This window comes from Gopherus evgoodei, unplaced genomic scaffold (genome assembly GCF_007399415.2).
Source record: "Gopherus evgoodei ecotype Sinaloan lineage unplaced genomic scaffold, rGopEvg1_v1.p scaffold_67_arrow_ctg1, whole genome shotgun sequence".
In the NCBI taxonomy this organism is placed as follows: Eukaryota; Metazoa; Chordata; order Testudines; family Testudinidae; genus Gopherus; species Gopherus evgoodei.
In genome coordinates this window covers 239,479-311,567 of record NW_022060088.1, presented here as the reverse complement: position 1 = coordinate 311,567, position 72,089 = coordinate 239,479, and the positions used below count along the sequence as shown (strand labels likewise).

The 72,089-nt window shown below is 44.5% G+C and overlaps 1 non-coding gene and 3 pseudogenes across 1 annotated transcript; 3 read left to right on the top strand and 1 right to left on the bottom strand.

The window, feature by feature from the left end:
- The first annotated feature begins 1,458 nt into the window (after positions 1 to 1,458).
- LOC115643696 lies at positions 1,459 to 1,638 on the top strand (annotated as a pseudogene).
- A 2,190-nt stretch (positions 1,639 to 3,828) lies between these two features.
- LOC115643695 lies at positions 3,829 to 4,023 on the top strand. Its single transcript, XR_003998359.1, has one exon. It is a non-coding gene; the product is annotated as a U2 spliceosomal RNA (small nuclear RNA).
- A 19,808-nt stretch (positions 4,024 to 23,831) lies between these two features.
- LOC115643683 lies at positions 23,832 to 61,886 on the bottom strand (annotated as a pseudogene).
- A 1,017-nt stretch (positions 61,887 to 62,903) lies between these two features.
- Positions 62,904 to 71,731, top strand: LOC115643691 (annotated as a pseudogene).
- Positions 71,732 to 72,089: the final 358 nt, after the last annotated feature.

The window sequence follows — 72,089 nt, the reverse complement described above, 5'->3', positions numbered from 1 at the left end:
AATGCTGATATTTGTTGGAGATCCCGGCTCTTGTTTCTTTGCAAGGTGTGCGCATTTGCTCTGGGTTTTAGCCTGCTAACACAGAAGGGAGCTGAGTGCCCTCTAGCTTCCTGGTCAAGCTCTGTCCTCCATGTGCCTGGGCGGCAGCTGGACTGTCTCAGGAGAGCAGCTTCCCGCCTCCATCCCAATCTCTGTCCAGCTGGGGAACGAGCAGGGGCAGCCCTGAGAAAAGACTCCTTTGAGCAGCGGGGGCCACTGGGGACTCTTATTTCCATACCCACAGTGCATTGCATGCAGCGAAGCGAGTCGCTGGTCAAGGGGCTGGTTTTGCTCCCAATGTCCCTCGTTCCGATGATCAAACTCGGGATTTAAACCAGTTCAATTAAATTTCCTCTAAAAGCGAGAGGTTTAGTGGGCTGTCAGTGTCGTCACCCTGAATGAGCAGAAGGCGCATGTGCCCTGGCAGTGCCTCTGCAGTTTGCTCTGGTTGTTCTTCAGATTGTATAATTTTTTTTACTCCTTTCTTCTTCCCTCCTTTTTTAAGCCAACAATTTCCTTGGAAAACATCATTTATGAGCTTCTACCCAATTTTGTGAGGCTGTTACCTCTTGTTGTGGAAAGAAAGAATGGTGGTTGGACTTTTCTTACTTGAACAGAGCAGTGGTGTGTCTTCTTGGCTAGCTGCTGCCTGTTTGGGGAGTCAGTGGCTATGAGGCAACCCTTACAGATGATGGCAGGGGGAGAGCTCTCTTCTGTAGCGATGCTGCAATTTTTTGTTGTGCCTCTCCTTCATCCTCCCCCATCCCACATATGAGGCATGCAGGCTTGGTGGCCTGCTGAGGTGGGTCAAGCCCAGGTTTCTTTTGGCAGATGCCTGGTTGAGAATCAGTGCTGTATCGTATCCCTCCTCAGTCATCTCTTGTCTAAACTGACCAATGTCTGTAGTCTCATCTCATACTTTAAAAGCCTGCTATTTCCCCCTTTCTGTTGTAAAAACTGACTATTTATTTCTACCCTTTGTTTCCTATTTGCTAACCAGTTCCTGATCCATGAGAGGGCTTGAGCTGTCTGGCTTAGCTCGTGACTGCGAGTGCTGACCTCAGGGCAGACAATTAAGAAGTAGGGCACAATCCTCAAATTGGTTGTGTGTTCTAGACTTAGATTTCACCAAGTATCAGACTACATGCTTTTTATGACTTTTTAAACCAAACTTGCTATTTTGGGGTAATTTATGCATTATGTAGAGGATGCATATTTCCACCTTTTCGTGTTCTCTGTACGTATAAATATCTCCTGTCTCTGAGTTCCATTCTGTGCATCCAGAGAAGTGAGCTGTAGCCCACGAAAGCTCATGCTGAAATAAATTTGTTAGTCTCTAAAGTGCCACAATACTCCTGTTCTTTTTGCGGATACAGACTAACACAGCTGCTGCTCTGAAACCTGACATTATGTAGAGGATTAGCTTGAATCAAAATGTTACATCTGTTCTTAGCACTTTAATAACTGATCCTTCCTCTAACTGAGGACTATTTATTGAACTGATTTTTGGACTAGGGAGATGGAATGGCAGCTTGCTCCATCCACTGCACGCATCGCCCTGTTATTGCAGTAATGACCTCCGGGAACGCTGGACCTCCCTATGGGGAGATATGATGGTTGAAGAGCAACCAAGAAATGTGGTGGTGTCTGTGTTACCATTCGGTCTGTACTAAGAGTAGGGTTTTGAGTCATTTGTATCTCTTTGGTTAGTTATTAGTAACATCTTATTAGGCCTCTAAGTTGAAAGGCTGCTCTTGCAGATTTTACCGTCTCATTGTTTGTAGGTCAAACAGCTGCTTTCTTAGTCTATTCTGTGTAGGTTCTTAAACCGCTCTCCTTAGTATACCTTCCAGAATGGAGTGCACGGTTTGGATCATTTGTTCCCTCGTTTCCCTACAGAAGAGAAATTTGCCATCCCTTTCCCCTTTGGAAAATGCCACTGTTTTAACTTAGGAAACAGTCTCTGTAAATTTTTTGTCCAGATGAGGGATAGTTCATAGGCGCAGAAGAGGAGGAGGGTCGTGGCCCTTTGAGTCACATTCCTAGCATTTAAGGCCAGAAGGAATCAGCTGATCACCTCAGAGGGACTGAGGTGCACCAGTGCCTGAGGCCCTACCATCGCAAGGAATTGATTTGATGCCATTGACTGCATGTTTGAGGTAGTTTTGTGGGAAGGAGCAGACAAGAGCATTGGGGTTGCGGTATAGCACTTGCATAGGCTTGCTTTGCCCTGTTTTGCTGTATGAGTTTGTCATAAACAGATAGCTAAGGGTTAATGTTCTTTTACCTGTAAAGGGTTAACACAGGGAACCAAACACCTGACCAGAGGACCAATCAGGAAACAAGACTTTTTCAAATCTGGGTGGAGGGAAGTTTTGGGTGTGAGTCCTTTGTTCTTGGTCTGTTCCCTCTCTCGGCTCTGAGAGTGATTTTTCTATCTCCAGGCTTTCTAATCTTCTGTTTCCAAGTTGTAAGTACAAGGATAGTAAGACAATAGGTTTATATTGTTTTTTTTGTATTTACATGTGTGTAGTTGCTGGAATGTTTTAAATTGTATTCTTTTTGGATAAGGCTGTTTTATTCATTTTTTTCCTTTAAGCAATTGACCCTGTATATTGTCATCCTGATACAGAGCCTATTTTTAATGTCCTTTTTCTTTCTTTTTATATAAAGCTTTCTTTTTAAGACCTGTTGGAGTTTTTCTTTAGTGGGGACTCCAGGGAATTGAGTCTGCAGCTTACCAGGGAATTGGTGGGAGGAAGAAGTCAGGGGGAAAAATCTCTTTGTGTTAGATTTACTAAGCCTGACTTTGCATACCCTCTGGGTGAGGGGGAGAGAGATTAGATCTCTTGGTACTTGTGTTTCCAGGACTGGAGGCAGGGAATCTCCTAGGGTTAGCCAGGGAGGGGAGCCTGGGAGGAAGTAACAAGGGGAGGGGGTTATTTCCCTTTGTTGTAAGACTCAAGGCATCAGAGTCTGGGGGTCCCCCAGGGAAGGTTTTGGGGAGACCACAGTGAGTTAGGCACTGTATAATTCCTAGCTGGTGGCAGCAATTACCAGGTCCAAGCTGGTAACTAAGCTTGGAGGTTTTTCATGCTAACACCCATATTTTGGACGCTAAGGTCCAGATCTGGGAAAAAATGTTATGACAGAGTTAACAGTGAGAGATTGCTAGTCACAGGTCAGTGGGTGGGTTTGTGCATATTAGGAGTGTAAAGAGAACCGTCTTTGAACAGAATTATGTGTTAAGGGGTCTTGCTTTGAATTCTTCCACTGGAGTCATTTTGGGGAAGTGAGCCTCACTTAGAGTTACCTAGTTAGTGTGTCCGTTGCGTGTCTGGGAGCTCATCATAGTGAGGTCGAAAGCGGTGGGGGCAGGGACCACAGTGGGGGCAGGGGTGCATGTACATCATAGAGTCTTAGCATTGCTTCTTGGCCTTCTGGTTAAGAGGAGTGAAAACATTATGTAAGGAACTGTAAATCCCCCCCCCCGCTGGACTATACCCTCTAAGCCCTGAACCAACAGAACCAAACTCCACCATGTGAGGGTCATTCTGTACCCAGCATGCTTATTTATACTTACAATTAACTATAGCTCCTTGTATGTATGAGTGATGTACCCCCACTACTGCTTGAAAGTATCCTGATCTCACCCACCGAACACCCCACATTGGGGACGTTGCAGTCCGTATATGTTATGTGCTGTACAATACCAAAATACCAACATCCCCATATCCTCTGTATGTTCCCCCCAATGACTGAGAACTGACACTTCAAACTCTTTGTATCATTTATTTTTAAACACTCTCTAATAAACTTTTAAATCTGTATTTGTTCTTATCAGTTGAATATCTGATATGTCCTTAATTTAAGGACTGTATATTCCGTTGGTTTTCCAAACAGGGGGCTGGACTAGGAGCTTGCTGTGTCCACCCCATACATTGACCTCATATTGCAGTGTCTCACAAGATTGATGCATCTCCTTTTGGGGAGACGGTTTTGGTTAGAAAAGCAGAAAGGCTTTTACTCTGGTGATATTTCTTGAAAGCAGTTTTTTTTCCAAGTCATTGAAATGTCCAGAGTTTTGGTTTCTTTATGAGAACATATTGTTATATCTTGAGAGCTTTTTGTGAGTTGATAGAGTTGAGGTTCTTTGTTGCCCCATCTGAAAAAAAAAAGATATATTGGAAGTGGAAAGGTTCAGAAAAAAGAGCAACAAGAATGCTGAGGGGCTATGGAACAGCTTCTGTAGAAGAAGAGATTAATGAGATTGGGACTTCTCAGCTGGGAAAAGAGACAACTAAAAGGGGATACAAAGGAGGTCTATAAAACCATGACTAGTGTGGAGAAAATAAGAAGGAAGTGTTCATTCTTCCTTCTCATACCACAAGAGCTAGGGGTCACCAAATGAAATTACTAAGCAGCAGGTTTAAAACAAAATAAAGGAAGTATTTCTTCACACAACCCACCGTCAACCTGTGGAACTCTTTGCCAGAGAATGTTGTGAAGGCCAAGACTGCAACAAGGCTCAAGCAAAAAACGAAAATTCAAGTATCAGAGGGGTAGCCATGTGAGTCTGGATCTGTCAAAGTAGCAAAGAGTCCTGTGGCACCTTATAGACTAAGAGACGTATTGGAGCATGAGCTTTCATGGGTGAATACCCTAATGCATCTGATGATGTCTGTTATTCTATAAGGTGCCACAGGACTCTTTAAGGCTTAAAAAAAAAAACTAATTGTGTTGAAGCAGCTGCCAGTGGGCACAGCAAACGCAGCAAGGGCTACAAGCAGGGAAAAGGAGAACAAAGGAGTCAGGCAGCTCCTCTCAGACCAGACTAGCCTACAGGAGTGAAATGATGCTAGAATAACCTGAAGAAAAGAGCAGTCCTAAAAAGGAGGGGGCAAAGAAACACAGCCCCAGCAGAAAAACAGAACCTCAGCATGGAGCAAAGGAGAACTCTAGAGCACCCTAAAGACCAAATCTCCTGAGATCATCTCCAGAATCTACCTTGATGGTGCCGTCCATCGCCGCTCCCACACAGAGCTCCGCGCCTAGACCTCCCTGGACGAGGTGAGGTGGTGCATTGGCAAAGGTGGCTCTGTGTGTGTATCTAATTTTGGGAAGTGAAGTCACAAATTGCTGGGTGTGGTTTCCTATTGGTGTGACCGATTTTTGCAAAGCCTCCCCCCCCACACACATCTTCTTCTTTTGGCACTAGGGCTGGGCAGCTTTCTGCGCTGCTGTTGACAAGGGCAGTAGCACAAGGGGCTCAGGGTGGAGAATCGGGGAGCCGGGGGGGAAGAAAGGGCATACGGGTGGAGGTCACAGGGATAAGAATCGCATTTAGCCCTTGCATGGCAATGGTGGTGCACTCATGCGCTGCCACAGCTTCTAGTATTATGATTATTTATCTGTACAACAGCAGCACCTACAAAGACCGGGGCAGAATCAAGGCCCACATTTTGCCGTTAGCTGCACAGACACTGTCACAACTTTCCTACTCAGATCTGAACCTTAGCGTTCAGAACACGAGAAGCTAGCATGAAACCTGCAAACTTAATTACCAGCTTGGATCTGATATTGCTGCCACCAGCCAGAAAAATTCCAGTGTCTGACTCACTCTGGTCTCCCCAAAACCTTCCCTGGGGAACCCCCAAGACTCAGATGCCCTGAGTCTCACCACAAAGGGAAATAACCCACTTCCCTTCTCCCTCTTCCCCTCCAGGTGTTCCCTCCCTGGGTTCCTGGAGAGATATACAGATTCAAGCTCCGTGAAACTAAACAAAGGGATTCCACCCTCTTTACCTCCTCCCAGATTTCCCAGCCCTGGGTACTCTGGGAGATTCCCTGCTTCAGGTCCTTGAAACACAAGTACCGAGAGATCTAATCTTTCTCCCCCCTCACCCAGAGGGTATGCAAAGTCAGGCTTAGTAAATCTAACACCAAGAGATTTTCCCCCTCCCTTCGTTTCTTAGCCTTAACCAGTGAAAAACACTCAAACAGGTCTTAAAAAGAAAGCTTTATATCGAAAGAAAGAAAAAGGACATAAAATGGTCTCTGTATCAAGGTGACAATATACAGGGTCAATTGCTTAAAAGAAAAAAATGAATAACAGCCTTATCCAAACAGAATACAATTTAACACATTCCAGCAACTACACACATGGAAATACAAAAAACAAAACAAAAAACCTATTGTCTTACTATCCTTGTACTTACAACTTGGAAACAGAAGATTAGAAAGCCTGGAAATAGAAAGATCACTCTCAGAGCCGAGAGGGTCACCGAACCAAGACAAAGAACAAAGAACTCACACCCAAAACTTCCCTCCACCCAGATTTGAAAAAGTCTTGTTTCCTGATTGGTCCTCCGGTCAGCTGTTTGGTTCCCCTTGTTAACCCTTTACAGGTAAAAGAACATTAACCCTTAGCTATCTGTTTATGACAGACACAGAGACAGTCTCTGCTCCAGCTGAGATCAGGGCCCCGTTGGGCCAGGCACTGTCCAGACACAGCGAGAGACAGGCCATGCCCCAGAGAGTTTACAGGCTACATACCAAAAAAGTAGGAGGAGAAACTGAGGCCCAGGGTCAAACAGCAGCACTGAGAATAAAACACAGGAGTCCTGGCTCCTCCTGCTCTAACCACTAGACCCCAGTCTACTCCCAGAGTTGGGGATAGAACCCAGGAGTCCTGGCTCCCGAGAAGGGCAGGAGTGCGGTCTAGTGGTTAGAGAAAGAGAGGCTGGGAGCCAGGACTCCTGGGTTCCATTCCCAGCGCTGGGGTTAGAGTGGAGTCTGGTACGTTAGTACAGATGGGGCTGGGAGCCAGGAGTCCTGGGTTCTTCCCATCCCCCCCTTAACCATCTTGCAGAGCAGGAGGGGGGTGATCAGGAAGTGGTGAGCCAGACCTGGCCCAGAGTTCCCATTTCTGGTGCAAGTCCGGAAACAGAAGTTGCCATGAGGCGGTGCCGGGAAGTGTAGGGCTGGTGTCAGGAGAAAGCAGGAGGAGTAGGTGGGTCTGTGCTACCGTGGGAAGGTGCTGCCCTTGCTGTGAAATGGTCCTGCCATTAGGGGACATGTCATCTCCAGGTCCTGCCATGCTCTGCACCAGCCCCTGCCTGTCACAGGAGGAGCAGGCTCCAGCCTGCGTGGCTACAGCAGGGAACTCCACAGCCCAATGCCTGTCAGACAGAGTGTGTGTGTGTGTGTGTGTGTGTGTGTGTGTGTGTGTGTGTGTGTGTGTGTGTGTGTGTGTGTGTGTGTGTGTGTGTGTGTGTGTGTGTGTGTGTGAGAGAGAGAGAGAGAGTGTGTGTGTTTCAGAGAGAGAGAGAGAGAGAGTCATAAACAGATAGTAGGAGTTAATAGAACAGAAGTACTTTATATCTCTTTTGCCTGTAAAGGGTTAATAAAATCAGTGAGCCTGGCTGTCACCTGACCAGAGGACCACTCAGGGGACAGGATACTTTCAAATCTTGAGGGAGGGATGTTTTTGTGTGTGCTGCTAGTTTTTGGTTGTTGTTCACTCTGGGGGCTCAGAGGGACCAGACGTGCAACCAGGTTTCTCTCCAATCTCTCCAATACAGGCTCTTGTAAGTTCAGAATAGTGAGTACTAGGTAGATAAGGCGAGATAGGCTTATGTTTGTTTTCTTTATTTGCAAATGTGTATTTGGCTGGGAGGAGTTCAAATTTGTATTTTGCTGAAAGGATTTTAATTTGTACTTGTATACTTAGGCTGGGAGGGTATTCCCAGTGTCTATAGCTGAAAGACCCTGTAACATATTCCATCTTAAATTTACAAAGATAATTTTTAGTTTTTCTTTCTTTAATTAAAAGCTTTTCTTGTTTAAGAACCTGATTCTTTTTTTAAATTCTGGTGAGACCCCAGGGGACTGGGTCTGGATTCACCAGGGAATTGCTGGGGAGAAAGGAGGGAAAGGGGAGAGAAAGGTTAATTTCTCTCTGTGTTAGGATTACTTTCCCTCTCAGGGAGAATCTGGGAGGGGGAGAGAGAAGGAGGGGGGAAGGTGGATTTTCCCCTCTGATTAGGATTCAAGGAGTTTGAATCACAGTGATCTTCCAGGGTAACCCAGGGAGGGGAAGTCTGGGAGAGGCAACGGTGAGGGAAAGGGTTTACTTTCCTTGTGTTAAGATCCAAAGGGTCTGGGTCGTTGGGGTCCCTGGGCAAGGTTTGGGTGGGGACCGGAGTGTATCAGGCACTGGAATTCCTGGTTGGTGGCAGCGCTACAAGTACTAAGCTGGTAATTGAGCTTAGAGGAATTCATGCTGGTACCCCATCTTTTGGATGCTAAGGTTCAGAGTGGGGATTATACCATAACAGAGGCTGTCAGTTTTCTAATCAAAATCAGTTCCTCTTTGGGATTATTATTAAGGCTCTGATTTAATCACAGGTATTTTTAGTAGAAGTCAGCGACCGGTCACAGGCAATAAACAAAAATTCACAGCCCCTGTCTCGTCCCTGATTTATACTAAAAATACCTGTGATTAAATCTTGGGGGGGATGACGCTGGGGGGCACGAGGGGGTCACTGCAGGGAGGGCTGGGCGGAGACACTATTGAGGGGGAGTGCCTGGGGCTAGCAGCCCCAGCTGCCAGAGGCTGCAGCTATTCTGGCTGGCTGCCCAGGGACTGCTGCTTGGGTCAGTGGACCACGGATGCTCCGGCCACCCTGGGACCCCTGTGGGGGACCGCCAGAGAAGCGGCTGCTGTGGCTGTTTTCAGGGCCACTCCAGCAATGGCCCGTGTGACTGTCTTGGGGACCCCTGTCATAACATTTTTCCCAGATCTGGACCTTAGCATCCATAATATGAGTGTTAGCATGAAAAACTCCAAGCTTAGTTACCAGCTTGGACCTTATAACGCTGCCACCTGCCAGGGATTTATACAGTGCCTAGCTCACTGTGGTCTCCCCAAAACCTTCCCTGGGGGACCCCAAGACTCAGATGCCTTGAGTCTTACAACAAAGGGGAATAAACCATTTCCCTTCCTCCTCATCCCCTCCAGGTGTTCCCTCCCTGGGTTCCTGGAGAGATATACAGAAGCAAGCTCCGTGAATATAAACAGAGGGACTCCACCCTCTCTGTTTCCAGTCCTGGAAAACACAAGTACCGAGAGAGCTAATCTCTGCCCCCCCCCTTCACCCAGAGGGAATGCAAAGTCAGGCTTAGTAAATCTAACACAAAGAGATTTTCCCCCTGACTTCTTCCTCCCACCAATTCCCTGGTGAGCTGCAGACTCAGTTCCCTGGAGTCCCCACTAAAGAAAGACCCCAGCAAGAAAGCTTTATATAAAAAGAAAGAAAAGGACATAAAAATGGTCTCTCTGTATTAAGGTGACAAATACAGGGTCATTTGCTTAAAAGAAAAAAATGAATAAACAGCCTTATCCAAAAAAGAATACAATTTAAACATTTCAGCAACTACAAACATGTAAATACAAAAGAAAACAATATAAACCTATTGTCTTACTATCTTTGTACTTACAACTTGGAAACAGAAGATTAGAAAGCCAGGAGATAGAAAAATCACTCTCATAGCCGAGAGGGTCAGACCCAAGACAAAGACAAAGAACTCACACCCAAAACTTCCCTCCACCCAGATTTGAAAAAATCTTGTTTTCTGATTGGTCCTCTGGTCAGGTGTTTCAGGTTACTCCTTTCCAGGTGAAAGAGACATTAACCCTTAGCTATCTGTTTATGACACGCCCCCCAAATTGCAGATAGTGGGGAACCTCACCAGCAGCGATTTCTTCCTAGAACTTTAAAATAAACAGATTAATACAACACATGCACCTTTACATATACCACTGAGTATATAACAAACAGACTTTTACCATTTAAGAACACTTTTTAACTACTGGATTCTGGGAAACTCTCACAGGAGAGTGCATCAGCTACTTTGTTAGAAGCTCCTGAAATGCACTGAGTTTCAAAATCAAAATCTTGGAGAGCTAAACTCCAACAAAGAAGTTTCTTGTTGTTCCCCTTGGCAGTATGAAGCCACTTTAGTGCAGCATGGTCAGTTTGCAGCTGGAACCGCCATCCCCAAACATATGGGCATAGCTTTTCCAGGGTGTACACAATGGCATAGCATTCCTTTTCACTGACTGACCAGTGACTTTCCCTCTCAGACAGTTTCTTGCTGAGAAACACGACAGGATGGAAGTTGTGATCCGTTGCTTCCTGCATGAGAACTGCTCCAATACCACGCCCAGATGCCTCCGTGGTTACTAGGAATGGCTTGTCAAAGTCCGGGGCCCTGAGCACAGGGTCAGACATTAGCGTAGCCTTAAGTTCGGTAAAGGCCTTTTGACACTCATCAGTCCACTTAACTGCATTTGGCTGGGTCTTTTTGGTCAGGTCGGTCAGTGGGGCAGCGATTTGGCTGTAGTGTGGTACAAATCGCCTGTAGTACCCGGCCAAGCCTAAGAAGATTGAACCTGTTTCTTTGACTTTCGGACAGGCCACTTCTGGATAGCATCCACCTTGACCTGTAGGGGGTTTATGGTTCCTCGACCCAACTGGTGTCCCAGGTAAGTTACTCTGTTTTGGCCTATTTGACACTTTTTGGTCTTAACAGTTAGTCCGGCCTGCCTGATGCACTCAAAGACCTTTTCCAGGTGTAGTAGGTGTTCGGGCCAGGAGTCTGAAAAAATGGCCACTTCATCGAGGTAGGCAACTGCATATTCTCCCAGTCCTGCTAGTAGACCATCTACCAGCCTCTGGAAGGTGGCGGGTGCATTTCGCAGCCTGAAAGGAAGGACATTAAATTCATACACCCCCGCATGGGTGACGAATGCTGACCTTTCCTTGGCAGGTTCATCTAGCGGTACTTGCCGGTAGCCCTTGGTTAAGTCTATTGTAGTGATGAACTGGGCACGTCCCAACTTCTCCAATAGCTCATCGGTGCGTGGCATTGGATAGTTGTCCAGACGAGTTACCGCATTTAGCTTATGGTAGTCCACTCAAAAGCATATTTCCCCATCTGGTTTGGGTACCAGAACCACTGGAGATGCCCATGCACTGGTAGATGAGCGGATTATACCCATCCGTAGCATGTTCTGGATCTCCCGTTCTATAGCAGCTTGGGCGTGAGGAGACATCCGGTAGGGTGGGGTTCTAATTGGGTGAGCATTACCTGTGTCAATGGAGTGGTATGCCCGTTCAGTCCATTCTGGGGTGGCTGAGAACAATGGGGCAAAGCTAGTGCACAGCTCCTTGATTTGTCGCCGCTGCAGACGTTCCAGGGTGGTTGAGAGGTTCACCTCTTCCACGCCACCGTCTTTTTCCCTTCGTAGTAGACACCGTCAGGCCACTCAGCATCATCTCCCTGGACTGTAAACTGACAAACCTGTAAGTCTCTGGAATAGAAAGGCTTGAGAGAATTAACATGGTACACTCTGGGCTTTAGTGAGGAATTGGGAAATGCTATGAGGTAGTTTACAGTTCCCAGGTGCTCTTGGACCGTGAATGGCCCTTCCCATGATGCTTCCATCTTATGGGCCTGTTGCGCCTTCAAGACCATAACCTGGTCTCCTACCTTGAAGGAACGTTCTCTGGTATGTTTGTCATACCAGGCCTTTTGCTCTTCCTGAGCATCCTTTAGGTTTTCTTTAGCAAGGTCTAAAGAGTGTCGGAGGGTGATTTGTAGGTTGCTTACAAAGTCCAGAATGTTAGTCCCTGGAGAAGGCATAAACCCCTCCCATTGCTGCTTCCCCAACTGTAATGGCCCCTTAACCTCATGGCCATACACAAGTTCAAACGGTGAAAACCCTAAACTGGGATGTGGTACAACCCTGTAGGCAAAAAGTAACTGCTGCAACACTAGGTCCCAGTAATTGGAGTGTTCATAGATGAATTTATGTATCATGGCCCCCAAAGTTCCATTAAACCTTTCCACCAGGCCATTGGTTTGATGGTGGTACGGGATGGCAACCAAGTGGTTCATCCCATGAGTTTCCCATAGTTCTTTCATGGTCCCTGCCTGGAAATACGATCCTGAATCTGTAAGGATGTCGGATGGCCAACCTACCCTGGCAAAAATGTCTGTTAGGGCCAGGCACACCGTGTTAGCCCTGGCGTTGCCTAGAGCTACTGCTTCCGGCCATCGGGTAGCAAAGTCCACTAAAGTCAGTACGTACTGCTTTCCTCTGGGGGTCTTTTTTGGGAAAGGACCCAGAATATCTACAGCTACTCGCTGAAATGGGACCTCAATTATGGGGAGTGGCTGGAGAGGGGCCTTGACCTGGTCTTGGGGCTTTCCCACTCTTTGGCATACCTCACAAGACCGGACATACTTGGCAACGTCCTTGCCCATCCCCTCCCAGTGGAAGGACTTCCCCAGCACGTCCTTGGTTCTGTTCACCCCAGCATGGCCACTGGGATGATCATGGGCTAAGCTTAAGAGCTTCCCCCGGTAATTAGTTGGAACCACCAACTGTTTTTGAGGCTGCCATTCTTCCCGGTGTCCACCAGAAAGAATCTCCTTGTATAAAAGTCCTTGTCTATAACAAACCGGGATCGATTAGAAGAGCTGAGAGGCGATGGGGTGCTTCGTGCCGCCGCCCAAGCTTTCTGCAGGCTGTCATCTGCTTCCTGCTCAGTCTGGAACTGTTCCCTTGAGGCTGGGGTCACCAGTTCTTCCTCAGACTGTGGACTTGGGATTAGTCCCTCTGGAAGCGATGTAGGTGATGGGGTTGTTTCCGTTGCTGGTGAACCGCTCTCCGCTGGTGCACCTGAGGGTATTTCAGGCTCTGGTGATTTTACCAGTTCTGGCTCACTGGCACCCTCTGGCGTTGAGTTTGAAGATGTGATTGCAATTGCTGGTGCTGGTTGCTGTTCCAGTTCCGGGCCTGGGACTGGAGGTGCTGTGGCTGTTTCAGTGGTTGGCATGGAATCTGGGTCCACTACCTCTGTCTGGGTCTCTGGTAACACAGACGGGGGGTCTGTGGACAGCTCAGGAACAGGAATGGGTCTGGAAGCTTGCCTGGTTTGGCTACGTGTAACCGTTCCTACTCTCTTGGCCTGCTTCACCTGGTTGGCCAAATCTTCCCCCAGTAGCATGGGGATGGAATAATTGTCATAGACTGCAAAAGTCCACATTCTTGACCAGCCTTTGTACTGGACAGGCAGGTCAGCTGTAGGCAAGTCTACAGCTTGTGACATGAAGGGGTAAATTGTCACTTGGGCCTTTGGGTTGATTAATTTGGGGGTCTACGAAGGATTGGTGGATAGCTGACACTTGTGCCCCCGTGTCTCTCCACGCAGTAACCTTCTTTCCGCCCACTTTCAAATTTTCCCTTCGCTCCAAGGGTTTTGAGAGGCATCTGGGCCTGGGGATCTTTGGTGTGATGGTGGTGTAATGAACTGCACTTGGTTGGCGTTCTTTGGGCAGTTGGCCTTTATATGTCCCAGTTCATTACACTTAAAGCATCTTCCAGCTGACTGGTCACTGGGTCGAGGTGGGTTACTGGAGACTGGTGAGGTGGAATAATAGGGTGTCTGTGGCTTTCCTTGGGTTGTAGGTGGGGTCTTTGGTTGCCCTCGGTTGTAGGGTTTATTGTCGGTGTGCCCTCTGGGGTATTCGTTCCCGTTGACAGTAGCTTTCTTGCTTTCTGCCACTTCCATCCATCTGGCTCCAATCTCCCCCACCTTGGTGAGATTTTTGGGTTTTCCATCTTGTATGTACCATGTTATGTCCTCAGGAACACCATCCAAGAACTGCTCCATTTGTATGAGGAGGTGCAGTTCTTCCAAGGATTTAACATTGTGTCCTGATATCCAGGCCTCATAATTTTTCCCAACGTAGTAGGCGTGTTTGGGAAATGACACATCTGGTTTCCACTTTTGGATTCTGAAACGCCGACGGGCATGATCCAGGGTTATCTCCATTCTTAATCTGGCCTTGTTTTGAAACAATTTATAATCGTTCATTCGGTCCTTTGGCATTTCAGCCGTGATCTCTGCTAAAGCTCCACTGAGCTGTGGCCTCAATTCTACCATGTACTGGTCTTCAGGGATGCTGTACCCAAGACAGGCTCTTTCAAAATTTTCCAAGAAGGCCTCGATGTCATCACCTGCCTTGTAGGTGGGAAATTTCCTGTGCTGTGGAACAAGTACTGGCGAAGGGTTGTTAGGATTGGCTGGAGCATGTTGCTTAGCCTTTTCTAATTCCATGGCCTGTCGGTGGGTCTCCCTCTGGAGTTCTATCTGTCTTCTGTAGGCTGCCTCTTCTTCTTCTTGTTTTCTGTGGTGGGCTGCATTTTTGGCATCTTGTTCTCTTTTATGGGCTGCCTGTTTGATCTGTTCTTCTCTTTCTTTCAGTTCCACCTCTTTTTCTCTTTTTTCCATTTGTCACGTGTGGTCTGCTTCGATTTGTTTCCCCGCTACCATTTTTGCCTTGGAAGTCATGGTTCTTGTTTTCTTTTGTTGGGGTGCCCTCTGGTGTTTATTGTCTGAACTGCAGGCTCTCTGTTGCCCCCTGGGGTCTGCTTAGCAACAATGCCTTTTTCCCTTTCTTCCTCTAGCTAATCTTTTAAATGGAAAGTAAACCAGAAAAACCACTTTATTTGCATGTGTATTGTGCTGGGTACTTGACTGTTAATCGGAGTGCTATTGTCTGACAAAAGACCCTTTTGTCACAGCTTAATGGTTCCTTGCTTAATTTGCAAGCTACTGCCAGGAGAGAACAGAAAAAAAAAATTTCTCTCTGGTTCCTTTTAAAACCAAACCCTCTCTGCTTAAAAGCCCCTAGCAGAGAAAAGAAAAATATAATATTCCTACTGGCTTCTGGATTCTATCTATCCCACCACTGCACACCATGTCATAACATTTTTCCCAGATCTGGACTTTAGCGTCCAAAATATGGGTGTTAGCATGAAAACCTCCAAGCTTAGTTACCAGCTTGGACCTTATAACGCTGCACCAGCCAGGGATTTATACAGTGCCTAGCTCACTGTGGTCTCCCCAAAACCTTCCCTGGGGGACCCCAAGACTCAGATGCCTTGAGTCTTACAACAAAGGGGAATAAACCATTTCCCTTCCCCCTCCTCCCCTCCAAGTGTTCCCTCCCTGGGTTCCTGGAGAGATATACAGAAGCAAGCTCCGTGAATCTAAACAGAGGGACTCCACTCTCCCTGTTTCCAGTCCTGGAAAACACAAGTACCAAAAGAGCTAATCTCTCCCCCCGCCCCTTCACCCAGAGGGTATGCAAAGTCAGGTTTAGTAAATCTAACACAAAGAGATTTTCCCCCTGACTTCTTCCTCCCACCAATTCCCTGGTGAGCTGCAGACTCAATTCCCTGGAGTCCCCACTAAAGAAAGACTCCAACAGGTCTTAAAAAGAAAGCTTTATATAAAAAGAAAGAAAAGGACATAAAATGGTCTCTCTGTATTAAGGTGACAAATACAGGGCCATTTGCTTAAAAGAAAAAAATGAATAAACAGCCTTATCCAAAAAAGAATACAATTTAAACATTCCAGCAACTACACACATGTAAATACAAAAGAAAACAATATAAACCTATTGTCTTACTCTCCTTCTACTTACAACCTGGAAACAGAAGATTAGAAAGCCAGGAGATAGAAAAATCTCTCTCATAGCCGAGAGGGTCAGACCCAAGACAAAGACAAAGAACTCACACCCAAAACTTCCCTCCACCCAGATTTGAAAAAATCTTGTTTTCTGATTGGTCCTCTGGTCAGGTGTTTCAGGTTACTCCTTTCCAGGTGAAAGAGACATTAACCCTTAGCTATCTGTTTATGACAACCCCCTGTGTAGCTGGTCTCAGACCCAGTTGCTTGTCAGCCCTGGGATCAGCTACACTGGCCCCTGAAGTCATGGAGGTCACGGAAAGTCATGGATTCTGTGACTTCTGCAACCTATGTGACAGACGCGAAGCCCTAATTATTATTTAAATAGCACCAACAGTTTACTTGGCACCTCACAAGCAGTGTTTGGTCACATTTTTAATTTAATATCAAATCTCACTGTATTTTTAGCACAATAAATCTTTTAGCAGCTTCAGTGGTGTAGTCAATCGGATAATGTGCCTTTCAAATGTAATACATTGGCTTATTCTCAAAACGATTTGAATTAATTTGATCATTAATTATAATTAAAAGTATTATTTCCTTTGATTATCTTAGCTCCATTTTTATACAACCACAACCCCCTCATTAATTTGCACAGTCTGACATGTGAATGTCAGCCAAGAAGAGCATGAGTTCTCTCATGATTTCTTGTAAAATCAATGAGAAACCTCCATGAAGGCCGTTGATTTATTTCAAAGCACAGACACTGTACTGAACATAAGGACAGCTTTGCTTCTGAGACCGGATATCCGCTGACCATGTAGCGGAACTGAAACAGCAATAACAAGTTCAGAAAGGCCTCTAAGGTACTACTTTCCTCTGCATAACGGATCAATTGCAATACCTTCTTCATGAAGACTTGGCTCTGAAAGGCAACCAATCAAGCAATTTTACACTAAGATCTATCTGAAGGATGAAAGCTCTCTTGGGAAACTTTCCTTAGAACCTCTGCAGTAGACAGGATTTATGTCCGAGCTTCCTTCTCTAATGTAGTCATCCAGGCCAACATATTACATATCTGTATTGTGATGGGGCAAGGCCAGATGGCTACAGTAAAGTACTGAGAAACAGGTATGTTAGCCCCAGGCTAAACAAATCCCTAGGATCCTGGTAACCAAATGGCAGTTGCTCCAGGTTAATCAAGGCACCTGAGGCCAATTAAGATCTTTCTAGAAGGCAGTGGAGATAGCTGCTTTAATTAGAACACCTGCAGCCAATCAAGGCAGGCTAATCAGGGCACCTGGATTTAAAAAGGAGCTCACTCCAGCCAGGGAGGAGCCAGAGGAGCGGAAGTGTGTGTGAGGAGCTGGGAGCAAGAGGCACAAGGAGCTGAGAGTGAGAGGATGCGCTGCTGGAGGACTAAGGAGTACAAACGTTATCAGACATCAGGAGGAAGATCCTGTGGTGAGGATAAAGAAGGTGTTTGGAGGAGGCCATGGGGACGTAGCCCAGGGAGTTGTAGCTGTCATGCAGCTGTTACAGGAGGTACTATAGACAGCTGCAATCCACAGGGCCCTGGGCTGGAACCCAGAGTAGATGGCAGGCCCGGGTTCCCCCCAAACCTCCCAACTCCTGATCAGACACAGGAGGAGTTGACCCAGACAGTGGGGAAGATCACTGAGGTGAGCAAATCTGCCAAGAAGCGCAGGACCCACCAAGATAGAGGAGGAACTTTGTCACAGTATATATTTAACCTGTCTGCCTAAAAGTTAGGCACTTTAAACCACGTTTAGGCACGTAAACAACAATGGTCTGATTTTCACCCACAAATCCCTCTGAGGTCAGTGAGACTCACAGATACTCAGTACTTACAAAAAGTGACCTGATGTTCAAAGGTGCTGAATGCCTGCAGCCCCTATCAGCTTCAGTGGTAGACTTTGTGGATGGAAAGCAGGCCTAATGAAAAAAAACTGCAAGTGCGATATACATACCAAGGACTTGGGTTCAAAGAAATTTGCCACACTCTATAGGTTCTGGGCCTTTTTTTTTAATTCTGTTGTATTTTGTTTTATCTCTGGGTTTGGGACAATATTAGTTTCTCATGGACTGGGAAGTAAAGGGGGCTGAAATATTTTTAGTCGACCCTAGGCAACTTTAGTATTCTGGCATTTGCTAACTTCCAAGTATTTGACTTCATAACATGAATGTTCTTTTAACATAGAGGGGTTTTGTAATTTTATATAGCAAAAATAGTATGAAGAAAATGTAATTAAACACAGAAAATAAAATATTATAACCACATTTTTTAAATTCCATTTTATAAAAACATTGCATAATTCTTTATAAGCCTAAACTTACACACTGATTTGTGGATTTCATTTTATCTTTTAATACAATTAAAAGCAAAACATATTTCTATTAAATAAAAAAAAGGCAAAAAACCAACACAAGACAAGAGGGTGGTTTAAATACACAGCGTGAAGAGGTATTCAAACACAGTTCAGTCTGCAAGGACTCAATTCAATGAAATTATGTCCTGCTTCTCTTTTGTGAAAATATAGGCAAGGCTACAGAGTCCATTTTAAAAATTAATTGTGGTGATCTTCCTTGACTTTGTACTGTGAATGCCTGGACTCTGTTTTTTTGTTGTTGTGTTTTTTAAGTATGAAATCCTGCTTTTTTCCATATTATGTTCTGGTCTGTGTCATAATGCACCTTGAGCAGAGGTAACAGACCTGTGGTCTGACTCCATTATTAAAGAAGAACATTAGTAAGCCCTGAAGCAGTGATAGACAATCATAACTAATATGCAAGGGTGTCGGTCTCTCTACACAGTTACTTGTATTGTCTCATCATAACCGTGTAAAAGGGCCTGGTACGGACGTCATAAATCTCACATCCATTCCCCTAAAGGAAGGGGGTGGGGATGGAGAAGAAATAACTGGAGAAATTGACTGGAAGAATTTCACAGAGCATGTCAAAGAAAGGGGGTGGGGATGGAGAAGAAATAACTGGAGAAATTGACTGGAAGAATTTCACAGAGCATGTCAAAGAAAGGGTAGAAGACGTGAAAAATGAACCCTGGAATATGTAGCTTTTAGCCAAGGCAACACATCACTCATAGGAGCACACCTATGTACTAGTGATCTCTGTTGCCTGTATACAAAAAGCTTTGAAAATTCAAATAGTTTAAGGTGCTTCCTGTTAATAATTAGAAGAACTACCACTGAGCTATACTCGAAAAGAGATTAGATTGTAGACAGAGAGCTCATTGATGTAGACAGCCACACACGTACAACCAGACCTCCCTTCACTCCTTATAGACCAGAATGTTCTTTCAGCTTTCCTGCGGCACAGGCCCTTCACATTCAGAGGAGCGAGCCGGGCACACACCCTATGGATCTGTTTTCTGGGAAGGTGTGTACAGTACACAGCCATTTAGAATTTGGCTCTTGAGGTCTGTATTCTAAACTGACATTAATTCCTAGCCAGACAGACCCTCGCCCTACACTATGCCACACCATCCATCCAACCCCAGCCCTTCCTACCAACCCCACACTACGCCATGATGTCCAGCTTCCCCCCCACACCTGCCCCACTCACCCACCATGGCTCCCCCGCTTACTGACAGGGTCCACTCCCCCCCCTTTCCACCTCAGTCTCGGCTGGTTAAACTGTACTGGGAACTCCCTGCCACGGGCCAGCCTGTCCTCAAACCACCAGGGGTGATGGCAGAGGCCCCAGTCTCAAGACCCCTTTCATCTCTGAAGGCTAGAGGAGGAAAGAGGGGGTGGGTAGGGGGTCTAGAGGACAGAGGAGCTTGGGTAGATGTTTGTCTCTCATCTCCAAGTCTACTGCAGACCCCAACATTTGTCCAAAGCCATGGGGGCTAAAGAGGGCTGCTGCCTGCATAACCAATTATGATGCAACCTTTAAACTAGACTGTGCTGCCTGGCACTTGTGCCTGCCATAGGATCCCCAATGTACTTCACAAACAATAAATTTAGTACCCCGAGAGGTAAAGGAGTATCGCCCACATTTTATTGATGAAGAAATGGAGGCACCACAATTAAGCGACTTACCCATGGCTACACTGGAAATCTCTGGAAGAACTGAGAATATATTCTGATATAAGGCCCATGCCTTAGCCAAAGATCGTCCTTCATTCACAAAAGTGATATTGATTTATCAAGGCACGGTGCAAAACCAATCTATTTGTTAAATTGAAAATATTTTGTCCTTGCAACAAGTTACTATTACCTGCATATTTTTGGGAAAGAGAGTTTGGTGTATTTTTAAAAAAGGTCTCATATTTCCTATACTTTATTCCTTTGGTCTTTCAGAACACAACATACACTTCCTCAATTTTTGTTTTAGAAGCTTTATCATTTACAGAGAACCAGTTTCACTTTCTCCACAATGTGCTCTGTCCTTTTTTATAGGATGCAACAGAACGTTTTTTTAAATGGATAACACACACACACACGAGACCCAACCTTGCCATGAAAAACTCACATTTATTTGGTTAACCAAAAATGAAAAAAAAATGCATAGGAACATTTTAAAGTCCACAGAGACACATTTTTTTTAAGGCTGCCAGTAGCTGATACATCATCTCCTTGCTACATCCTTCAGCCTTCTCTATGGATCACAAAGATACATTCAGAAGCCTCCATTAACACAAGAGTTCTCTAACACTGTTAGTTTGTTCTACGTAACAGTTTGCCCATAACCTGTCATGCTTTCTTCTTTGCAGTACATAACATTTTAAGTTACAAAGCCCAGCAATTTTTGTCAAAATAGACAAGTGAACCCTTTTTTGGATGATGGGGGGTTGTGTTAATGGCAGGGTTTTTTGACATGACCTGTTCCATTAACAGTTATAAATGCTGTTTTGAATGAGCTGCTCAGAGCAATGTCTGTCCCACTGAGCATTTTTTCTTAGTAGGAAAACAGCACGATTAATCACAAAATAGAAAAGTAGAGAGCAGCAGAACAGGAAACTACAAGAGCAATTGGTTCAAGGTGCACAACTGCCAAGAACTGACAGAATCATTCTTGAAGCTCGTGGCTTTACTGTGCTGAACTAGATCAAGATGACAATACTTCTAACTGAGTAATTACATTTTATGAGATGGGCTTGTATCTACAGTAAATCAAGCGAGGACTTAAACTGTCTACAGAATTTGTTACACTGGTCTTAATTGGACAGATCTTCCATTTGCTTTTGATGTTTCCAATTTCTAGGAATCTATGTCTCAACAAAAGGACCAAATTAAATAGTATGCATGGGCCCTCACTCTCCTTACTTAAAATGTATCAACCACCAACCAAGATAAGCATGACAAGTAATGCACAATACAAACAATAGTCACATACAGTAAGAACCCTCCCCTTACCCCGCCAATCAGGGTGACTAAACACACCTTACAAACTAGTTTAAAACTTTTTAGTCCTTTTAGGAGGGAAACAAAGCAAAACTCGGGAACAAGACATCTCTTCTTCATAAGGAAGTTACTACATAGACTGAGAAGTATTCTACAAACCTATAACGGAGTTTACGGGTCTGGTAATTTAAAGAAAAGTATCTACCCTACTTCACTATGCAGACATATAACAGTCAGTAAGTCTCTGTAAAAAGAGTTTTAAAACAAAAACATCTACCTGAGTTTGTAACCTGACATAATCATTAAGAGAAGGAAGAAGATGCCAAATTGGCTTGTTAACCCCTAAGATCACTTAAAAAGACATCAAGGTACATTTTCCATTATAACACTTACCAAACCCAACACAGCATATAACCATTAGTGATTTTCTGTACCCACCTCTTCCAACTTTTGTCACTCAACAATGACTAAGGGAGAAAAACAAGAATTTTTAATACAGTAATCTGATAATGTGCTTCTCTAAACTTTATTCCACAGGTAAAGTCATGGATCTGTTGAACGCCACTATTAAAGTCAAATACACATTCAACACAAGGGCTGCCTCTGGCAAAAACATTCAGTCTGAATTACCTTCCAGGAACAGGAATTTGTAACCTCTCTCATTCCTTCCAAGCATTTGGTATAGCATGGTGTTTAAAGAAATTATACCCTTAGAGTCTTTTCAGACAGGATACATTTGTGAGCATGCAAAAATAGATAAAATATTTTTCTCTTGTAGAGAAGACCTAAAGGTCTTAAGGACATAAGAACTCTGCAAATAAAGACACAAAATGTGTCATGTCAACTGGCAGTGTCATAATACTGAAAAAGAAATCCGTTTCAGTTTGCATAATTCCTAGTGAAAATGAGTCCAATTAACAGGAGGAGGATTAGAATGAATTTGCCCCACTGTAAGAATATTTGGTTTTTATTTATGGTTCTTTAGCCAGGGCAGCCTACTATTTCCACAGGGAGGCAACAACAACAAAAAATAGCCACCTGTAAACATCTAATATTTCCATTTAAACAAAACTGCATATCCTACAGACAGGATGTGCCCTTCCCCTGCATGCAGACTTACACTTTTGTCTGAGACCATCTGATATTAAGCTGAGGTAAATGCTTTACTTCTCCATGGTGAGGTAGAACTTTAAGAAACAAAAACAGCTGGGTCTCTATTTGTGCATTCTGTACCACAGCAAACTGGGTTCCACCAATCTTCAAAGGACTCGAGGACCTGAGGTACAATATCTAACGCAAGTACCAGTGCTGAATTTTTTAGACAGCTCCAAACTGTTTCTCTAAATCTCTCTCTCTCTCATTTGATTATTTTTGGCCCTCATATACATTAAATTTTAGGTTTTTCCCTTCTTTATGGTATGCACTTGTGGGCTTCCCCATATCAGTTATACTTAAAGGGTACAAATTAAAGGAGTGACTGGTACTGCATCATCTAGCACCATGGCTACCTCATAAGCCCTCAGCCAGGACAACACTGAAACGCTCACTAAAACAGTTCTGAAATAACAGGACTGCTTCATATGGCTGAATTAGGAGATGATGAGAGTTAACTGATGATAACATTTCACAAAGGGAAAATGTACTGACAGCCAACATTGGCAAGGCTACATTCCTTTGGGAGCATTCAGTGTATAAGTCTGTAGATGCAAATCTGTTATTCTTCTCCAAAGCTAGAGCCTGGGGTGGGGGTGAAGAGAGAAACAAAGCTTCTCCTTCCCCTAAGCCACTTCTACCAGTTCAGGAGATTATACTGAACAGTTTAAGAAAATGTAGGAGTTTGCAACCCAGTGTCAGACCTTTGCTCACCTTCCTTACACTCCTCTCCTGTATGTCTATTCGCCTGTTTCCTACATGTATCAGGACACCGGAGGCATTATCCAACAATTGTCCATGAACATACACAGAAAAAACATTGCACCCAATTTGAAATCCTACCAATGATATACCAAATGAACAAGCCCCTATGGGGCATATGATGTTGGCATTAAACTTTTCCTATAATAATATTACACTACTTATTCTCATTGGATTATAAGCACTCCATTTTATAAGCTACACTAATATTTTTCAACGATAGCAAGTGTGCTTAAGCACTATTACAGTAACAGTACAGGAAACCACTTGGGTAGCCACACAGCCCATTAAAAAAAAAAGACAAAAAATACCAAAATCCTCCCAACGTGATGTGAAATACTTCTAAATCAAATAGTCTTGTTGTCCTGTAATCAGATCCAGTGAATTAAGTAAACAGAAACTGTAAAGGAAGACATTATGCCTCCCACAAATAAAGACAGGTGTGTGGGCTTCTCGAGTCTTGTGCAGCAACGTAATATGACATGGCGAATGTCAACAGAAATTCCACCAGACTTCACATCTCTATGCTAAAAACACAATGAGTTATAAAAAGGACAACAGGAAAAAGTTATCTCCTGCAGCAAGATTTAAAACAAAAACAACCCCCCCAACAACCTGCCCCCCCACAAAACCACAGTACGGTCAAGAACACAAATCCTTCATCATGTAACCACCTAATGTGCACAGCAACACGTTTGTGCATGATGCCCCATGTGGGGAAGAGGTCAAACTTACTGCTGGGAGGGCGGGAGGGAGGCGGAGAACACAAAGATAACAAGGTAAATAGAATTTACAACTTTACAGGATCACTCCCTGCAGAAAAGATATGTACATTCATCTGTAAAAAAAATTAAAGATGAGGTGGGTTGGAATTAACGTATTTTTTCGTTCTCTAAAAAAGAATTTCCTTGAGACAGTTTCTTCCTAATTCAGGTAACACAGATTAGAAGATGAGAATTCGATTGTTTCCGAAGTCAACCGCAACAATCATGCCATCAGGGGTGACAGCTATACCTGAAGGTCGGTCCATTTGACCAAAGCCACTTCCCTGAGTGCCAAATTTGCATAAAAATCTGCCATTTGACTTAAATAATATCTGCACTCAGTGGTTCCTAGAATTGGCCACAATGATGCACCCCTCTTGATCCACAGCCACGCCCTGTGGGCACAGGAACTGGCCGTTGCTGGTGCCTTTTGACCCAAGGAAGTGTGTCAACTAGTAGTAATCTGGATCAACTGTTACAAGGCGATGATTATTAAAATCTGTTACCACCAGGTAGCAGTCTTGATTGAAGGTAAAACCTCTGGGATGATCAAGATGCTTTGAGAGTGCCCTCTCAAAGCCATATTTATCCAGAAACCTACCATCAGGTCCAAACAGTTGAATCCAATGGTTCTTTGTGTCAGAGACCAGGATTTTGCCCTTGGCGTTGACTGCCACATCCCATGGGTAACTGAAGTGTCCATTCTTGTTTCCCTTTTCCCCAAAGTTCAGAATGAACTGCCTATCAAATGTAAAGATCTGGCTGCGATGATTATCCTTGTCAGCCACGACAATCCTACACGAGATATCACAGGCAACACTAGCAGGGTGATCGAACTGACCAGTTGCAGAACCCAAGGTGCCAAATCTGTAATGAAAGGTGCCACAGGGCTTAAATATCTGAATGCAGTTATTACTGCGATCAGCCACCATGATGTACCCTTCTCTGTCTACGCAAACTCCACAGGGGCAACACAGCTTGCCATCGTTGTTTTCCTCGCTGACAAATGAAAGCCCTGGTAGTCCAATGACAATGTAACCGAACTCAGATTTTACCATGATCTTGAACGGACTGTTCTCAATGTGATGGTTGCACATCATGACAGAGACTAGATGTTCTCCCTCCAGTTGTGGTCTGACCAGGTAGGTTCCATTCTGCTGATCATGGACATCTGTGCTGAACAGATTTCCATCAGGACCCATCACCACTGCAGAGATCATATCTCTCCCTGAAAGGCGTGGGTCACCATCATGGTCATAGCATGTCACTGTGAAGGAGGCCACTCTGCCCTGTAGTGCACGTTTGAGACCTTTCCTGGTCAGAGGAGCAAAAGCCCCACTGCTGACAAACCTCATTGATTTAATGGCTGTATACAGAGCCTGGTCAAAAGGAGTGAACATGATTCTGTCATCGTCCTGCAGTTGTAGAAGGCCTCTCACATTCTTCAGCTCCTGGATGTGAGCCAGCATGCAATCCCGAGCCAAGAGAATATCCATGCTACGACCCTCCTCTAGGACCTCCTGAACCGCACTAATAGTGTTGTCCGGTTTATTTAGATTCTGACGCAACTTTTCAACTTGCAGGTAAAGGGACTTGGCTTGAACTTGATTAATCTTTTCCACCTTAAAAACAAAACAAAACAAATGCATTACATTTATATTAAAAGACAGCTAGCAGTGCAGAAATATTTTTTCTAGTGGTGCTTTTCTAATTCCTACATAAAAGATTGTAGTGTAGTTGCCACAGGGATGTTAAGAGATCATGAATGGAAGGGGAAGTGGTCTGCAGGACAAACTCTTTATGAAGATGTGGTCCATGTGAGGAAAATCATTAGGGGAAATGTGGATGCTTATTACAAAATGAACCTGCTGAGAATCACTGGTCCCTCCTCTGACAAATACAGCCTTAATTAAAAGCAACACACACTTCTGCTATTAAGTTCTGCTGCAACAGTTTGCTATTTAAAAGAAAGGTCATTATTAATTATTATTATTATTATTATTATTAACTAAAAAATAGTCTCCTTGCTTTGCAATTGTCCCATCTTCCAATCACAAGGAGCACTAAGTGACTGGCATAATAGAATTTATAGGCAGAGTGACAATTTTTTTGCCCATTTATTTTAATACATGTTTTTCTTCAGTACTTTAGCAATCCATTCAAGATATTAATGGCAAACATACATGCCTTGGAAAGTTAATGAAATGTGTAATCACTTCATTGTTGCAGAGTGTACTCCACCATCAGTTATGCAGCCAAACATTCAGAAATGTCAGGTAGTGTGTCCAGCTGCTCAATGTGCATAGTGTTTGACGACTGCAGTTATATGTTTGCTTGATTGTTTAACAGATGAAGGAAGAAGGCCTGCAAGGGTGAAATGTGGACATGTGTTGTTAAACTTACAAGGCGTGCAGTTTCTCCCTTCCTTTAGAACAGATCCCTAAGGCTTAATATTCAAAAGTGACTAGAAAGTCACTAATCACTTCTGAAAAGTTAGGCCTAAAATGCTACTTACATTTTTTTTTCCTGGATGGTACTGAGTTAAAAGAAAAACTTTGTCAAAGCTGTCAGCAGTTGGTCATTTCCTCTTTTACAGACACACTTCTAAAAAAGCAAGCTATTTTAAAATTAATTCTGAAAATGGTTCTGGTGTCCGTGTCTGGTGAACATGTGGAATCACACCTGTACAGAGGAGTGCTGGGAAGTGAAAAAATATTCTCTGCTGGGTTTTGTTGTTTGTTTGTTTAGTTTTTTTAAATGAGGACAATCAAAAGCTTAGTTTATGTCACAATAGCAACATTCAAAATGTAGAGATGTGTAACCTATCAAAGGGGGGTTGTTTTTCTGAAATAGAAATGCACTAACATGGAAACGAAGACCATGTTGTTGGGCTGGAGTTTGGGGCTTGACAACAGTGAGGCCTAATGCTGGGTGAAATGAGAGGCAAGTTAGGAAATAACCCCAGGTCATACTGTAAACATGGTTTGGTTCTAACTGGTTTTTACAAGTGTTTTAGATAAAATGCAAATATTTTGGAAAAATGTTACATTGATAGTTATTGATATGTATTTATTCAGATGCTAATTAAGACATAAACAGCCAATGAGAAAATAGAAAATATTTAATTATGGTAAAAAAGTTGGAATTAATGCTAATTACGCGGTTATTGTAACTGATTATAAAAAGAGTACTACACCGGTTTTGGATAGGCACACCCATCCATCCGAGAAAGGTTTATACCCATTCTTCTCAGTCAGGGACTGATCACCCATGAATGGATCATTTCACCTTGGAATGAGAGTATAAATGCAGTGAATGGCTACACAGTGAAGCCTGTTTACTTAATATAAAATAGTTGAGCAAAGTCTTTAATTTTATCACTTGTGTCATTTACAGTCCTCCACTAAATTGTCTGTAATCGCCCTGGAGGCTTGAACTGAGGAGGAACACAAGCAGGGGGTGCATACTTTAAAGCCTGAGGTTTCCGCATTGAGGGGGAGGGGGAGCGGGAGAGAAAGAAATGACTCCAAAAACCCAGTTCTACTCCTAAAACTATAAAACATCTATAAAAACAATAAACCACTCTAACACTGGCTATGTGCAATTGTGTATTTTTAAGTGCATCACACACAGAAGAGGACATTAACAGTTCCAACCCAGACCATGCAGCAGTAAGAAGGAACTGGAAATGTGATCGGTCCGCCCCACCCTTTATCACCTTGGACGAAACCATGAGGCAAGACAAGGGCTCAGTGCGGACCGATGGACACTATGAATTTCAAAATCTCCAGCTGCAGATGCATGGTGCGCCTGTGTAAATCCTCAGTGGAATATAACAGGGACCATCACTCAAGGAGGAAGTCAGAATTCCTCCATTTAATAACTGAAGAAGCCCTGTTCCCAGAGTTGTGCAGTGTTGCTGCAGGGCCCTGCAGAAAGTCCAACAGAAATTGAATTTCAAAATTTCTCTGTGAACCAGAAATCCTGTGTTTTGCCCAACTCTGTTTGCAGATCCAGCAATAATCAGGGCTACCACATTTCCTATCCATTCCTCTGACACAATAAATTTTTGTTCTTAAAAGTACACATTTTGAATCTAACTGATATATATTTAGCATGTGCCAGATTCTACTGTTAGGCCTGAATAAAGATATAGCAGACAAAGGCAGGTATGCCAACCTGACCAAAGTCAGGCTAATAGAGGTTTTTGGGTAATCCCTGAGTGGAAAAACACTGAGAAGCAGCATGTCTCACAAGCGCTGGGAAAAAGTGAGATAAGGGAGAGGCTGCATTCCTGGCATAGTACCAGATGTGCTGTGTTAGGAGCAGATCCTTCGAAGAACCGATAAGAACCCTAGCTTCCCAGCCTCCTTGTTTTCACTCCCTGGTTTTGTTCTTTGTTTGTTTTTAATTCCTCTACGTTTCTAACTTTAGGCATGCATGTATACTAAAGGTGTCTAGTTTCTAGTTGTTAGAAGAAGGGGGTGAGTCGCTCAAGTGAATAATTTATGACGCGACGGAACTGTCTATATAGGCTTATACTAAGATGTAAAGAGCAGGCTGGTTCTCTCTGGAGACGAGCTGCTCTCTGTTGATGCGTGCACTTGTCAATAAAGAGCTTTTGATCGGACCTTGCTGGTGTTGCCTGTCTCTCTCGCTGTCAGACAACGAACCTCGCCATCTGGGTTAGAGTCCCCGACACTACCATCCTCATTCATGATGAAAATACCTTAAATCTCAACTCAATTTTAAAATGGGACTACCCTGTATTGTAACTACTACTCAAAAAAACAACTCAACACAAGGGTATCATAATATGGCCCTATTCTAACTTAAAGACAGGCCAGATTTCCATATTAAAAGTTAATTGTTTTTAACTAAAACAGATAAATATATCTATATAAAAAGCTTTTAACCTTCCACAGCAGCTCACACTACCGTTTTCCCAGGGCCTTCTTATGTCGACATGTCATAGTTTTGATTTCAGACTGCAGCACGAAATTCACTACATAGGACCAAATGCTTCCCCAATATAGCCTGTGCAAACCCCACTGATACCAGCATTGACACAGGATTCAAGTTAATGTACGTGTTGATTAAGTCTGATATCAAACCTACATTTTTTAGACGTGTGCTGAGAATTCAAAATGACCTTCTTATCCCCAAGTATTTTAGACTATCAATACATTTGCTACAGGATACAAGTCTAGTCTTCTAGTAAGACTTCTGCTTTCCACTAATGCAGAGGTCCCTAAGGTGCGGAGCATGCCCCCGCCGGGAGGTATGAAGGAACGTCCTGGTGCAGGGAGTGCAGTGGGCTCGGGCCAGTCCCCACAGAGGTAGGGAGGGAGTGCCACTCAGCCCCTCCCCGGCCCCAGCTCTGCTCGGTCCTGGCTCCTGGCCTCACCCCCAGCCTCCACTCCATTCCTGGCCCAGAGCAGAGGCTGGGAACGGAGCCACACCTTGCCGCACGCCAGGCTGCTGGCCTGCACTGCAACTCAGCTGTGGCTCCACTCCCACCCCCAACCTCGGCCCCTGGCCATGGCCCCAGACCCACCCCCAGCCTCAGCCCTCTTACCCTTGTCCGTGTTTCCACCACCACCACTACCCCGAGCAGCAGCCCTTCTCCCGGACCTGGGCAGGGTGCGGGCATGGACAGGGGTAAGAGGGGCTGGAGCTGTGACCTGCAAAAGTTTGGGGACCATTGTACTAATCTATGCAAGTTAATTGGATGTAGACAGCAATACTTTTTATATATGACTTGGAGAAAGGAGTGGTGGCACATGAAAATAAAATTAAGCCTATTGGCACTTGAAACTTGGAGAGACATGAGAAAGTCTTAGATAGGGACTGAAACTTCAAGTCCTCTAGACACAAGTGTAGTCAACTTTCCTGTTTTCTATTTAATAAAGTGAAACTATCAGCATTTATACAATGCAGTCAGAGAAGTGTGGTGAAAACATTAAAACGAAGAGTCAACTCAGAAGGCACACTTGGAGCCCACAGGATACAGAAAAAAATTCAGACAAGTGACACCTAAATGTTACTATAACTGAAAATTTAGAAAAAATGTGTTTTACTCTGTGAAGTACCGTTCGATTTCACAGTAAGAATAAACTCCTTTCTAAATACCATTTTCAGAAGCATGAAAGGTGTAATACACCAGGGTTGTATGGTTAGGGCCTCACTTGGGTGTATGTGATCATGAAATCATAGACTTCGCAAATCTGAGGAAGGGTAGAAGGGAGTACAGCAAAATAGAGACAATGGATTTCAGGAAAGCGGATTTTGGGAAGCTCAGAGAGCTGATAGGTAAGGTCCCATGGGAATCAAGACTGAGGGGGAAAATGGCTGAGGAAAGCTGACAGTTTTTCAAAGGGACACTATCAAGGGCCCAAAAGCAAGCTATTCCGCTGGGTAGGAAAGATAGAAAATGTGGCAAAAGACCACCTTTGCTAAACCATGAGATCTCACATGATGTAAAAAATAAAAAGGAGTCATATAAAAATGGAAACTAGGACAGATTACAAAGGACGAATATAGGCAAACAGCACAGGAATTCAGGGGCAAGATTAGAAAGGCAAAGGCACAAAATGACTTCAAACTAGCTATGGGAATAAAGGGAAACAAGAAGACTTTTTATCAGTACATTAGAAGCAAGAGGAAGACCAAACACTTGGAAGGTGGTAAGGTGATAGGGAATAGCCAGCATGGATTTGTAAAGAACAAATCATGTCAAACCAATCTGATAGCTTTCTTTGATAGGATAACAAGTCTTGTGGATAAGGCAGAAGCGGTGGATGTGGTATACCTAGACTTTAGTAAGGCATTTGACACGGTCTCACGTGATATTCTTATTGATAAACTAGGCAAATACAACTTAGATGGGCCTACTATAAGGTGGGCGCATAACTGGCTGGATAACCATACTCAGAGAATAGTTATTAATGGTTCCCAATCCTGCTGGAAAGGTATAACAAATGGGGTTCTGCAGGGGTCTGTTTTGGGACAGGCTCTGTTCAATATCTTCATCAATGACTTAGATATTGGCATAGAAAGTACGCTTATTAAGTTTGCAGATGATACCAAACTGGGAGGGATTGCAACTGCTTTGGAGGATAGGGTCAAAATTCAAAAAGATCTGGACAAATTGGAGAAGTGGTTTGAGATAAACAGGATGAAGCTTAACAAAGACAAATGCAACATGCTCCACTCATGAAGGAACAATCAGTTTCACACATACAGAATGGGAAGAGACTGTCTCGGAAGGAGTTTGGCAGAAAGGGATCTAGGGGTTATAGTGGACTATAAGCTAAATATGAGTCAAAAGTGTGATGCTGGAGTATTGTGTCCAGTTCTCGGCACTGGGCAGCACAGTATGGGGAAAAGGTGGCCAGCCCTCTGTGGAGAAAGAAGTGCTTCGGGACTGTTTAGAAAAACTGGACGAGCACAAGTCCATGGGGCCAGATGCGATGCATCCGAGGGTGCTAAAGGAGTTGGAAGATGTGACTGCAGAGCCATTGGCCATTATCTTTGAAAACTCATGGCGAACAGGGAAGGTCTCAGATGACTGGAAAAAGGTTAATGTAGTGCCTATCTTTAAAAAAGGGAAGAGGAGGATCTGGGGAACTACAGGCCAGTCAGTCTCATCTCAGTCCCTGGAAAAACCATGGAGCAGGACTGGAATCAAGGAATCAATTCTGAAGCACTTAGAAGAGAGGAAAGTGATCAGGAATAGACAGCATGGATTTACCAAGGGCAAGTCATGCCTGACTAACCTAATTGCCTTCTATGAGCAGACAACTGGGTCTGTGGATGAGGAGAAAGCAGTAGATGTTTTATTCCTTGACTTTAGCAAAGCTTTAGACAGAATCCCGCACAGTATTCTTGCCAGCAAGTTAAAAAAGTATGGGCTGGATGAATGGACTATAAGGTGGATAGAAAGCGGGCTAGATCGTTGGGCTCAATGGGTAGGGATCAACGGCTCCATGTCTAGTTGGCAGCCGGTTTCAAGCAGAGTGTCCCTAAGGGTCGGTCCTGGGGCCAGTTTTGTCCAATACCTTCATTAATGATCTAGAGGATGGCATGGACTGCACTCTCTGCATGTTTGCAGATGACACTAAACTGGGAGGAGTGGTACATACACTGGAGGGTAGGGATAGGATACAGAGGGCCCTAGACAAATTAGAGGATTGGGCCAAAAGAAACCTGATGAGGTTTAACAAGGACAAGTGCAGAGTCCTGCACTTAGGACAGAAGAATCCCATGCACTGCTACAGACTAGGGACCGGATGGCTAGGCAGCAGTCCTGCAGAAAAGGACCTAGGGGTTACAGTGGATGAGAAGCTGGATATAAGTCGACAGTGTGCCCTTGTGGCCAAGAAGGCTAATGGCATTTTGGGCTGTATAAGTAGGGGCATTGCCAGGAGATCGAGGGACATGATGATTCCCCTCTATTCGAAACTGGTGACGCCTCATCTGGAGTACTGTGTCCAGTTTTGGGCCTCACATTACAAGAAGGATGTGGAGAAATTGCAAAGAGTCCAGCGGAGGGCAACAAAAACGATTAGAGGGCTGGCACACATGACTTATGAGGAGAGGCTATGGGAACTGGGATTATTTAGTCTGTAGAAGAGAAGAATGAGGGAGGATTTGATAGCTGCTTTCAGCTACCTGAAAGGGGGTTCCAAAGAGGATGGATCCAGACTGTTTTCAGTGGTACCTGAGAACAGGGAGTAATGGTCTCAAGTTGCAATGGGGGAGGTTTAGGTTGGATATTAGAAAAAACTTTTTCAATAGGAGGGTGGTGAAGCACTGGAATGGGTTACCTAGGGAGGTGGTGGACTCTTCTTCCCTAGAGGTTTTTAAGGTCAGGTTTGACAAAGCCCTGGCTGGGATGATTTACTTGGGAACTGGTCCTGCTTGGAGCAGGGGGTTGGACTAGATCACCTCCTGAGGTCCCTTCCAACCCTGATATTCTATGATTCCACGATTTCAAGAAAGATGCAGAGAAACTGGAGAGGGTCCAGAGAAGAGCAGTAAGAATGATTAAAAGTCTAGAGAACATGACCTATGAAGGAAGGCTGAAAGAATCGGGTTTGTTTAGTTTGGAAAAGAGAAGACTGAGAGGGGACACGACAGCAGTTTTCAGGTATCTAAAAGGGTGTCATAAGGAGGTGGGAGAAAACTTGTTCATCTTAGCCTCTAAGGAGAGAGCAAGATACAATCGGCTTAAACTGCAGCAAGAGAGGTTTAGGTTGGACATTAGGAAAAAGTTCCTAACTGTCAGGGTGGTTAAACACTGGAATAAATTGCCTAGGGAGGTTGTGGAATCTCCATCTCTGGAGATATTGAAGAGTAGGTTAGATAAATGTCTATCAGGGATGATCTAGACAGTATTTGGTCCTGCCATGAGGACAGGGGACTGGACTCGATGACTTCTCGAGGTCCCTTCCAGTCCTAGAGTCTATGAATCTATGTTTTGACAGCTGAGGCTAATAATCCTCTGAAATGCAATCCTCATAACAGACTAGAGAAAAAGTGTTGTAAGTAGCTATCTAGCTAATAAGGGCTTCAAAGTAGGTAGAGAGAGTCTTGTGGTAATGGTCATCGGATGGGCTGGTAGGGAAGTTGTTTACAGAATCTTAGGACATCTGGATCAAATCTGACTTGGGTTACAAACTTTTAAGAACATCATTTTCAGTAAAAGAATGTCATGCTAGAACTCTATAATCTGCTTATAAGTATGGGTAACGTCTAAATTTAAGACAAGGAGAGCAATATTCCTGACTGGCAGAAGATCTCCTTGATAAGAGGAGAGAGGAAGTTACATTAAAAAGGAAACGGGAAACAAAAACAAAACAAAACCGGGCGGGGGGGGTGGTATTAAAGTTCCAGGCACCTAAATTTGGTCTCTCAAAGCCTGGATAACTTGGAACAAATTAACAAATATTCTGTGTTGTAGGAACAGTGGAGATTCTGTGGCTCAGTAGATTAGGTCAGAGAACTGCAGCCTCAGAGAGAATGGAGTGATGAGGAGGATTCTGAGAAAGATGCATGGAGATGGGAGCAGCCCATTTTTATTCCTGTAATCACAGTCTGCTTGTCTGTGAGCTCTCCCACAGAAGCAAGACAGAGGTCTCCTTCAATGAAAGGACTGGAATATGTGGGTTAGATGAGAAGAAAGTTCTACTTCCTCTTAGGAGTCTGCTTTAGACAGCCTTCCAAATGGCCTCTGAGAACTAAGAACCAGCTCTGTTGTAAGCTGTGTTGGCCAAATGAATAGTTTAGAAGAAGATGATTCCAGTTTTACATTTAAACAAACAATAAAACTAAAGAGGATCTGAAAGCAGGTGCTCAGCAGAAGGCATCCGTAACTCTCCCGTGAAGCTATGGAGGTAGACCCAGATTAATTCAGTCCTAGTCTGAGGTGTGCAAAATGAATTGCTCATCTTCTACCTCACCCACCATTGGCCAAGAAATCTAAATACTTATCAGCTTCCTCTGCTGCAGTGAAAAGGTGAGTGTTTCTGAAAGGTGAGTGTTTCTGAAACTGAACTTGAGTTCTCCAGCCACAGCAAGAGGAAATCTCAATTTTTAAAACTGTCACTTTAATACTGCTAGGAGCCTTGTGGGTTTTGTTGTTGTTGTTGCTGCTGTTTAAACACAGTGTATAATTTAGATAAATGTGGATCTTTGTATTTTCCTCCAATAGGTTACCTTTCCTCAAGACCGTCAAGGAACAAATCCAAGAGAAAATGAATCCTCCACACAATCAAGGCTGATTTTGTAGTCTGATTATCCAGTTCAAGCAGAAATCTTTTTAACTCTATCTGAAGCAAATTCTCCTAGCTCTCCATAGACTTCCAAATTCTGCTATCCACTGTTTTGACACTTCCATCTTCTCTAGAAATCACAGTTCAGTCCATTTTTAAATCTGTCTTTGGTTCAGGTATCTGTTTTCTCAGCTTGGTTTTCAGTAATTACCTCAGGAATACTCTACTGTTAAGGACACAAAAGAATAGGCTCCATTTGTGGTTGGATATTGATCCATAGAACACATATGCTCCTATACAGAGTCCCAAAATGACGTTTACTATTTATTGATTGTTTCTAGTTCTTTTGGAGTGACCTACCTAGAAGATGAAAATGTAGTGCTCAAAGACAAAGACTGGTCTTTCAGGATTTGACCTGCCTCAGCCTCTGTTGTCTTTTTATTCCTGTTTTCATCGCCTGAACCTTAAAATACACCACAAACAAATAAAATGTGTGCATGTGTCAAAAGTAGTCACTCCAAAACCCCAGCTGACTGTGGAAGTGAGAATAGTCTCAATCAGAGGTTGGCAACCTTTCCTAAGTGGTGTGCCGAGTCTTCATTTAGTCACTTAATTTAAGGTTTTGCGTGCCAGTCATACATTTTAACATTTTTAGAAGATCTCTTTCTACAAGTCTATAATACATAACTAAACTATTCTTGTATGTAAAGTAAATAAGGTTTTTCTTAAAATGTTTCAGAAGCTTCATTTAAAACTAAATTAAAACACAGAGCCCCCCGGACCGGTGGCCAGGATCCAGGCAGTGTGAGTGCCACTGAAAATCAGCTCAAGTGCCGTCTTCGGCACGCATGCCATAGGTTGCCTACCCCTGGTCTCAATGAAGGATGGCTGTAGCACTGAAACACTGCCAATCACTGGGCTATTGCTGCTCTGCCAGCTCTCTGATCGGAAACAAACCCACTTGCATAGTAGCAACTGTGCAAAGTGTACAAAATTCTAGTAGCAGAGGAAAAGTTGGGCATACTGTACTGTTCATACTTTCAGATTTCAAAGCACATATTATATATACGGCAATTGCTTCTATTGGGACAGGCTTTATTCTCCAAGTACCTTGGAGCTTTTAAGAGGATATATAACTTTTCACTTTATTATTAATAGGCATAATTACTTAGTACAGTACTTACACAGACAACATTTGACATTTTCAGAGCACTTGTGCTACACAAACACCCTGGCATATACTAACATAGTGAGAGGCAGGATCTGGGCTCAGGAGACCAATGTGTAATACTTGAATCAAACATTCCATTCCAAGTTGAGACAACAGATCCAGACCTGCTCAACCAGTTCCTATACTCCACAGCCAGAGTGGAGCTGCCACAAAAAGGGGGAACAGTAAATGGGGATCAGAGGCTGTCAAGGGTCCTTCCCCACTCTGAACTTTAGGGTACAGATGTGGGGACCTGCATGAACACCTCTAAGCTTAACTACCAGCCTAGATCGGGTCTCACTGCCACCATCCAGATTTCTGAGTTATCTGGAAAACTCTCAAACACTGGCTCCCTTTTCTGGATAGTCTTGAGAGACTTCTTCACCAAGTTCCTGGTGAACGCTGATCCAACCCCTTGGATCTTAACACAAGGATTATTTAACCATCCCCCCTCCTTTCCCCCACCAATACCTGGTGAGCCCAGATCCAAACAGTAAAAATCATCTCTGTAAAATCAGGGTGGAAAATAACTTTACAGGGTAATCAGATTCATAGAGCTCAGAGGAACCCCCTCTAGCCTTAGGTTCAAAGTTACAGCAAACAGAGGCAAAATCCTCTCAGCAAAAAGGAACATTTACAAGTTGAGAAAACAAAAATAAAACTAACACGCTTTGCCTGCTTATTACTTACAAGTTTGAAATATGAGAGATTGGTTCAGAAAGATTTGGAGAGCATGCATTAATGTCCGGTCCCTCTTAGTCCCAAGAGCGAACAACCCCCAAAACAAAGAGCATGAACAAAAACCTTCCCCCCACCAAGATTTGAAAGTATCTTGTCCCCTTACTGGTCCTTTGGGTCAGGTGTCAGCCAGGTTTCCTGAGCTTCTTAACCCGTTACAGGTAAAAGGATTTTGGTGTCTCTGGCCATGAGGGATTTTACAGTATTGTACACAGGAGAGCCGTTCCCTTCCCTTTATAGTTATGACAGAGGGATTCAAGGACACTCTAGGCTCTAGCCGAGAAGTTCATCTTCTGATTGGATTGCATATACTGAGGAAGTGCATTCTGCAATGTAATAGGAGACAGGCTAGTACTGTGGCACTCCAAAGACCATGGGACTAGGCCTTCAGAGATGTCTTGATATTAAAGGGGTGTTATCAGTTACATTCACCGTGCTATAAAGGCAAGGGTGCCACAGCTGGATGGCGGAAGAAACTGGAAACTGATTGACACTCAAAGTAAAAGAGGTGCGTTTCTTTAAAGACAAAAGGAACATTAGAGAGCTGCTTATGAACTGTGTGTTGTGTACAGTTAGGATTATTCAAACATGCAGCTCAGAGCACATCTGTTTTCCACTCTTTAGGAGGCAAGATGAATGTATGAAGAAAACAGTATCCAATCACTATAAAATGCTATAACAAATTATAGACTCATAGACTCATAGATTCCAGGGTCAGAAGGGACAATTATGATCATCTAGTCCGACCCCCTGCACAAAGCAGGCCATAGAACCCTATCCATCCACTTCTATAACAAACCCCTAATCTATGCCTGAGTTATTGAAGTCTTCAAATTGTGGTTTGAAGACCTCAAGCTGCAGAGAATCCACCAGCAAGTGACTTGTGCCTCATGCTGCAGAGGAAGGCGAAAAACCTCCAGGGCCTCTGCCAATCTGCCCGGGAGGAAAATTCCTTCCCGACCCCAAATATGGCGATTATGCTGCACCAAGTTGTTACTTCTCTCTGATCAATATACTAGAAGCTAGAAACTGGGCCAAATGCTGGCATACATTTCCAAAAAACAGTTCCATCTTGATTTATTTTCTTATAACAGCTGCATAAAAATGACTGACTTTTTAGAACTAGTCTTTCTCTATTGTTCCAAAATTTGACAGGGATATGCAATTTAAAACTTACATAAAAGGATTACCTGATAATCCCACTGACAAACTACATGAAAACAGTTTGCATCTTTTAAAGACGGGGACTTGCTCCAGTCCCTTTTGAATCATATGTGACACTCAAGAGCCAGATATTCCGCTATTGTAAATCTGCATAGCTCCACTGAAATTAATGTAGCTATACCAGTTTACATAAGTCAAGGATCTGGCTAATGTAGATGTTATCTATGAATATTAAAAATACATTAAATAGAGTTAAGATTGAAAGTACGGACCAGTAATTCAAGAGTAAAATCCTTACAGGGATGTCACAATTATCACCACAAAAAGCATTGCAAGACCAGGAAACTTGGAAGGAATCCAAACATGTTAAGGTATAGGTGTCTTAACTGTGCATTTGCAAGTAACTTCAATTCTAGCCTATGACGACACGATACAAAGCAAATCTACAATTATCATTAGTATAATTATGGTATTCGCTGGTCTGGATTAAATTCAACTGGTTTCTAAAAAACATTTTTCATTTTTGACTCATGGTCACAACATTTTCTAAGTGCCTTTACTACAGCATTTCCAAATTTTAATATGTTTGCATTTCTTTTAAATTTACACCTTAACTGTAACTTTGAATTTCCTGAATTAGTAATGCTTGTTTTAGGGAGGATTACAACAACAGCCCCTGTAATGTGTTTATTCTGTGAACTACAGATATGTACCCTCCACCTTACCTGCAAAGGGTTAAGAAGTTCACACAGCCTAGCTGACACCTGACCAGAGGAACCAATGGGGGAACAAGATGTTTCAAAAGGAAGGAGGAAAGTTTCCTTTGTTTTGGTCAGTTTCAGTTTCAGCCAGAGTGAAAAAAAGATCAAGGAACCTGCCTCTTATCAGAGTAGTAAATTTATTATCTTTTGTAACTTGTCTTTGTGCAATTAGAGGAATAATCAAACTTGGGTATTCTTGTGTGTACTAAGGTTTTTTGCCCAGGGGAACATCCTGGGTTTTAAATCTGTTTGTCTGTGAGATAGACTTGTGTGCTCGTCTTCCAGAGATTTTTTTTTCCTTTTCCTTTTCTTTTCTTTAATTAAAAGCCTTATTTTTAAGAACCTGATTGATTTTTTTCCCGTTTTTTAGATCCAAGGGAATTGGATCTAGACTCACCAGGGATTGGGGGGGGGGGGAGAAGTAATTCTTCTTTGTTTTTTAGATCCAAGGGAATTGGATCTGGACTCACCAGGGAATTGGTGGAGGAGTCTCTCAAGGCTACCAGGGAGGGGAAGGTTTTTTGAGGGGAAGACAGCTTTTCAGATGACTCAGACATCTGGATGGTAGCAGCGAGTCCAGACCTAAGCTGGTAGTTAAGCTTAGATGTGTTCATGCAGGTCCCCACATCTGTACCCTAAAGTTCAGAGTGGGGGTGAGACTTATGACAGTGCCAGTGTAGACAAGCCCTTAGTGAGTGAACTTTGGCACCATCACTATTGGGAACAATGGGAGACAGTGTGAAAGAAGGCACCTTTTTGAGTTTAAATCTAATTTGCAAGCGGTAAGGCCTGAGGCTAAAAGAGATGGGTTAAAATAGCAAAGATGCTTTATATAGCAACTAGTGAAAAGTTGTGTTTCTGGGTTTGTTTTGGCTCTGAATACTTTGTCAAATTAAGGTAAAACTGAAAGCTCCAATGCTTTGCTGGCATTTGGGATGTTCGCACTGCTTCCACAGTGTGTTCCTACTCCAACTCCTATCCAGTGATATTCCCCAGAGTAAAAACTGACCACACAGATGTGTATCAGTTTGTCTCTGCTCAACATTTACGGGGTTTCAACTAAAAACTATTCCTAAAAATCGACCTAGTTCAGCAGTTTCAAGTTTTCAACATAGACTAGGCCAGAGACCAGCCAGATAGGGGAAAAAATGGTGGAGGGGAATTGTTCTGAGTTGGGAGGGGAGCTGAAGGAAAGGGGACTAAAACAAAAACAAGGAGTTTTGATGGAAATAAGGCTAAAAGGCAAGAAAATTGGCAGACTAGAAATAGCAACAAAGCTCCATTTTTAGAGCAGAAAGCAGAAACTTTGGTTTGCATTTTTTATATATAAGCTTTTCCCAAAAACGTTTTGCCATGAGCAATTTGCAGAAATGCCAGCATAAGCAACATTCATTTTTCCTGACACTCCTCCCACCCCAAAATTTTAATTCAAGGAATTCAATCAACCAAAAATCATGTGTGGTAAACAAACATTTCTACCACTTTTATAAATAAAATCTTAACTCTAAAAGTGATTTGAGTAAACCTGTTTGACGTGACACTATTTATGGTGTTCACAGTTTTACATTTCTTTCAGCTTGGACAATGAAAAAACCAAGCCAGTTTCACTGCCGAAATCAGTGTCAGTTTCAGGTTCTCAGTGCATGGAGATGATAGTTAAAAAATAAATGGTTAAGTGGATTTATTTGTAAATTGTTGACATGTTTCTATTTGTCCTAGACTTTATAAGGCACTCTGGTTTGCCAAAAAAGTTGTATTTGGGACCAAATACAGGCTGGCCGACAATAAAGTTTAGCGCTATTGTTTTCAGGCCCCTTTTACAGTGCACATACAAGCCCGTGGCATCTGAAAACTTAAAACTAAAGGCCCGTTTCTTACATAGTCACTAGCTTAATACTAGATGTGACAAGGCACCAACATTTTCATCCCTTTGTCATTTGACGCAGCTCAGAGTAGGTCTAGGCAGCAAGGCTGGTGAACAAATGCTGTCTGCCTACATTAGCACTCAAATCGGTTCAGTAGCAGCAGCGGTGGTGCAAACAATTCTTTAGCAAATTATAATTACTGGTGTGTTATATCAAACTGAAAAACAGTTAGCAACTGTACTGGACAATACTGTCGTGAAAAATCAGTCTCATTTTATTCCATCAGGGCATTGGCAGCAGCATTTTAGAGTTTTCAGATTTAAAATTTATGTCCGCAGACCTAAGACATCAATGCCAGCTAATAAATAAATCCCTTTCTCCCCCCGAACCCCACCAACTAGTGTACTGTTCCATGCCTCTCAACTATTACACTCCTACTAATGCAAGATAAGCATGTAAAGATTTAGGGTGGCCTTCCAGACTCACTGGTGAGTTGGAGAAAGGGGGATGGGGAGACTGATCTGTTTTGCTTTTGGTATTTCTAGATTCCTTTCAAGTTCTTAAGTGTTAGGTGGTCAGGTTCCATCCCATCTGGGTGCTACTTATTACTTTGCCAACAGGCAATCCCCTCAATTTATTTCAGTAAGACAAAAAGGCATTGCCCTAATGGCCCTGCCTACCACCTCTGCGTTCCGCTAATGACCCAGGCCTGTTACTGTCAAACACCACAGTAAAGGCAACTGAGGGCACGTCTATACTACAGGATAATTTCGAATTAACTTAAACCGGTTTTATTAAACAGATATTATAAAGTCGATTGCACGCGTCCACACTAGGCACATTAATTCGGTGGTGTGTGTCCATGGTCCGAGGCTAGCATCGATTTCCGGAGCGTTGCACTGTGGGTAGCTATCACTATAACTATCCGGCCAATAACTTCGATTTGCGGCCACACTAACCCTAAATCGATATGTTAATATCAATTTTAGTGTTACTCCTCTCGTTGGGGAGGAGTACAAAAATCAATTTTACGAGCCCTTTAAATCGATTTAAAGTGCATTGTACTGTGGATGGGTAGAGCGTTAAATTGATTTAACGCTGTTAAAATCAGTTTAACAGCATAGTGTGGACCAGGCCTCAGGGATTGCCTAGGCCGGGGGTAGGCAACCTATGGCATGTGTGCTGACGGCAGCACGTGAGCTGATTTTTAGTGGCACTCACACTGCCCAGGTCCTGGCCACCTTTTGTATTTTTTTGGGAAACTATTAAGCTTTTCTCCCCCTGATATCTTAGGCAAGAGCAGTGATCTCCAGAAGGAAATACAGCAGGTTTATTGCAAAGGCCCGAGACTTGGAAGTAGAATATAAAATGATAATCCCAGCTCTGCTACTAATTCATGGCATTCATAAAAGTTAGTGCTTTGAGGATTTCAGATGCTCAATGGCAAAAATCCAGGGACTGATTTTCAGAGGGTCCTGAGCATCAACAGTTCCAACTGAAGTCTCACTTACACACTATAGGTTTTCAGCACCTCTGATAATGATGTTCTAGATATCTAAAGTTAAGCATTTAAATGGAGACCATCTTTGAAAAATTCAACTTATCCTCAAAGCCTTGGTATCACCATCTGTAAGATGGGGCAAATAAAAAACATCTACCAAGAATTGCTGAATCTCTTGATTGTATTGAGAGTCTGGTTTATTAAGATCTGGTTTAAGGCCTGATTTAGGACTTTTAAACGTTTGAGTTTGGCTAAACTGCCTACAAGTGTGTTATGAGATTAATATTTGAAAAGCTTTAAAAGTGGGCAGTGCTGTATAAGTGATGTGTTACTTATTATAGCTCAGGAGAAGATAGTAGTTTAGGGCCTGATTCTGTCATGTGTCTCACGCTGACTAGTCCTTTACTTGGCAAGAAGTTCTACTGATATCAGCAGGATTATCTGCAGAGTCAGGTACTACGCAGAGAGAGTAAGGATAGCTGAACTGGGTCCTTACCTGTGTATCTGGTCAAATTCCTTTCTGCCTACCAAAACGCTTCCTGCAGTTTGAAGGGGCATGGTAATTTTCTTCCACCCTTCTCTCGTATTTAGATTTGTTGTGTGCTGCTGCATTCCACCTTTCTTACAAAATGCTTTATGATCCTTGAATGCAGAAATGCCTTCACGCACACTCTGCTTAAATTCATCCGCGTTCCTATTCTGATCATTCTAATCCAAGTAGCTGACGCTTACTACTTGTCATGTGGCACTGCCCAAAACTCCCAACCATGCTTGGGGACCCATTGTGCTGGCACTGGTCAGAGCCAAACTAAGAGACAGTCTCTGTTCTGAAAAGCTGCAGATAGTTGTTGGCAGCTATACAGCAGCAATGAGGCATGTGCCACCTCCAAAACAAGATAGCTCTACAAGAGCAGAACTTTGAGCCTGTCATAAACAGATAGCTAAGGGTTAATGTTCTTTTACCTGGAAAGAAGTAACCTGAAACACCTGACCAGAGGACCAATCAGGAAACAAGACTTTTTCAAATCTGGGTGGAGGGAAGTTTGTGTGTGAGTTCTTTGTCTTTTGTCTTCTGCCTGTACTCTCTTGGCTATCAGAGGATTTTTCTGCCTCCTGCTTTTCTAATCTTCTGTTTCCAAGTTGTAAGTACAAAGATAGGAAGACCATAGGTTTGGTTTTTTGTATTTACATGTGTGTAGTTGCTGGAATGTGTTAAATTGTATTCTTTGTGGATAAGGCTGTTTATTCATATTTCTTTTAAGTAATTGACCCTGTATTTGTCACCTTAATACAGAGAGACCATTTTTATGTAATTTTCTTTCTTTTTACATAAAGCTTTCTTTTTAAGACCTGTTGGAGTTTTTCTTTAGTGGGGAACTCCAGGGAATTGAGTCTGTAGCTCACCAGGGAATTGGTGGGAGGAAGAAGTCAGGGGGATATCTGTGTGTGTTAGATTTACTAGCCTGACTTTGCATTCCCTCTGGGTGAGGGGGGAAGAGAGATTAGCTCTCGGTACTTCTGTTTTCCAGGACTGGAAATAGAGAGGGTGGAATCCCTCTGATTAGATTCACGGAGCTTGCTTCTGTGTATCTCTCCGGGAACACCTGGAAGGGAGAAGGGGGAGGAAATGGTATATTCCCCTTTGTTATAAGACTCAAGGAATTTGGGTCTTGGGGTCCCCAGGGAAGGTTGTTGGGGGGACCAGAGTGCCCCAAAACACTCTAATTTTTTGGGTGGTGGCAGCTTTACCAGGTCCAAGCTGGTAACTAAGTTTGGAGGTTTTCATGCTAACACCCATATTTTGGACACTAAGGTCCAAATCTGGGAATATGTTATGACAGAGCCTACAAGTTACAAGTCAAATTGTGCACAGTCTCATGTGGAAACAGCTTGATGTCCCTATTTATGAAAGGAGGATGCGACAAAGATGCATGTGAATAGTGTGCTGGCATTTCCTTTGCTTTGCTGCTGACAGGAAAGTTCCTTCCTGAATAGTGAAAAGACATCACCAAGTACAACAAGGGAGAGGGTGGGTAGAGAATAGGGGACAGTTCTTTGCCCTTCACACACAGGGGACTTTGGAGAAGCAGGCACAGCTGGAAGACAAAAGGGAACATTCCCTTAGTCACATGAGTGACTTACCTGAATATCCTGGCGCCCTTGCTGAGCATCTCCTAGCAGTTGAATGGTGAGGGTTCCAGAATCCTGGAGGACACCTTGAAGGTAGAGAAAGTTATGACCCACATGTGGTCCTGTGGTACATTCCCAGCAGATGGGGACAGAACAAGTGTCACAGTAGAGATGCGGCACCTGGAAAAGGACACAGGGGAAAAAAATGGTATGACACACTAAGCTACCCACAGAAGAAAACAAGTATCTTAACCATAAGAGGCGATATTACGGGTAGTAAGCCAAGTGTTCACAACAGCTTCTACAGAGGAAAAGCGATCCCTCTTGTAAGCAGCCACTCATACATGGACAAGAATAAACTAGAAGTGTTATTATTTTCTTTGCAATTGTTGAGATTTTATGGATCTCAATGAATCTGATGCTGGATTGAATCAAGGGACTTTGATGCGATTCAATTTGATGTGATTCGATTCAATTCAACACGGCTTTATTCAATGTGAACAAAAGGAGAGCCCCTGGTACAAAAAATCAGGCAGTGTCCCTCCAACAAGGAGCACCCCCCTTGCTATTTTATAGCACATGGCACTTACATAACAAATTACATAACATGAACCTCTAACCAATAAGAGTTAATCTTTCCATATATAGGTTAGTTTATCACATGCTCATAGTTCTCCATTCCACATGCTGAGCTCACCCTTCTCCCCCGGCCTTCTCTAGAATGTTCCTAGGGCAGCGAGCCACAGCTTGCTTCCCTATGCATAAGCACCCTGCAAACCACATTTTATCCAAAATGAACATAAGCATACCCTTAACAAGACAGTACCAGGATGTCCATCTCACCCTTATCTCAAGAACGGAAACCATCTGCCAACACTCACCCATTTGGGTATGTCACCTATTGCACATTTCAGATAACTTTTCTTGCATATACAAACATTACATAAACTTTCTGAGCCATTTAAATTTACTGTCCTGTTGTTGCACTGGACACATCAAGCAAAAAAAAAACAAGGACAATCCTCTCTATTTCCAAGACAGAACATAGAAGGCAAACTGGATGCAAACGCTTGCCATTATCACCAAAGGTGGTGTCGAAGTCAAAGACTGTGGCAATTCTCCAGTGCCAGCCAGCACTTTCAGTGTCAGTGGAACTTCTGGGAAGAAGCTGGAATTAGGAGGAAGAAACTGTACATTGTAAGTTAGTTACAGAATTTAAAGATTAGCCTGTCCACTTTTTTAAGACAAATGGAATCATGTTGGTTAATAAACCTAAACTAAATCCCAAACCCTCATTCACTCCAGAGTGAAACTCTGTATATGCCATATCCTGTATTTATTCACTACCATTACCTGCTTGCATGTTTGCATTCCATCCAGGGAGCGCCACCTAGCCCCACTCCTGGCCTGGGCCCAGGCCCCAGATGCCGCCCCATGCCTTGGGCCCCAGTCTTGGCTCTGCTCCCACCTGCAGCCTTAGGCCCTTACCCTGTCCATGTCCCCCCTCTCCCCCAGAGTCATGACCATACTTCTGGCCCCAGCTTGGAGGAAGTGAGGGAGTGCAGGTGGGGTGGGATGGGGGTGTGAGGAAAAAAAAGTTTGGGGACTGTTGTTCTAAGGGGATATATCAATAGGCTTTGCAATCTAGATTTAATTACAAGAGAAAGAGAATCAGTGGGGGACCACCACTTAATATGACCATGCTTACTCCAGCTCCACCATCCTTTCTTAAAGTTAAGCTTTTAAAAAAAAATCTAATCTCCCCCTCAGAGACCTCAACATATGTTCACTCTGCAATGAAGATGGCTAGACAGTGAAAGGCAGCTGGAGGAGGACAGAGTGTAGTCAACTTCAAGATGACCTGCTAGAATCTTCTAAACCACCATGTCTCAAATTGTGAGTCGAGCCCCCAAAGTGGGTTGCGACCCCCTTTGAATGGGGTTGCCAGGACTGGCTTAAACTTGCTTCAGTCCTTGGCAGCAGGACTCAGGTTGCAGGGCCCCCGGCCTGGGGCTGAAGCCTTGAGCTTCTGCTTTCCCCCCCCTGCCTCCTGGGGCTTTGGTCCTCCCACCCACCCAGGGCAATGGGGCTTGGGTGGGCTCAGGCTTCAGTCCCCCCACCTGGGGTCATGAAGTAATTTTTGTTGTCAGAAGGGGGTCACGGTGCAATGAAGTTTGAGAATCCCTGCTCTAAGCACAAGTTGGAAAAGGCAAAAAGTGCATTACTCTTTGGAGTCAACTTCAGTTTTAATTCTTTTACCTTCATACAACTTAATGCAACATATTAAGAGGCACTTTAGCTGCACTGGTTTCTTTATTTATCTGAGCGTTAGCGTCTGCATACACCCCAGTGTACCCGCAAAGAATCAGAGGGCCAGCCTGTCCCCTTTGTTACCATAAGTGTAAGGAATCCAGATCTATCTGGGTGACGGAAGGGAGCTCTGTGGGTAGAAGAACAGCACCATGCCCACCGACAGCCAACTCCACAGTGAATTAGCGAGTCAGAAAACTGACTGCCATCATTTATTATTCAGTCCCCTTCTCTGAACCTAGCCCCAAGGTTCAGGGCCAGCAGCCAACTTTCCTGTCCCTCGCTTGTTTTTGGTGGTGTTTATTTTGCTTCCCCGCCCCATCAAACAGGGCCCCCTGTGCCCAATAAATCTAATGGACTGTGACAGTTGTAGCTCAGAAAAAGGTTTTGTATTGATTCTAATCAGGAATATCCAAACGAACACAGATCTTGCACCAAAACAGCAGAGATTCCAGTTTTTTCTTCCAGTAGAAAGATACATATAAGGGTTCTCTTTCAAGCAGACAAATATGTACTAAATTTGTATAGACCCACATATAAAAGACCCTCCTAATCTGCTGCCCCCCACATAGGGTGACCAGAGAACAAGTGTGAAAAATCAGGAGAGTGGGTGGGTGGGTAATAGGAGTCTATATAAGAAAAAGACCCAACAATCGGGACTGTCCCTGTAAAATCCGGACATCTGGTCACCCCACCCCCAATTCCCATTTCTGGAGTACCAGACTGAAATCGGAAGGGTTTGGATCAGGCCTGCACAACTCGTAAAGCAGCGAGGGCCACATTACTCCAAAGGAAATAGCTGAGGGCCGAACCCACCCGGCCCCGCGGAAACATGCCCCACCCCCCAGGACCACCCGGCCCGGCGGAAACACCCCATCCCAGCACCGCACAGCGCTGCAGAAACAAACCCTGCTTCCCCAGCACTGCCCCACTAAAACAGCTGTGGGCCAAAAAGGAAGGTTGGGGGTGGGGAAGTGATACTTGATTTTAAATCAACCAGGGTCTCCCAGCTGAAGAAGTGGCTGGGAGCCCTCAGGGTCAAATTAAAGGGCCCAGGGCTCCGGCAGCTGGGAGAACCCAGAGCTTTGCGGGGCTGGGGCAGGGATTTAAAGGGCCCAGAGCTCCTGCTGCTGAGGGGGGGCCTGAGCCTTTGAAATCCCAGCCCCAGCCCATCTGCTGGAGCTGCAGCCGGGATTCAAAGGGCTTTGGGCTGCCTGCAGTGGGTCCCAGCCGCTCCCTACCCTTCTCAGAGTTACTTCCCTGGGAACTGCAGGGCACCAGTGGACATGGGGCTGGCTGGAGGTGGAGGTGGAGTGGGTGCTGGATATAGGATCTGGCTGCAGGCTGGGCAAGGGGTGTGGGGCAGGCTGGAGACGGGGTGTGGGGTGGGCTGGCTGGTTTCAGGCAGGGCCACGGGGGGGGTGCGGCATGGGTTGGCAGGGCTGGAGACAAAGGAGTGTGGAACTGGCTGGTTCAGGCAGGGGGGTGCGGCAGGAGTTGGCTGGAGACAGGGCAGGGGGTGCACAGCTGGTGTGGGCAGGGAAGGCGGTGCGGTGGGGGCTGGATGGAGACAGGGCAGGGGGTACAGGGCTGGCTGGAGACAGGGATTTGTGCAGGGCTGTAGGCAAGGCAGGGGGTGCGGGGCTGGCTGGAGACGGGATGGCTGCGGGCAGCGGGTGCAGGGCTGGCTGCAGATAGGAACTGGTGCAGGCAGGGCAGGAGGTGCGGGGCTGGTGCGGGCAGGGGTTGCAGGGTTGGCTGGAGACAGGCTGGCTGCAGGCAGGACGGGGGTGCAGGGCTGATGCAGGCAGGGAGTGCAGATACAGGGGGTACAGCCCATCCTGTATGGTGAGTGCCCTCTCCTCCTCCCTCCCCCACCAGGGTAGCAGCTGCAGCCTGGGGCTTGGGGGCTATTTAAATGGCCCGGGGCTCCCATGCTTCCACTGCCCCAGCCCTGTAAATAGCCGCGGGAGCCCTGAGGAAGTGGTGAGGCTCCAGCGGCTATTTAAAGGGCCAGGGCGGTAGAAGTGATGGGAACCCTGGACTTTTTCAATAGCCCCTAGAGCCCCGCATCTCTACCCCAGGGCTCCAGCAGAGGTGCTCTGGTGGCAATTTAAAGGGCCTGGCACTCCAGCCCCTGCTGGGAGCCCCAGGCCTTTTAAATTGCCCCCTGGGGAAGCTGGGCCACCCCAGTACAGCGCACTGGCTTTTGCCAGTACACCATACTGGGGCTTGCGCATGGAGCCCTCTTAGGGGCAGCCCGATTCAGGGGAATTGGTTGAATTGGCCTAAAGCCAGCCCTGGCGGCTGGGATTTAAAGGGCTCTGGGCTCCCGTCTGCTGCGGCAGCCCAGAGCCCTATGAATCCTGGCCACAGCTGAGATTTAAAGAGCTCTGAGCTCCCCGCTGCCGCGAGCAACTCAGAGCCTTTTGAATCCCGGCCGTGGCTGAGATTTAAAGAGCTCTGGGCTTCCCGCGGCTGCGGGCCATGCAGAACCTTTTGAATCCTGGCCGCGGCTGAGATTTAAAGTGCTCTGGGCTTCCCACGGCTGCGGGCAGCCCAGAACCCTTGGAATCGTGGCCGCGACTGGAATTTAAAGGGTTCTGGGTTCCCTGTGGCTGCAGGCAGCCCAGAGCCCTTTGATTCCCGGCCGCGGGCCGCACAGTTAGCCTTCGCAGGCCGCATGCGGCCCACGGGCCTTATGTTGTGCAGACCTGGTTTGGATCATGATTAATGGACATCATATACATTTTTAAAAACTATGACTAATCTTGGATTAGTATAAACACAATCTGTAGAAGGATAAAAAGTTCATCTTCCATTACAGAAAAGCATTCTATCATGACAAAATGTATTCATTTTATCTCATTTTTAAGAACAGAATTATGTTTTATGTTTGCCTCAGACAAGTTTCAAAAGATTTCAAGTTCTCCCCCACTCAACCACATCCCCCAAAACCAAACATATGAGCTGCTTCGCAAAAAGTTCTCTTTCTGGGTGTCACATTTCGGGGTGCCTTCCACTTATATTGTTATTTTCTTGTTTTTAAAAACCATAAGGGCAGGAAGCATAAGATTGGGTTTTTCCCCATCTTTGAAACTTCATTTTTGCCCCACTTGAAGATACACAGATAATGAACGGCAGGGGCAGATTGCCACGTTGTAATTTAACGGATGGGATTTTGGAATGACCTCTAAGCCATGGTAGCATTATCAACCGCTGCCCATTCATCCACAATTGCTCAATTTAAGAACAAATATTTTGTGAATATAGCCTCAGAAATAAACAGCCATCTTGTTTGGAGCGGGTAGTGTAGAGAAGGAAAATTGGAGATAAAGATATCCCTTTCTTCCTAAATTAAAGAAAAATAATCATAATAATAATTAGGGATCACATGAACTATTTTTACTGAATTTACTGTTTGGTTTTGTAATTATTACTAGGCTGTTCTGTTCTAAAGATAGTTAAGGAATAAGTTATTTTCTTTTTAAATATTCTCCACTGTTAAAGTACTACACTCAGGAAGAGGGCGAAAATCAAATGTACAACTATAAAATGGGAAATAATTGGTTAGGCAGTAGTACTGCTGAAAAGGATCTAGGGCATACAGTGGATCACAAATTGAATGAGTTAACAACATGAAGCTGCAAAAAAGGCTAAATCTAATTTTAAAGTGCACTAACCACAATACTGTATGTAAGACATGGGAGGGAATTGTTAATTCTACTCAGCATAGGTGAGGCCTCAGCTGGAGTACTGCATCCAGTTCTGGGCGCCACACTTTAGGAAAGATGTGGACAAATTGGATTGTCCAGAGGAGAACAATAACAATTATGAAAAGTTCAGAAAACCTGGCCTAGGAGAAAAGGTTACAAAACTGGGCACGTTTAGTCTTGAGAAAAGATGACAGAGGGAACCTGATACCAGTCTTTAAATATGTTAAGGACTGTTACAAAGAGGATGATGATCAATTGGTGTCCATGTCCACTGAAGGTAAGATGAGAAGTAACAGGCTTAATCTGCAGCAAGGGAAATTTAAGTTAGATATTAGGAAAAACTTTAACTATAAGGATACTTAGGTTCTGGAACAGGCTTACAAAGGGAAGCTGTAGAATCTCCATCATTGGAGGCTTTTAAAAACCAGTTGGACAAACATTTGTCAGAGATGGTTTAGGTTTACTTGGTCCTGTCTCTGCACAGGGGCCAGACTTGATGATCTCTTGAAGTCCAGTCTGGCCCTACATTTTATGATTCTATATATCTGGGGAGGGGAAGAGAGAGAATATGGCCCTGAAAGTTTACACTTGTGGGATATTTGGCAGTTAGTGCCACTGTTAAGTCATAAACAAGTGGTAAAGGTGGGTCTGTAGGACCGTAACCTTCTCAATGGAGCAACCTTCAAACTATATTTATTTTTAAAATATATTATTTGCACGTAAAACATGAGAAGGTGCTGAGCTTGGTGGAGATGATTTATTCGGGTGATTAGTTTACCTTATTGACAGTATAGAAGAAACTGTCCAATTGTGAGCTACATTCCAATCTTCTTTAAATACCAGTGTCAGGGTTCCTTCCCCACTCTCAACTCTGGGGTACAGATGTGGGGACCCATACAAAAGATCCCCTAGACTGATTTCTACCAGCTTAGGTTAAAACTTTCCTGTGATGATGCGGTTCTGGTGGGACCCAACTGAGAGTGCCAATTCAGGACCAATTGCTCAAACAGGGCAATTACAGCCCAAGGCTGGGGTTTTTCCACCTCTAAGGCAAACCAAACCAGCCAAACAAAAAGGACTTCGGTTTCACCTCACTGGCTAACCACAAGTCACACAAGCAATTTCCTTACACACTCCAGTCTCCCAGTATCACCACCAGTCCCACTCGTCCTGGGGATGAATGGTTATGAAAACCAACACCCCAGTAAAAGAAAAAGGTTCTCTCGATCCCAAAGGACCAAGCCCCAGACCCAGGTCAATATACACATCAGATCTTACCCACAAATCACGCTGTTGCCAATCCTTTAGAATCTAAAATCTAAAGGTTTATTCATAAATGGAAAAAGATAGAGATGAGAGCTAGAATTGGTTAAATGGAATCAATTACATACAGTAATGGCAAAGTTCTTAGTTAAGGCTTGTAGCAGTGATGGAGTAAACTGCAGGTTCAAATCAAGTCTCTGGAGAATATCCCCCGCTGGGATGGGTCATCAGTCCCTTGTGTAGAGCTTCAGCTTGTAGCAAAGTCCCTCCAGAGGTAAGACGCAATACTGAAGACAAGATGGACATGAGGCATCAGCCTTATATAGGCACTTCCAGGTGTAAGAACACTTCTTTGTTCTTACTGTGGAAAATTACAGCAAAATGGAGTTTGCAGTCACATGGGCCAGTTTCTGCACACCCTGCTGAGTCACAAGGCGTATCTGCCTCCTCTCAATGGGTCGATTGTGTAGCTGATGGTCCTTAATGGGCCATCAAGCAGGCTAAGCAGAGCTAACACCCACTTGTCTGGGATCTTTCCCAGTAACACAGCACAAGTTTGAAATATAGACGTATCATAAACAGATAAGAAAAGTTAATAGCACAGAAGTACTTTATATCTCTTTGTCTATAAAGGGTTAATAAGTTCAGTAAGCCTGGCTGTCACCTGACCAGAGGACCAATCAGGAGACAGGATACTTTCAAATCTTGAGGGAGGGAAGTTTTTGTGCTGTGCTGTTAGTTTTGGTTGTTGTTCACTCTGGGGGCTCAGAGGGATCAGATGTGCAACCAGGCTTCTCTCCAATTTCCCTGATACAGTTTCTTATAGATCCAGAATAGTGAGTACAAGGTAGATAAAGCGAGTTAGGCTTATGTTTATTTTCTTTATTTGCAAATGTGTATTTGGTTGGAAGGAGTTCAAATGTGCATTTGACTGAAAGGGAGTTCAAATTGGTATTTTGCTGAAAAGATTTTAATTTGTACTTGTATACTTAGGCTGGGAGAGTATTCCCGTGTCTATAGCTGAAAGACCCTGTACCTATTACATTTTAAATTTACAAAGATAATTTTTACTGTTTTTTTTCTCTTTAATTAAAAGCTTTTCTTGTTTAAGAACCTGATTGTTTTTTTTATTCTGGTGAGACCCCAGGGGACTGGATCTGGATTCACCAGGGAATTGGTGGGGAGAAAGGAGAGAAGAGGGAGAGAGAGGCTGATTTCTCTCTGTGCCAGGATTACTTTATCTCAGGAAGAGTCTGGGAGGGGGAAAGAGAAGGAGGGAGGAAGGTGAATTGTCCTCTTTGTTTTGTGATTCAAGGAGTTTGAATCACACAGTGATCTTCCAGGGTAACCCAGGGAGGGGAAGCCTGGGAGAGGCAACGGTCGGGGAAAGGGTTTACTTTCCTTGTGTTAAGATCCAGAGGATCTGGGTCTTGGGGGTCCCTGGGCAGGCTTTTATGGGGACCGGAGTGTACCAGGCACTGGAATTCCTGGTTGGTGGCAGCGCTACAGGTTCTAAGCTGGTAATTGAGCTTAGAGGAATTCATGCTGGTACCCCATCTTTTGGACGCTAAGGTTCAGAGTGGGGAATTATACCATGACAAGACAGTATACAGCCAATATTCATAACTTCAACTACAAAATGATACAGACATACAGACAGCATAATCATAATCAGTGACCCATACCCTGGTCTTAGACACCTTATGTGACCCCCTTTACATAGGATTTGGTGCCACTACAGGACCTTGGTTGCAAACCATGCTCTATATGGTCCCAGTTTATATCAATAATGTCACACCCCCAACGCAAAATTGATGCAGGAAGGGATGACACAGACATCACTGACTGCATCCCAAGAGCTCCCCGTCCTGGGTTCTGTCTTATTACAGCTTGTCCTGGGTTTGAAGCTATATTAATGTATAACAGAAATGCTTTACCAAACTTATGTTTAATAACATGATTGAATTTCTTTACAAACTTAAGGTAAAACTTGGTTAGAACAATAGTGGATTGGATTTTCTTTTGCAGCAGGATTCCTGTATGTCTCATGTGATCTTGCCAAGAGCTAAAGAACATAGCTACTTTATTCATACACACTCTGGCAAATATTTGGAACCCAATTAACATTAAATCAACATAGATATTAATGTTATTTACAGTGTAGGAATCTTGGCATTTAGCAATGCAATCAATATGGTAGTGTGCCTCAGTTTCCCCTTTCCTAGTGCACATCAGGTCTGGAATGTCTTTTCCCCTGTGAAAAGTTTCAATACTGTTTACAGGCATTAACTGTGAAACATTAGTATAGCAAGGCCTTTTACTATAAAGTGTGTTCTCATGTACTGTTTTCAACACGTTCAAGGGACTTTCCAAAGGATTGGGCACATGGTACATCTTACAATTCTTGGTAATAGCAACACATTAGTTACAAAAATCACCATTAGCAATAACAAAAAATTCATTGCAAGTGTCCATTTACAATTATGTTTGTTATGCCACACCTTTGGCTCAATACCCTTGGAGTTTGGGAATTTTAGAGTTAACTTTTGGCTTCTCTTTGCAAAATTCAGTTTTCCCTGATTCCTCTTGCTTAACCACATTTACTGGCTGATGGGGTGGGTTCTCTGTGCTAACAGCTATTAGCAAGTCTTTTTTCTCCCTTCCAGCCAGGTAATTTGCATTAACACAAACACTAGCTTTTAATTTCTTAGCTGCTACCAATTCCAAGGCTGGACTCTGTCTTATAGAGATACTACACAAATTCAAAGGGTCTAAGAGTGAGAGTTTGCTTGCTCTTCCCTGCATTCTCAAGCCTTTATCGATAAAACTATTTTGCTTCGAAACACCAGTAACCCAATCTGTTCTCAGATCCTGAAGCACAGGCTGCTGACTTACAGAATTGGCATGGAGACATTCCTGTTCCAACACCATTGTCTTCCCAACAAGCTGGCCAAACCCAGGCACTTGGTCATAGGGCTGTTTAAATTCCTTAACAACTTTTATTCCATCTGAGACCGTCTCAAAGCTATCCACACTGGATTTTTCAAAAGGAAAGTCAGTGGATCCATTCACTACAGAAAATTTTTGGCTGTTAGGAACTGAAACTTCATTGATTAAATCACTTTTACACCCTTCAGTTGCAGCAAACTGCTTGCACAGATTACCCTGAGAATATCTTTTCCTAGGAGCTTTTCTAAGCAGCAATTCACCCCTCTCAGAAATTCTGCCCTTATCCTCTTCACCTAGGGCTTGCTCTAAAGGAACACTTTCCTGAGCAACCACAGACTCTTTCTGGGTCTCATTTACATTTAGAATCACCTCTGGCCCACCAGGCAGATTTTTACACAACTCCCTTTCAGGCAAACTTACAGACTTTCTAGATAACAGGTTAGAAGCATTTTTCTTCCCTTGGCCATGAACAAGTTCAGGAATCTTTTCCTTTTTGCTACAAGTTGTCCAACTGTCAGTAGGTAACACAATTAAATCACCTTTTTGCTCTCCTTGTGTCCTGGCTAGGGTATCACCCTGATTAGACAGAATTGCTACACCCTTTTCCAACCACACATTAGCAACTGGCAAACTACAAGCACCAGAATTATCTGATCTCTGGGATTTTGCTAAGACACTAACTGGATGCAACCTAGTTAACAGTGCCATTCTTCCCAGCAGACACAAACTTAGGACCATTCCCTTCCTGGGCTTTAGCTGTATTTACAACCAACTCTGAGACAACTGAACTATTCTCAACCATCACAGGCTGAAAGGCACCTTCTGTCTGCTCCACAGACAAAGAAGAGCCAGACACACATTCTCCTTTACCAGACACACAGCTTGGGATTTCATTTCCCTTGTCCCAGCACACAGGGCTGTTCACAGACAACTGCTTGGAGACCGGGGTAGCTTCCTCCATAGGCAAGTCAATACCCCTGACAGACACAGGCACAATTCCTTCACTGTCACATATCTCTGCACAGGAAACAGATAAGGGATAGGGACACTCATTTTCCACTATCCTTGTCTTTCCACACTGCTGACTAGACAAAGCCCTTGGCTCACAAGGCTGCCTAGGCTCCTCCAAAATTTCCTACCAGGCACATTGCCATTTCCAACAGGTAAGCTGCTGCTTTTTTCACTACACGGAGCTACTTCCAGCAAATCATAGTTACCCATTTCAGGTTTACTTTTAGAAGCTGCACTAGCCACCAATCCATTACCCATTACAAATCTACCCTTTCCTTCCTCAGTTAGGGCTTCCACCTGACCATTTATTTGAATTTGCTCCTCAGAAACATTTTCCTCCCTAATGAGATCTTTTTGCTCTTGATCCAACTCCAGATTCATTTCTGAGACATTAGACAGACATTCAGAAACTTCATTCACAGACACACTGCTTTCTTGGACAGACAAACAGCTATTACCCACCAGGTTAGACTCCCCCACTCCCTGGCCATAGCAAAATTGGTTACACACAGAAAACTGCCCAGAGTAATACCACACATCAACATAGTTATAAACTGGATTGTTAAGAGGATACAGTTTCTGCTGTTCTTCCCTTGCTTCTTTGACTTGGAGCTGAAGTCTGGCAGTTTCTTGTTGCATCTTGTGAGTCTCCTGTTCCATCTTGTGAGTCTCCTGTTGCCTCTGTCGAGCTCTCTCCATAGCAGCCAGTAATTCCAGAATCCCCTTACGAGCTTTGTCTTCTAATTCAGCTATTTTCTGCCTTTCCAACAATCGCAGGTCTGCTAGTTTCTGTTCATGCTCGAATTGCAGTTTATTTGCTGCCTCTTTCATTCTAATTGCTTCTGCCATTTCTGTAGTATCAGGTAAGGGCTGTGCTCCTGCCTCCTGATCACTGGCCATTAACAGATCTCCCAGTTCTTGATTTGTAGCTTTCTTTCTAATGCTTATTCTCTTTTCTGAACACAAATCTTCCAGGGCTTTTTTGTCAAGACCCTCATATGCCCTTTGCTCATCCATTGCAACTGCTCTTCAACCAACCAAACTCTCCATCCGAAATTTCAGATTTGGATAGCGTGGGGTTCTGACCCAAAGCTTAATTGACCTGGTTCTATGGAGTCTAGCACGACTACGCCACTGTGACGATGCGGTTCTGGTGGGACCCAACTGAGAGTGCCAATTCAGGAACAATTGCTCAAACAGGGCAGTCACAGCCCAAGGCTGGGGTTTTTCCACCTCTAAGGCAAACCAAACCAGCCAGACAAAAAGGACTTCGGTTTCACCCCACTGGCTAACCACAAGTCACACAAGCAATTTCCTTGCACACTCCAGTCTCCCAGTATCACTACCAGTCCCACTCGTCCTGGGGATGAATGGTTATGAAAACCAACACCCCAGTAAAAGAAAAAGGTTCTCTCGATCCCAAAGGACCAAGCCCCAGACCCAGGTCAATATACACATCAGATCTTACCCACAAATCACGCTGTTGCCAATCCTTTAGAATCTAAAATCTAAAGGTTTATTCATAAATGGAAAAAGATAGAGATGAGAGCTAGAATTGGTTAAATGGAATCAATTACATACAGTAATGGCAAAGTTCTTAGTTCAGGCTTGTAGCAGTGATGGAGTAAACTGCAGGTTCAAATCAAGTCTCTGGAGAACATCCCCCGCTGGGATGGGTCATCAGTCCCTTGTGTAGAGCTTCAGCTTGTAGCAAAGTCCCTCCAGAGGTAAGAAGCAATACTGAAGACAAGATGGACATGAGGCATCAGCCTTATATAGGCACTTCCAGGTGTAAGAACACTTCTTTGTTCTTACTGTGGAAAATTACAGCAAAATGGAGTTTGCAGTCACATGGGCCAGTTTCTGCACACCCTGCTGAGTCACAAGGCATATCTGCCTCCTCTCAACGGGTCAGTTGTGTAGCTGATGGTCCTTAATGGGCCATCAAGCAGGCTAAGCAGAGCTAACACCCACTTGTCTGGGATCTTTCCCAGTAACACAGCACAAGTTTGAAATATAGACAGTATACAGCCAATATTCATAACTTCAACTACAAAATGATACAGACATACGGACAACATAATCATAATCAGTGACCCATACCCTGGTCTTAGACACCTTATATGACCTCCTTTACATAGGATTTGGTGCCATTACAGGACCTTGGTTGCAAACCATGTTCTATATGGTCCCAGTTTATATCAATAACGTCACATTCCCCAAGGCGCAAATTCTCCCTTGTATCTTAGATTAGGTAAACGATGCCACCAACTAGTGATTCAAACAAACATTTAGGAAGGACCACTTGGAGCCCTATCACTCCCCCTAATATCTTTCCCCCCCCCCCCACAGCCCTACATCTCCTTTCCTGGGGAGGTTTGAGAATAAACAAAATGAACACAGACCAACCACCTTGGGTTTTTAGGACACCAAAAAAAAACCAATCGGATTCTTAAAAAACAGAGCTTTCTTAAAAAGAAAAAAGGTATAACAAGCACCTCATGTCAAATAACTATTATTGGGTTTTACTGTATCACAGAGCATCTTACTCCCAGAGCAGACATTAAGATATTCTCCTCTGGGAAAAAGGATTTGTAAAAGAGATCCAAGACCAAGTCAGATATCCTAAACAACATATAACTGCACATATCATCTCATCACTGGGACATCAGTTATCAATTTACTGTCATTCCATTCGGAGTATTTAGATATGAAAAAAAAACAATGGAAAAAAGTGTATGATACCTCATCCCTTCAAACCAGCTTACCATGTATTCCAAAATTCTGATCAGCTATAAACTTGAGATTCAGGGACCCTTTAAGACTGTTTCTAATTTCACTATATGTGCTTTCAAGTTTTAGGGGAATCTGTTACCCAAACTATTTAAGCCTATAAAAGCAGTGTGTGCTGTGGAAAGCATATGTTCCCTACCCCCTCCCCAACCACCCCTCTCCTCCACAAAAAAGTAAATGAGACAAGGAGAGTGAGAGATACCAGCAGAAGTTGGCCCAATAAAAACTCTCTCTCACCTTCTGTCTCTAATATCCTGGGACCCACAGGGCTACAACAACACTGCATTTTTTTTTAAAAAAGCAATACACATTTCCCATCTCACAGGTCTGACCAGAAGGCAGATTCACAATCACACTCTTTGTTTATGTGTACTAATTTCCCCACCACAAACGCAAAAATTTTAAAAAATGCACCACCATCTTTTTAAGGAAGCAATGGACCCCATGACAACTTTTCACCTACTTTTAGGTTAGCAAAAATAGATGTTAGATCTCTAAAGTCAATACTTCTTCCTCTGAAATGGAAAACTTTACAATCCCAAGTGAACTGTTGAGAACATTGGTGGGTCTTTTAGTGGTTCAGCGCCAATGAGACTGTAAAAGTTTATAGCTAGCGCTCTTACAGAAATCAAACCACCCTCATGGGGACGAGAAACAACTGACAACAAATGGAAGTAGAAGGGTTAGATCTCCTCTCTAGCCTGCCTTTGCTTAAGGCAGGAGGGGGCAGTTGAGACGGGAACCTCCCGAACAGGACAGTCGAAAGCAAACCAGAAATTCTCCCTGTCAACCAGGACACAAGTTCTTCCCCAGAAACCTAAGGCTCACCCGGCTTTCAGGCCCATCCCGAACTGCTGGTTCTGAACGCAAATATGCTCTCGGAGTTTGCCGTAGCCAGCGTTACACAAGAGACACTTTGCTCTTCCACTCCTGATTCTGATGGGAAATCCGCCCCGGGGTATTTCAAAGGGCTAACGGCGATCGCCAACCTAAGGGAGAGGAGAGGGGACCCGCCGGCTGGGGCGAGCCCTGGCCGGGTGCAGACGGAGGGGTCCCGCATGGGCACCCAGCGGGGAGAAGGGCGAGCGGGCAGCCGGCGGGGGGAGGTCCGAAGGCAGCTCCCCGAGAGTAGGAGGGCAGGAGGGGTCCGGGAACGAAGAGGCAGCCCCGAGTTGCCCAAGGCGCCGGCAGGGCTCACCTCGTCACCGTGGTGCTGGCAGTACCTGGCCCGGTCGGTGAAGAAGGCGGCGAAGTTTCCGTAGGGCTCGGCGGCGGCGGCGGCGGGGGCCCGGGCGGGCTGGGCGACCGGCTAGGGGTGGGGCGCCCGGCCGAAGCGCTCGATGAAGTGGTCCATGGTGAGGCTGTCGCCCAGGAGCTCCGGCCAGTCCAGGCAGCGGGAGCTGGCAGCGTTGCGCCTGTTCCAGGAGCTGCACGGGGGCTCCCCCTGCCGGCTGTGCGGCTCCCGGAGCAGCAGCGGGGCCGGGGCGGCCGCAGAGGCGGCAGCGGGGGCCGAGGCGCTGCTGGATCAGCGGTGCCGCTGCTGGCGCGGGAGGGGAGCGGGGCCCCGGGCGCTGTGGTGCTGCTCCTCCGCGGCGGCCCCCACCGCGTCCTGCATGCTGCTGAGGAGGAAGCTGGAGGAGGGCAGCGCGTCCATGCCCCAGGGCTCGGAGAGCGTCGCCTTCTGCTCGCAGAGGGACCAACGCCGATCGGGCGCGGAGAAGGCGGCCGCGGGCAGGCGCTGCGCCTCCAGGCGCTGGCAGCAGACGGCGTGCAGGCAGGGCAGGACCCGCAGGCGGCGAGTCGGGCCGTACAGCTCCTGGCACAGCGGGCAGCGCTGAAAGTCTGCCTCGGAGACGAAGCCATTTGCAAGCGGCCTGGCTGCAGGGGGCAGGCGGGCGCCTCAGCAGCAGGGACGCGTGCAGAAGCCGGCTGCGAATCACTTGCTGGCCCCGACGATTAGTCCATGTCTGCGGGAGCCGGATCCTCGGAGCGCCCGGGGTCGTGTCCAATTCGCTGCTGCGCAACAGACTCTGCCCTACCACCTCTACTTAGCGCCCCCGCCAGGGAGCGCCCTGGCCACCCTGGAGCGAGTCCCCAGAACGAGGCTGGCTGCTCAGAGTCTGCGTGTCCCGCCTACCCCGCTTCGATAACGTGGTGGCCACGTGCCTCTTCCGTGCGCTGCCCGCCGCTCCTGCCCCCCCTCCAGTGTGCACGTAAGGGGTGGATGCAAGGATTCTAGGATTAGGATTTAAGAGCTCGTTAAGAAGAGAAGTAAATACACCAAACTAGCCTTAATGTAAAATGAAGATTGCAAAAGACAGAAGAAATAAAGTTTGTTGTTTTAACCAAACTCTCAAAAGGCAAGAAATTCCAAGAGATAAAGTTACTGTTAGCTCAACTAGATTGCTTGTCCTCTGTAGATATGGTGTGCTTGACACATGAAAAGGTACATGAGGCTTTACATATAGTAAAGGAAAGAGAAAATACCGCAGAGATTTAAAAACATGAAAAGGAGGTAGGGTTAGAGTTAGAAATGAGCTACAAAGCCAGAAAGGGTACAAATCTATAAATGAAAATGTTAGGAAAGTGCTGAAACTGTCAAAACCTGACCTAAACTGGGTATGAAACAAACAGCTAAAAGGCAAACGCTAATAAAATAAATGAGCAATATAGGAATAAGAAAAACAGGGTAAACAGATGGTATGTCGTTCAGCCTCCTCTTTTAGCTCTGTCCTGCAAATATTTATGCACGTTTTCCTTTTGTGCCAAGAAGTAAGCACATGTTTAAGTATTTGGAGAACAGGGGCTTTGCTCTGTATGGTCCTGGGTGCTGCAAAGAGATTTGCAAAGGAGAAGGACCTTCTCTCTTGCACAGTCTCATTGACAAGAGTGGGACTCCCTGAGAACATAGAAGTCCACACATACAGATCAGATAAGAGTGTCCACCAGCTTCCTCAGTGGATCTTGTCAGCTTCTTCATTTGGAAATAATCATCTAATCAGACGGAATTTCCAAGGTGGACTATTTCCCTGTACAGCTCACACCCATGCTTTGCACATTGACACTAGTTGGCTTTTTCAGCTAACAAACTTGAACAAAGGAATTTTGCCCCTTCATCCTTCAAGTGCCTCTAACAGAGTCCTGGTGCTACACACACATTCTGTAAACTCCTCAACACTTACAAGGTCCACTGCATTTGTGCTAAACCTTCTAAGCCTTACAGCACAGTTTCTTCCTGTTTCAGCAACAGAGCTTGTACATTGCTGTAAACAATTAGCTATCTACCGGGTTTCTTAGGCCATGATCATCACCTACAGAGCTGAACACCTACAATTTATTTTAAATTTAAATTCTATCTCCCCCCACCCTTTAAAGATCAGAGCAAGGTGCTTCTTTTGATTAAGGGTGGGTTCTTATTTTGAGTACAAAAAAAATATTGAAGTAAAGCTAAACTTAGTTTTGCATTTAATTCTAAAAGTGGTGAGATCCACAGTCCAGTATTAGCTAACTGATCATTCATATACACCTCATCTATCTTTAACTGCGCGATTGGATTTTTCTGCAGAGCATGCTTGCCCCCACATTTTTGAATCAGCAACCTTTTGTTACAATAAGAAACATTTCTTCCCCCAATGTGTTAAGTCATCTACTGTTCACTAAAACCCTCATCTTGCAAAAGTGGATGTAATAGTCTAAAGGTGATGGCTGCAGCTTAAGAACTTCCACTTTCCTGGGTAGAAAGCTGGATTGGAAACATTTTTCTATTAATTTTTTCATAGAAAGATAATTAAAATTTGCTTATGCAAATTGTCTTAATTTTCAGGCCATAATCTCATTTGCTTCTGCTATCATATTATGTTCTCCTCTTACCCTTACCAAGAGCATTTTCATGAAAATTAGATCTCTGAGGAGTCATCTGCTTCTGATGCTGGTTTGGTATCTGAACTCATAATTCAGATCCAGTCCTCACAAAGCCTTACTACTGTAACTAAAGGTTACTTGCTAATAAGCCTTTGCTGCACCGTACCACTGGTTTGACATCAGTCATGGTGAAACTAAGAGAATTAAGCAGGAGAACATATTAACATTTAAAAACTGATGTCCCCCTTTCTCGTAGGTGTCCCTACTAATGAAGAGTGTAGAGTGAAAGAACAAAAAGATAGAATAGCATTCTTTCAGTAGAATTTTTCTTCTATGAGGCATCAATAGATTTCTAAAGAGTTTGAATTTTCCTTGCTGAATGAGATTAAAGCATGCCCGTTCACAGTGCCTTATATGTGAACTGCTTTTATCCTTCTAATTGTGGAGGTGGTGCGTTGCGTAGCTTGGATGCCAGGACATACTACTGTGTAATCATCGGCCTGTACTTGGTATTAACATATTAGCCAGAGTTCCCATAAGCATTCCAGCAGAAACCTGCATTAGAGAAGTAATTTCTGCGCTGCTGAAGTAGCAATTTCTGTATTAATCTCTGCTGTGATGTAATTGGTACTGCCATTGCCAGCATTTTTAAAGATCTTTTCCATAAGAATAGTCATTTAAAAAACAAAGCAAAATCCAGATCTATCCAAAGCTCTCCCAAGAACATCTCTGTTTTATTTTTTATGTCTTTAGCTCTGAAAGTGTATGGATAATGGTGTCCTTTGAAGAGTTATCTTACTCCTAGGCTGGAACTGGAACAAGATTGTATACCCTCAAAATAATAAATTGGCAAGAAATCCCTGATTGTCTTGTTGGGGTATGAGGCCCTACAGTATATTGCAAGTTACCTGAAGCATTGGAGTGTGTGGAGGGGATGTGGATGGGAAATGTAGTGCTTCTGTACAAGCTGTCCTAACCATCTTTAGTTCACAGGGACGCCTGAAGACTTTTTCTTCCAAGAATAAGATGAGAAACATACAGCTCATGAAACTGCATTCTTGAGAGACTTTTGTGTTTGGCTGCAAATGTTAAGTCAGAGACTTTTGAGCACAGCTTTGTTTTAGGCTGGCGATGATCCCTGTGTCTGGAGGAGTGGATAGAACTGGATAGAACACTTTAACTCTCTTGATTTCTTGGCAGGAAGATGAAGACTGCAATGCTGAACTTATAGAAGCTGTTTGACCAGCTCATGCGTCAGTCAGAATTTCTAAATGAAGGAAATGAATACCGCAACTCATGTCACGGTTAACTCATGTATGTTGTTCAGAGCAAGAATTGACAACTGCTAGCTCATTTCGACTTCAGCCCTGAGTACTAAAGAGCCCCCCGATGATTTTGTAGGTAGTGGTCCTTTTCCAGGTACATAGATTTGGGAGGAAACCTGTTTTATTTGCTCTGACTGGACACAAAGTGACCGTCTGAACTTGTGGGATGAGTGCATCATGCTGTAGCATCCTGATTTTCTTGCACACAGAATTTCATAGTTGAAGTTTCTAAGGTGCAGGGGTGTGCGTGCATGTGCGTGTGTGTGTGTAGCTAATTAGTACCAAAGGAGGGGTTGAAAACCTTAGCGGGACCCAACAGTTAGCTTTCTTTGACATGGGCCCAAGGACTGGGACTAAAAACTTCCATGAATACCAGGCTGGCTGCAGGCAAAGTTCTGAAATCTCTTGCTGTAACTTTACAGGGTGGATCATGTATAAGTAATATAAGGCCCTGCCATCAATCAAAACCTAACTTCCCCTGTTGACCGCTTAAGCCCCGCCCCTTTATCCCGAGTCCATCCCACTGTCACCGGAAGTCCTGCCCTATGACGGTATTACTTTTGGGGTCAAGGTGGCCCCATGACCAGAAGCAAGGTGTGTCATGTGACCCTCTAAGAACTCCTCCCACTGCTCTCTACCAAATAGGATTGGTTTTGCCCTGATAGGAAATTTTGACCAATCATGGCAAGTTCCGGGGTGGCGTGACCTATCCGGAAGTGGGCTGTCTGATCCCCCTAAGAACTCCTCCCAAGGCCCTCTGCCAATCAGAGTGCAGCACCATTGCCCCATAAGTCCCAGCGCTGGACAGAGAAGGCCATCTCTTACCAAGGACATGTGTTTTAGAAATCTTGGAAAGGCTGCTGAGAAGAAACATGGACTCCTTCACCACCCCCATGAGAACTTTGGACTTTGTTTTAGCCCCAAGGGTCTTTGACCATCTGCAGAGAAAACACTACATCAGCGACAGTTCTGAGGAAGAGGAGGGAGCGACCAAGGGGACCCCTTTGGCCCAGCCATAGATAGATATGCCGGAACCAGAACCCAAAACCCAACTGCTTGTGAGACACCCCAATGAGCATGGTGGCCTCTCTTTGTTCACCCCCTTAGAGGTGGAATGCAATTGCGGCTCAGGGAAGTCACCAGCGGACAAGATGAATGGAAAAGATGGCGCTCAGGTAAAGGAATGATTAAGAAGCAACGGTCAAGGAGGGGAGAGTAATGGAGCTAGGAACCAGAGCTTGTGTAAATTAAAAAGAAGCCATGGGTTGCTTACACTGTTTCTTTTCTGAAAATCTCTCAACAGCTCGACGATGCCTTTCTAGAGGACCCAGAGGCCCTAGACAGCATTGCATCAAGCAGGGAAGGTGAACTGATCCCACCTTGTTTTTCCTCAATGCCGATACAGATTGTTGAAGAGGACTCTGAGGATGATGGCTATGAGGAGTTTAGGAGGAGGCTTGGCATAGAACTAACTGAGCCAGTGCCATGTCGTGAGCGTAAAAAAGTCATGCAGACTATTGTACGTGTTGCTGTTTATGCTGTCCTTAAACACTGCCTTAGGGAAAAGCTTCTTGAAGATTGTGAGGGCTATCAGGTATCAGAGGGGTAGGCGTGTTAGTCTGGATCTGTAAAAGCAGCAAAGAATCCTGTGGCACCTTATAGACTAACAGATGTTTCGGAGCATGAGCTTTCGTGGGTGAATACCCACTCCCTCAGATGCATGTAGTGGAAATTTCCAGGGGCAGGTATATATGCAGGCAAGCTCGAGATAATGAGGTAGTTCAATCAGGGAGGATGAGGCCCTGTTCTAGCAGTTGAGGTGTGAAAACCAAGAGAGGAGAAACTGGTTCTGTAATTGGCAAGCCATTCACAGTCTTTGTTCAATCCTGAGCTGATGGTGTCAAATTTGCAGATGAACTGAAGCTCAGCAGTTTCTCTTTGAAGTCTGGTCCTGAAGTTTTTTTGCTGCAGGATGGCCACCTTAAGGTCTGCTATAGTGTGGCCAGGGAGGTTGAAGTGCTCTCCTACAGGTTTTTGTATATTGCCATTCCTAATGTCTGATTTGTGTCCATTTATCCTTTTCCGTAGAGACTGTCCAGTTTGGCCGATGTACATAGCAGAGGGGCATTGCTGGCATATGATGGCGTATATTACATTGGTGGATGTGCAGGTGAATGAACCAGTGATGGTGTGGCTGATCTGGTTAGGTCCTGTGATGGTGTCGCTGATGTAGATATGTGGGCAGAGTTGGCATCGAAGTTTGTTGCATGGATTGGTTCCTGAGCTAGAGTTATTATGGTGCGGTGTGCAGTTACTGGTGAGAATATGTTTCAGGTTGGCAGGTTGTCTGTGGGCAAGGACTGGCCTGCCCCCCAAGGCCTGTGAAAGTGTGGGATCATTGTCCAGGATGGGTTGTAGATCCTTGATGATGCATTGGAGGGGTTTTAGCTGGGGGCTGTATGTGATGGCTAGTGGAGTCCTGTTGGTTTCTTTCTTGGGTTTGTCTTGCAGGAGGAGGCTTCTGGGTACACATCTGGCTCTGTTGATCTGTTTCCTTATTTCCTCGTGCGGGTATTGTAGTTTTGAGAATGCTTGGTGGAGATTTTGTAGATGTTGGTCTCTGTCTGAGGGGTTAGAGCAGATGCGGTTGTACCTCAGTGCTTGGCTATAGACAATGGATCGTGTGATGTGTCCGGGATGGAAGCTGGAGCCATGAAGGTAGGCATAGCGGTCGGTAGGTTTTCGATATAGGGTGGTGTTAATGTGACCATCACTTATTTGCACCGTGGTGTCAAGAAAGTGGACCTCCCGTGTAGATTGGTCCAGGCTGAGGTTGGTGGTGGGGTGGAAGCTGTTGAAATCGTGGTGAAATTTTTCCAGTGTCTCCTTCCCATGGGTCCAGATTATGAAGATGTCATCAACGTAGCGTAGGTAGAGAAAAGGTGTGAGTGGACGAGAGCTAAGGAAGCGTTGTTCCAGGTCGGCCATAAATATATTGGCATATTGTGGGGCCATGTGGGTGCCCATAGCAGTGCCACTGATCTGGAGATATATATTGTCATCAAATTTGAAATAGTTGTGTGTAAGTATAAAGGCACAGAGCTCAGCAGCCAGTTGTGCTGTGGCATCATCAGGGATAGTGTTCCTGACAGCTTGTATTCCATCTGTGTGTGGGATGTTTGTGTAGAGAGCCTCTACGTCCATGGTGGCTAGGATGGTGTTTTCTGGGAGGTGACCAATGCCTTATAGTTTCCTCAGGAAATCAGTGGTGTCACGGAGATAGCTGGGAGTGCTGGTGGCATAGTGTCTGAGTAGAGAGTCCATATATCCAGACAGTCCTTCAGTGAGAGTGCCAATGCCCGAGATGATGGGGTGTCCAGGATTTCCGGGTTTGTGGATCTTGGGTAGTAAATAGAATAACCCTGGTCGGGGCCCTAGGGGTATGTTGATTTCTTCTGGTGTTAGTGTAGGGAGTGTCCTGAGTAGATGCTGTAGTTTCTTAGTGTATTCCTCAGTGGGATCTGAGGGAAGTGGCCTGTAGAATTTGGTATTGGAGAGTTGTCTGGCGGCCTCCTTTTGGTAGTCAGACCTGTTCATGATGACGACGGCACCTCCTTTATCAGCCTCTTTGATGATAATATCAGGGTGGTTTCTGAGGCTGTGGATGGCATTGCGTTCTGCACGACTTAGGTTGTGAGGCAAGCGATGTTGTTGTTCCATGATTTCTGCCTGTGCACGCCAGCGGAAGCATTCAATGTATAGGTCCAGACTGTCATTTTGACCCTCAGGAGGAGTCCATGTGGAGTTCTTCTTCTTGTGCTGTTGGTGGGAGGGCACCTGTGTATCAGTGCACTGTTCAGTGTTGTCCTGGAAGTATTCTTTGAGTTGGAGCCAGCGAAAGTAGGCTTCCAGATCGCCACAGAACTGTATCATGTTGGTGGGCTTGGCAGGGCAGAAAAAGAGTCCCCGAGATAGGACAGACTTTTCTTCTGGGCTGAGTGTGTAGTTGGATAGATTGACGATATTGCTGGGTGGGTTAGGGATGGGGCTATGTCATAGATGTGCCAGCCCAATGGCCCCATGACTGTGTGACTTGGACTTCTGTGGATATAAATTGCAAGCTCCGGGGTCTGTGTGCTGAGCTATATTTGGAAAGCTTATTAAACACTGTTATTGCCATGGGTTATGCTATGCAATATCTGTGCCTAACCCAAGAACATGTAGCGCAAGGGGTCACCTTATAAATGCTGTGCAATTCAGTGGAGAACCTGACTGTGTTTTAAATAAAATAACCAAACCAGAAGATACCTGCTTACAGCGTTATATTGACCATCTAGTCCACACAAAAAGTTACAGAACCCTGCTTAAGAAAAAGACTATTTGTAAGAAATCTAAAAGGATTAAGTTAGAAAATGGTGAGGGGACAAACATGCAATATAAAGCGTGCTAGCTTTAAATAAAAAAAAATAGAAAATCCTATTGAAAAGGACTTTGTGACTATCTGTCTTTCTGTTAGAAGGCCTTTGGCCCTTAAGCGAGCTAGAAGTTTTAATGAAGCATCTTGGTTTGTTTTCAAGGAGCTGAATGTCTTTTAAATAAAAAATAAATAGTTTGTGAGAACCTAGCTCTTGTTGGGGTGTGTGTGTAAAAGAGACCCATTCATAGCAAAAAAGCTGAAATGTATGTTATGGGAGGGGAAAAAAATCCTAAAAAATGAGCTTACAATAAAACAAATAGGGCTTGTTCAGACATGTATTTGAGTACAATAGAGTTTACTTATCCTGTTGAACTGAATGGGTTTAACCACACACCCCACTCACTGGATAGTCAGGGTGACTGCGATTACTTACCGTTGTTGCCATAGGGTTAAATTTGATGGGGGTGCACCCATAGTAAGGTAGGTGTGTGTGTGTGTGTGTGTGTGTGTGTGTGTGTGTGTGTGTGTGTGTGTGTGTGTGTGTGTGTGTGTTGAGTTCTGATTAATATGAAATGAAATAAAACCTCAGAAATTCACAGATGCTATTGGACAGTTGAAATATAACCCCTGGAGTTGGCAGAACTGTATTGGACAGTTTAAATGTGGCCCTGGAGCTGGTTGAATGCTATGGGTCATTCTTTCTAGAAAACACTCCCACCCCAAACTTTAAGCACGTGTAAGCAGAGTCAGGATGAGCTCTGCCCTGACATCTGGTGGTGAATTATGGGGAGTGTGGAAAGAATTTCAGGGAATGTGAAAAGGAATTTCAGGTATTTGCACTGGCCCACCCACCCCACCTAGCATAGCCCACAGAAGCCTGGGATGGTTATTTTGACTGCTCTGGGATCCCCAATTTCTTTGTTATTGGGGCAGGAGGAATAAAGTGTTGTCACCCTGATTATGTGAATGAGGAACTATGAGACTGCTTTATGACAGAGACGACTCAACCTCAATTAAGTAGTACTTGCTAGACAAGGGGCATGGGTTCCAAAAAGCAGTGAATGGAGAGAGGTTGGGGACTGGTGTGTGTACTTGATGGTATGGGCCCCTTTTGAGGGCCTGAAACACCAATTGCACATCCTCCTCTCTCCACTGTTAAAGAGTAGAGCTAATTTTGATTCCATTAGGAATCCATCTAGAGGCGGCTGAGCTGAATTCACGTTGAATGGTGCACCAGCACCGGGGCTCCCCTACTACAAGCTAAAATCACTAAGAGCTGAGCTGAGATCACTGAGTCCTGTGTTAATTAGTGGGGGAGCCTGAAGACCTATCGCTAAGAGGAGCAGTTTGCAGCATGTTGGAGCAGGCCATGGAACAGTGAGCAGAGTGGAACGGTTTGCGGGGACAGCTGGCGTGGCTCACGGGTCGGCTGGAGGAGCGGCACAGCTGGTGTAGTGGAGCTGGTTGTGGTGAAGGCTGCAGCAGAATTCCACAGAGAAATGGAGCAGTTGGCCCTGACCCCTTAACACTCTGTGTGGGTCCTCCCCCATTTCCACCCAGGCTGGGGGGGTAAAACTCTGCAGATAAACTTTTGAACTCTGGGGTGACACTGACCAGAGACTTTCGGGTTGTTGGACTTTGGGGTGATTGGACTTAAGACCCTAAGGGGGAAAGGACATTGCCAAAAGTATTTGGAGGTGGGTTTTTGCTTATGGTTTGTGTTATAATCCTGTTTGTGATGTTTCTCCAATGTGATGCTGCACTGTTTCCCTCCTTTATTAAAAGGATTTTGCTACACTCAGACTCTGTGCTTGCGAGAGGGGAAGTATTGCCTCCTAGAGGTTCCCGGGGAGGTGGTATGTAAGTGTCCCAGGTCACTGGGTGGGGGCTCGAGCCGGTTATGCATTGTGTTATTGAAACGGAACCCCTGGATACTGAACCCGGTCCTTGTTGCTGCCAACTCAGAGGGGCAGAAGGGTTACACGTGAAAGAAACATGTTTAAAAGAAAAACAAGCCCCAAGACATTAATTGATATCTGCAAAGGGGCCCCCCCACTTGGAAATGGGTACTGTTTAATACTGTAAGAAGGCCCTGCAGAAAAATGTATATTAATTTACAGAAAGAAAAAAAAAGCCCTGTTGTGCAGACAACTTGGTTCCCCCACCCCAGATCACAAAAGGGTATGCTATGGGGGTCGTGCCTAGAGTCCTTAAGGATCTATTACTTCAGAGCTGTGGTGATTAAATTAACCTGCTAGCTGCTATGTTGAAACAATGGGCTAAGATGGTATAAAAACCTCAGGTATACTGGAGAATGTCATTTTCAACAGAAACTTTCTTGAATGGCTGCTGCTGGACTGCAAGAGATGGTATATACACTGTTTCTAACTCTGAAAATATATATTATATATTGCCACTCTTTGCCCATGCTGTCTTAGTAAAATAATGGCTCCTATCTTAACTGCAGTGTGATCTGCTTAGCATGGAACCAGTAACTTTAAGCTGCAGTTTACCACCAGGCCAAGGTAAAAACCATTTTAACTATAGTTGTGCTTAATACTGTTTTAAAAAACTTGGACCCCTCACCCTCTCCAGCACCCCAACGCCCTGCCCCAGCCCGGTGAAAGTAAGTGAGGGTGGGGGAGTGGGAAGGGGGATGGAGTGAGCGGGTCAGGGTCTTGGGGAAGGGGCGGGGCCTCAGGGAAGGGGCAGAGTAGGTCCTGGGTTGCTCTTAGATTCAAAAAGTGATGTTGGACGTAAAAAGGTTGGAGACCACTGAGCTAGCCTCTAGGCTCTTCTGCAGACTCTTTCTCTTCAGCTGATTTGCCAACAGCTCAGCTGATCTGTTATCTTTACTTGAAGGCAATCATTAATGGAAGGTTTCTTCCTGCATAAAGGGACAGATGCTGTATTTCTTCTGCTTCCATTCTTCACTGTTGTTAAGATTAAGCATCCTCTTCCCAGAGTTTATCCAGTTGGCGAAGAACTTTGAAGAGTTCTGAAAGAAGTGGCAGAAGGCAGATCATGAGCTTGCCAGGTACAAGGATCTTCTGATGAAAGCAGAAACTGAACGCAGTGCACTGGATGTGAAGCTGAAACATGCTTGCAGTCAGGTGGATGTGGAGATCAAGCAAAGACAGCCAGCTGAAGCAGACTGTGAGAAGCTGGTGGGTATCAGGCTACCTGTGATGTGACTCCTGTATGGAACAGGCTTTGCTCTAATTCCTTACAGATTGACCTAAATGAGTGTTTCCATGCTATAGATACATCCACTCAGATAAGGATTTGGAAAGTTACAAAAAGGACTTCTATGTACTTAAATGTGTTGGCACAAAAATATTAATTCCTGTAGTATAGTTAATAGCTATACATGTCTCCCACAGTCCCATCACCTTCAAATATAACAACATGGAAGACTCCACTGATTTTAATGACACTGGGCAATAGGAAATGGCACATGAGGCACCTTCATCTGATTACAATATTAGGAATGTTCAGTGTGGTTCTATGACTCCTTGAGTTCATGGATTTGCAGAGAACCACGTGACTTCTTGCATCACTCCAGCCTTGTGAGACATCCACAAATTTCAGGAAATTCTATTAGAAATCTGTGACTTTCTGTGAGGTCATTTGCTGCAGTGACTCTCCAGCTCTTTAGGGTTTAGTAACTACAGACATTTATAACCATGCAGGTAGCATATTGGCAAGACTAGTATGGAGTTTAATTCACCCTAATGTATTGCTTGGAAGATTCCATATGGGCTTCCTCAGCAGACTGGAATTGTTCGACACTATGCCATCCTTTTGTGCATTTCTCAGCAGTCTAAAAAGGATTTATGGAAGACAATGACTGGCACCTAATAAGACATCAATAAATTGTTTTCTACTGCAAGGGAGTATAGCCTTTATTTGAATAGTGGTTTAATTCAGAAGAATCTCACTGCTGTTACTTTAAATTGAGTTTGTTACCTGTTGGAAGCTGGGACACCAGTTTCTGCTTTATGGGATTTTAATATGCTGTTGGAGTAGCAAACTTCCTCAAAGCCTATCTGCATTAGCTGTATTAAATGTCTTATGGTCTGCCTGTCTCCCATCAATCTGAAGTGAAGCTTTCTTTCCTACTTACTACTGATGTTTTCCGCTTTACAGGAGCGGCAGATCCAACTGATTCGAGAGCTACTGATGTGTGATGCATCTGGCAGTATTCAGCTAAATGAAGAACAGAAATCTGCCCTGGCCTTCCTTAACAGGCCTCAACTTTCCACTGGGGGTTCTGGAAACAGAAGGTAGGGAAGGTAGCATCCTGACCATCAGGGAAACAACTGATTAGCACAGATACTTAAACTCTTGGATATCTAGTCCTTAGATTTACAGTAATCTTAGACTATGGTAGGGGTTTTTGACTTTTCCTTTGCAATACCCCCAATATCCATCCCATACCCACTCCAGGGGTAGTCATGTTTCGGGGAATAACTCAGGACAACAATTTCCCACCTAAATAAGGACAAATCACTGCAGATAAAAAGGTTGGGGAAATCTGCCACATTGGAGAGATTGTAAATTGACACTTGAGAAGTATGGAGAGACCAGGGCAAAATCAGAGATTAGAGAGCTGATCATTCGGGGGGAATCTCCCTGGATTTTATAG